The sequence below is a fragment of the Halichoeres trimaculatus genome, unplaced genomic scaffold, assembly GCF_033239565.1.
Source record: "Halichoeres trimaculatus isolate MK-OKI-2021-1 unplaced genomic scaffold, fHalTri1.1 fHalTri1_scaffold_19, whole genome shotgun sequence".
Lineage (NCBI taxonomy): Eukaryota > Metazoa > Chordata > Actinopteri > Labriformes > Labridae > Halichoeres > Halichoeres trimaculatus.
Window position 1 is genome coordinate 28516825 of NW_027437197.1, and position 72089 is coordinate 28588913.

The 72089-nt window shown below is 43.6% G+C and overlaps 1 protein-coding gene and 1 pseudogene across 1 annotated transcript; one reads left to right on the forward strand and one right to left on the reverse strand.

Moving 5' to 3' along the window:
• Window positions 1-6076: 6076 nt before the first annotated feature.
• Window positions 6077-19851, forward strand: LOC141808040 (uncharacterized). Its single transcript, XM_074694349.1, has 5 exons — window positions 6077-6128; window positions 10994-11208; window positions 17655-17841; window positions 18006-18200; window positions 18785-19851. Exons 1-5 carry the CDS (start codon window positions 6077-6079, stop codon window positions 19849-19851), a joined length of 1716 nt encoding a protein of 571 aa, XP_074550450.1.
• A 9874-nt stretch (window positions 19852-29725) lies between these two features.
• LOC141808041 (uncharacterized) lies at window positions 29726-53559 on the reverse strand (annotated as a pseudogene).
• Between the last annotated feature and the right edge of the window lie 18530 nt (window positions 53560-72089).

Below are 72089 nucleotides of genomic sequence, written 5' to 3' on the forward strand. Positions count from 1 at the left end.
TCTTGCATTTATTGGTATATTGTGGTCAATGCCCGAGAGATCTTGGGTGGGTTAGTTAGATTTATGTGGGTTGGTTTTTGTCATTTTATTCCATTTATTCCGGTTTTATGATCAGTTTCACTTTCTATTCCTCAATGCATTTATCCTTTTATATCTTTCACCTGTTCATTTATTCATGCACATTTTTCATCTTTTTAGTTAGTAAATAAACTTTTCATATATAAAGAAATTGCTTTCTGTCTTTGTGTGGTTAAAATTAATGGCCTCTGTACACCGTTCAAAAGAATTCACGTTTGATGTAGCGGCCTTTTGATATTGAGACTTGATCATTAATAATTCTATGAATTATTAAATCACAAATTCTTACAGTAAACCTTTCTAGAGTTTCCCTGTTTTCTCCAAACTGGGTGGTGCCCCGACTTAAATTTAAACTCACATATTGTAAGTTTAAATGTATTTTGAAAGTTATACTTTCGCTCCGGTGGAATGCTGGCATTCTGCTGTTAATAATTAACTAGTCATTCTTTGACACCGATTCACGCTACATGGGCATCCCTCAGCTGCTGGGTGTTCTCAGAGGGGATCCAGAAGCACTTGCTGGATTTACCACCTAGCTGCTCCAACCACACAGGCCTGGGGAACAATTGTCTCCACAGGGGCACCATCTTCTGAAGGGGAACATTGACAAGAGAGGGAATCAGGTTTAACATTCTTGGAACCTGGGCGGTAAGTGATGGTGCCCAGGAACAGAGCCCATCGAGCCTGCGAGCTGAACGCAGGTACATAAAATTCTTGTGGTCCAAACAATAAAAGGATGTACTGCACCTTCTAAGTAGTAACGCCACTCCTGCAAGGCCAGTACAACTGCTAGAAGCTCCCGGTTCCCCACGTCATAATTCCTCTCAGCTGGTGATAACCACTGGGAGAAGTAAGCACAGGGGTGAAGCTTCTGGTACGTGGGGAAGTGTTGGGAGAGAATGGCTCCTACGCCACAGTCAGAGGCATCCCCTTCTACAAACTGCAGATCAGGGTTAGGGTGTGCAAGCACAGGATCACGGGCAAAAATTTCTAAGTTTACAAAAAGCACTCTCGACAGTTGGTGACTAGACAAACACTCTCTTGGTTGAAGTTAGCTCAGAGAGAGGGGCAGCAATCCGGCTACAGTTGCTGATAAAACGTCTATAGAAATTTGCAAAACCATCTCTGCAGCTGCTTGCAAGTGGTGGGAGTGGGCCACTCCTGTGCTGCATCAATCTTAGCAGGGTCTGGCTTGATCTGACTCCTCTCAATGATGAACCCCAGGAAACCCACTGTAGAAACGTGAAACTCACATTTCTCTGCTTTCACGAACAACTTATTATCAAGCAGTCTCTGCAGAACAGCATGAACATGGTCAACATGTTCGTCTGGGCTTTTGAGAAAATCAAGATGTCGTTGAGATACACAAAAACAAAATGATTCAGCATGTCCCTTAAAACATAATTGATAGTAGTCTGAAAAACAGCAGGAGCTTTGGTGAGACCGAAAGGCATGACACAATATTCAAAATGACCAAGGTGGGTGTTGAAAGCAGTTTTCCATTCATCCCGTTCCCTGATCCTGACCAGGTGGTAAGCGTTTCTCAGATCTAGCTTGGTAAACACATTAGCATCATGAAGGGGACCAAAAGCAAAGTCAATCAGAGGGAGTGGATATTTGTTTTTAACTGTAATGTCATTAAGATCTCTAAAATCAATTCAGGGGCGCAGGGACTTGTCCTCCTTCTCAACGAAACAGAACCCTGCTCTGGCATATAATGAGTCCTTAATGTCCTTAAAGTCCTTAACTCTCCATAGCCTCTTTTTCTGGTTTTGACAGATTGTACAGCTTCTTGGAGGGAAAAAGGGTACCAGGTAGCAAGTCAATGGTGCAGGATGGTGTGAGGGCAAGGATTAAGACTGATCCTTGCTGAAAACCAGTTTAAGGTCATGGTACTCACAAGGAACAGATGACAGATCAACTTTCTCAGGTGTATTCTTGGGAGAGGTGGTAAATGGTAAATGGACTTGAGCTTGTAGTGCTTTTCTTGTCTTAGACTATTCAAAGCTGCTTTACACCGCAGGTCACACTTACCCATTCACACCCATTCACTCTCAAATTCACTCACTGGTGGTACAGAGTTGCTATGTTAGTTAACCACCAATATTTATCTTCAGGGTGGAGTCATGTTGGCCCACAAGCACACCTTGTGAAGAGAGGGCAGCAGCAGGCATATGGGCAGGCAGGAAACAAAATGGCCAAAGGTGCAGCAGAAAAAAATACAGCAAAAAAAAAAAAGAAGAAAAGAAAAAAGCAGTTAGCACTGCAATCAAAGTTCATAACGAAAAGACTAGAAAGCCTTGCAGTAAATCAAATGTGAGGAGCCTATATTTCCTCACAGTGGTGTTCGTTTCTATTTCTATAAGGACCTACAGTTCCTTACAGTGGTGCTAGTTTATATTTCTATAAGGACCTATAGTTACTCACAGTGGTGCTTGTTTATATTTCTATTAGGCTTGCCACTATACTGGATTTCTTACTTCGATACGATATTTTAAAAAAATATTGATTTTCGATACGATTTTTGATACCACGCAACCACCGGGATTTTTAGTGCAAAAACTTCTCTTTTTATTTAACAAACAGTACAGAAAAGTACAGAACACATTTACTTAGTTGCAACTGAAACATCAAAAAACAGTGCAATTGTACTGAAGTAGGGCACTTATTTAAAGGCCTCTGATATATGTCAAACATTCAAAAGTAACTTAAATGCAATTGAAAATAAAGATATGTACTGTGCACTTATTCAAACTGAGGCCTCAGAGTCAGACTATTTAAATGTATAATTGGTAGTTTGATTTAGATACACTTTTTGTTATGCTGGTTAAAATGATATATATGTACCGATGGCAAGAAATACATGATGTGTTCTTAAAGTAGAGCGGAAAATATCCGCTATCTACAGCAGGAGTAAAACAGGGAAAACACCAACCAATCGTCATCCAGGGACACCTTGTTTGTAAACCAATCAAATCCCGTCGCCGTTCTGCCTGCCTCCTGCGTGTACATTTCACTGGCGTGCACATAATTCAGTGTGCGTGGCCGAGCTGAGAAGGAAGGAGCAGCGCTGCAGAACGACGGAGAAGCTACCTATACCTCGATTGCCTGTTGCTGCTCCTCCAGCTAAACAGAGCAAGAGAAGAAAGACGGAGGCTTTCTTTTCTTTTTCTGTTCCCCTGCCTCTAACTACTGCCCCTCTCGCTCGACCTCGGGCCTGTCCCCTCTGACCTGATGGGGTACTCGGCTCTGGGCTGTAGTTCAGATCAGAGTCTAATAAACTCTCACCACAGGGGCTCTGACAAGCAAAAAAAAAAAAAAAAAAAAACTGTGATAATTGGTAAGTCCTAGAGAAAATGTACATGTACTATTTGTATTATAGCTTTACTCCTGATATCATGTCACAGGTAAAAGTGGACGATTCTAGCATGACAGTCGCGAGTACTGACAAAAGTCACGTTTGTTTATTGTTTTTTTAGCTTTTCGTTTTAACGTTTTGGTGGTTCCTTACCTCAAAATGAGACATGACTCTACATAGTGCAAAACATAAAAAAAATGTGCTGAGTCCGTGTTTCAGTCATTCACAATCATAGTTGCGAATCAGCGGCACCTGTGCATGTGAGCGGGGGCGTTGCTTTGGAGGAACTCCAAGGGGAGGGGCTAGGAGGAATCCTGCCGAGATGCTATATTCAAATTCATGCTAGTTTTTCAGGACTGCCAACCCTGCCTTTAAAGGCATTTTAAAGCAATTGAAAATAAATACAGTGCAATTGTACTGAGGTAGGACACTTATTTAGAGGCCTCTGATATTTGTCACACATTCAAAAGTCACTTAACTGTATTTGGAGGTACCATACTTTCTGGACTATGTCACTTTGTAGTATCATTATACATTTTTTTAAGTCGTATAAATCAAAAGAAAAAAATGTGTCATGAAGACGAAAACAGCAGATAGGCTATAAGTCACACTGGGCCATAAGTTTCATTTATTTAGAATGATTTGGTTTGTTTACAGTTAACAGTTTGCAGTTTGGTTACAGAGTGAACTTTTTACATATAACTGTGATAAATGTTTGTATATTAGGAGGTTTAAATATTGTTCCTACAGCTCCTCGTATCTGTGACCAGTTTCTCTTCTCTAAATGCGCTCCTCTCCTCTCCTCCTCTCCTCCCCTGCTTTAGGTGAGTGTTGCTGTTGAGATCGGTGCAGTGTGAGTTTAAATAAGCTCCATCCGATGAACGTCCTCACTTTTAAAAAGTTACAGGAGTTTTGGCGCTAGTTTGTGACTTAAACCCCGGAATCTGTTTACAATAGAGAGCCAAAAAGACGTGAGTGAAGTTTTAAATCAAGTTATCAGGAGCTAAACACCGGGAGCTGTCAGGCTGTCCAAGACAGAGGCTCGAGACGAGTGCGTCCAATGAGCAAACACTGTGTGCAGGCAGTGCTCATGGGAGTTGTAGTGCCGTAGTCTCATATCCCAATGGGTTTAGTATTTCAGATGCCATTCTAGGAAAACTAGAAAAAAATAATTCAACCTGCCAAAGTGGCTGGTAGGAGTGACAGTGTTACCTGCCACAGCTGGAATTCAGTGTAACATAGCGTCTCTCTCTCTCAACTACGTGGCAGGATTCAGGGAGGGAGGGGCTGCATGCACTCCGTGTGCGCTCTGTGTGTATGTTTTGACGCCAGCACATGTCCAACCAGGGAAAGATGTTGAGTACCGATCTATCTAGGGGAATTTTATATTGAATCGTTTGCTAAATTTCAGGATCGAAATTTACCGGTAAAATGATACTTCTGACAACACTTATTTCTATTAGGACCTATAGTTCCTCACAGTGGTGTTTGTTAATATTTCTATTAGGACCTATAGTTACTCACAGTGGTGCCAGTTTACCGGTATACTTCTATAAGGACCAATAGTTCCTCACAGTGGTGTTAGTTTAAATTTCTATAAGGACCTATAGTTCCTTACACTGGTGTTTGTTAATATTTCTATAAGGACGTGTTGTTCCTCATAGTGGTGTTAGTTTATATTTCTATAAGGAGCTATAGTTCCTCATAGTGGTGTTAGTTTATATTACTATAAGGACCTATAGTTCCTCACAGTGGTGTTAGTTTATATTTCTATTAGGACCTATAATTCCTCATAGTGGTCTTAGTTTACATTTCTATAAGGACCTATAGTTCCTCATAGTGATGTTAGTTTATATTTTCACAAGGAACTAAAGGTTCAAACAGTGGTGTTATTTACTTGTGGTGTGTAGTTTTACTCTCTGTCTTTGTTCTGCTTGGTTGGGGTCCTGTTCTGAGCTTGTAGGAGCTGGCTGTGAAATCCTTTGAGAACAAAGGCACAGTAAGTACTTAGTCTTCACCCATATGGGTTTTCCTCATTTCACAGCTCATATGGTCATTTTCTCAGTGACTTTTCCTTCAATACAGCTAATTTCCACTTTTCATTAATAATCCTGGTAAGTTATTTTACAGATTACTGGCGTTTCTTTCTTTCATTAATCATAATAAAGTTGCCAGTTTGGCACTTTGTTCGCTTTCATCTCGGAGCAGGAAATGTTCAGCCGTCTTCATCAGCCTGTTTTTCTCAAACAGCTGCATTAGTCCTTTCAAATGCCTCACTGCAGGCCTCTTTCTGATGTAAATCTAACCTCTGTTAGTCTCATTACTGTAATAAGCACGTCTCCAGTGTTAGCATTAGCACTAATGGATGAAAGTACCTTGAAGCAGAGTTTGGCTCTATTCTCACGCAGCTGGAGAGCTTAGCCACCTTCACTGTAAACACATCATTCAGAGTGATGGCTCTGGCGAACAGATCAACAGGAAGGTTTGTGGAGCAGGAGAGTCCAACATTTCTCCCAGACTTCTCTTTAACATAGCTTATTATCTGTTTGTGGAGTACAGAGTAGAATCAGGTCATTTGTATGTACCTCCTCTCCTTCCTGTCTGAGGACACAGTGGCTGCTTGTCTTGGTCCCTGCAGAAATGGTTGATCTGGAGTTTCTTAGGGGCTCCAGCAGACTCAACTGTCAGCCAGGTACTGTTTCCTTCTGTATAGGAAGTTGGTTGGAGGTTTTGTCCAGGTAAAACTGTGACTTCCAGGATAAGTCTTTCCTTCAAGTCAAATTCAGGAATAGGGAGGTAATCTCTAACCAAAGAGCTGAAATTACAGAGAAGACTTGAGGAGCTCAATCAACTCTGATCCTCATTATGGAGCATCATCCCCTGTGGGGCTTACTCTGTGATGCGTCCACAGGACAACGCTCACCTCACTATCACTTTAGAATAGAATAGAATAGAATAGAATAGAAAATACTTTATTTATCCCCGAGGGGAAATTCAGGAGTCACCGCAGCATTAAAGAAAACAAAAGTAAGAAAGAGTATAGAAAGTGCAAAAATGTCCATAAGAAATTAGATGACGACATCCCGTCCACCACTCGTCCACCACTCTCCAGCCCAGCCAGTCTCCACCTCCACAGGGTCCAGGACTGAGCCTCCCCAGCAGTCTGTTCAGTCTCTGTCTCCTGGATCCTGTCTGCTCACAGCAGGCGAAGCTCCTCCGATGTGTCGCGGCGTCCGATGTCAGCTCCGTCAGCCACGTCCGTGAACAGCACGATGCCGCTGGGTTAGCACAGCTAGCTCATCCATCCCCCGGAGCAAGATCCCACGTTCCCAACAATGATGGATGGAAGGACAGGTCCACGCCGTCACCTCCCAGCTCACACCCGAGAACCAGCACGTCGTCCTCACCTCCTCCTCCTCAGCTCGAGGGAAATCATCAAGCCCTACACTAGTTAGCATTGACATGCTACAGGCTGCTAACAGCTAATTTCGCATGTAAACAATGCAGCCATGGTTACATGTAGGATCTCCAGACAAACACAGGAGAAAAGTAGTAAAAAATACCGCCGAAGCCACAAAGAGTTTAGTGTCCGTGACCGACAATGAACCATACAAAGTGATGATCCACTCCAAATACAAAGATTACGAAAAAGAGACAAAGAAATTACAAGAAACGGACAAAGACGAGAGAGCTGCTGCAACAGGCAGCTACTTGGGTAGCGCCTAGCAACCAAAAAAAAGTGTATACTTTATGTGTACTTGTTGTATTTTCATCAGTAAACACCATGTCAAGGTTACAGCGGTCCTCACAGAGCACTCTCAGGATGTATGCAGACGTGTAGATTAAGATCAGGGACGTTTCAGAAACCTGAAAACTCTTTTGCTTTCCAAACATCTTGGCATGCCCTGGCTAATGTTCAATGAAGCTATTAGCTAGAAATGCTGGCTGATGTGGAAACAAAACGTTGGCTGTAATAAGACTGGAGGCTTGACAGCTAAGATAGCAACAGGTCAGGTTTTTACAGGAAACTCTGTTTCTTCCCTTTTTCCTCCTCTGTGTCCCAACATTTCCGTTCTCCAGCAGTGAACACACCCTCCTGAACTCCAAAGTCTGTTTCCTGAGGTCGCTTAAAGGGTTCAACTCTCCTCCCATGGGATTTGTTGGCAATGTCACTTGGTATGCAGCTGAGGAGCGCTTTCTACCAATTCTTTCTCCAGAACAAGTTAATAAAGCTGGTAGTTATCAGTGCTGAGTCTAGTTGACTAATGCACCTGGTCTGAGTCCAGCCTTGGTTAAATTTTATATATCTCCATTTTCTGGATGAAAAACCTCCCTCTGCATATCAAAGCTGGTAGCACAAGGGTCTGAGACAGAGTATACTTCATGGACAGAGTAACCCTTACAGACAGTATCCTGCATGGACTGAGCGCTCTGACCAAAGGAACCCTGGATCATCCTCAGCCGGGTACCGGGAGCACGGTGACTGATCTGGTTTGAGTGTGGACCTTGCCGCTGTTAGAGGATTTGGCTCTCTATAGCTCTGTGTGTTTGTGTTTGATGGGAGCTCTTCTGTGTTGTCAGCCCATGAAATGCAATTACTTTGATCCACAGGGGATGTTGGCTCAGCTCTCATGCAGACACTGAATTAACAGCCATCCTCACACATACTCTCTTCCTCTTGGGTTTCCTTGGACTGAGGAGTCAAGATGAGGTACCTCTGAGCTAGCTCGGTCATTTCCTGCTTATATGAAGCAGGTGGAGAAGTTTGCTTACTGCCTGATTTTCCTTTTCAACTGTGTACTTCATGCCTTTTTCATGATGGCAGATGGCTGTTGTGTGTTTCAGTAACTAAGGCAACCAGTATGTGTCATGCACTGAACATATACCCACTTGGAGTGTAAAAAAGCAAGGATAACGGTTCAATGATTGGATGATGGTGACTAACTGAGGGGCTAAAAATAGAGTGCTATAATTCATTTATTGCTATGAATCATTCATGTACTTACTGTTACAAGCTGAGGCACAGCATGTCAAAAGAAATGAAGCTAAATTATTCAAATCTGAGGAGAAAAAAGAAAAAAATAGTTTTGTTCGGCAGCAGATTTCGTGCACAGAGAGAGTGGGAAACAAACAGAGGCGGTGTGGAGTGGTCCCCGTCGCGGCCTCTTTAAATACTTTCTTTTATTGATGCTGGTGGAGGAAATGATGCAGTTTGGTAACTCAGTGCACTAGAAACACTGAGTCAGACGCTCATGGAGGTGTTTTCTGCCCAGGCTTGTGAAGTGAAGCTGGACAAGGTTTCCTTTAAAGGGGAGTTTGTCCTGAGGCCTGAGACTCAGCTTTTTGACCACCTGTTGGTTTTTGCCTTTTACAGTCTGATTGCACTGGACCCTCTGTGTTCTGTTGAGCCGACGCTCTGTTTGTTTCACTTTCAGAGCAGCTCCTGGCACCCACCCAGAAAATTAAATTAAAGGTACCCAGTGGAGTTTTTCTGACAAATAAACAGTTGCACAAAAACGCATTGTCAGTGTCCTCCAGGCCCAACAGAAATGCTTTATGTATTTCCTTCTTCATCAGACATACGCAGTACTTTGTAACGTGTATTGTTTACAGCTTTGTTTGCAAATTAAAGGTTGGCTGGTCTCTGTGAGAATCCTGACACAAGGATGTAGGAGGATCCAGCAGGGTGAGTTCACTGATCAACTCTAAAACTGCCATAGAATCAATTGGATGATCTCACTCATTATTGGTGCATGTTTGATTCAGTCTGTGGGACCTTGAGCTTGGTCAGCTGTCAGTCAGCTCAGCCAGACTTTGAAAGTCTAAAATTGAGGTTGAAGATTTTTTTCTGTCTTTCAGACTCTTAAAGCCCTCAGTTTTTTCGTTGCTGCCCTGCTTTGGTGACAGGTCTCTCTGTGGTTTTAGTTTGTAGAGCACCTTGATAAACTTTTCTTATCATTGAAACACTGGGAACACTGGGAACACTGGGGACACTGGGGACACTGGGGACACTGAGGACACTGGGGACACTAAGGACACTGGGAACACTGGGGACACTGAGGACACTGGGAACACTGGGGACACTGAGGACACTGGGAACTCTGAAGACACTGGGGACACTGGGTACACTGGAAACCCTGCTCCATATGCCCTTGACAAATCCAAGGTGTTTAAAGAAGTTTCTTTGAGAAGGATTCAGAGGAGACACATCAGAGCGATGCGATGTGCCGAAGTAAATGTTTGTGTGAAAGTGATTCTATAAATAGGGGTACCTTTCCAGTCATTTCCATGGGGTAAACTTATCAATTTTACCAAATATTAAATCAAGCAATGACCAATTTTACAGTGGCTCATTTGGCTGATAGTTCCCTTTCCTTTGATACAGAAAGTTAACAGGTTAATCATTTATTTATCAGAAAATGAAAATCATGTGTTGGAATTTACCGTTTTTGTGCTGTCTGGTTTCTCAAATGTCAAGTTTACTCTTCAAAATTAAGACTAGAATACATGTTTGTGTTCATTATTTCCAGCATGATTTCTTCAAAATAATCATTAAACATGAGAAACCTGTTTAAAAACAATTTAAATAATTATTTTAGATAAAAATAATTCATTTTGTGTGTGTTTGAGAAATCTGTACCAACTGTGTTACCCATTGAAAAAACCCTATAAATCAGCAATGGTTGCTCCAAAGTCACATGACCCAATCAGCTGAGGGCCCATCCTTTTTGGTGTGAACCTTGAAGAAAGTGTGTCATGTTTCAGCTCCTCCTCATCAATATTCTATCAGAATGATTGTCTGTACATGGGGCGCATTAACTGTTCATCAACTGTGTTACCAACATGTTCTGCTGTTCTGACTATAGATGTTATGAAGACCAAACTGTGAAGAAAAGGAGCAGAAATATGTTAGGGATATTATGGTGTTCATTTTCAGAAATTAATGGACAACTCAGAGGCGTCAACTTTGCAACATCAAGCAGAGGACGGTTGCTTCAGCGAAGTGATTGCTTAGGTTACTTTACGTGATTCAGGGGGTTGTTGAATAAAGAGTGAGGCTGGATCAGAGCCACGCAGCAGATAAAGACACATCCTGGTTTGATTTTACCGACAGAAGCTGTTCTTTTCCACATGCAGGCTAAAAAGATTTATCTGAAGGCTGATTTCTGTTAGTTCCTTCACAGACTCTTTACATGTTCACTGAAAATTCTCATTTTCTTTACATCTTTGAAAAATTCAGACTTCACCGAAACCGGTCCAGGTGACACGCCTGTCTGTCACTGTGACTGTGACGGTCGTATTGCGTGGTTGTGTCTGAAGTTTACTCAAGCTTTTCAACAACCTGGCTCCTAAGAAAACCCTTTTCAGAGCACAGGGCTTCCATCTTGAGTTGCCATCTTACATCAGCACTCAATCACACAGCGAGAAACCCACAGTCAAAGAGGCAACGCCGCCAATCCCTTTAGCAGCAGCAGCCTTTAAACACCAGAAGGCACTGAAGCCACGGGCTGCATGTTTGTGAATGTTTCATTAGCTGATCCACCTCGCTCCTCTTAGAGCACCAGAGCTCCAACCAGCACAGCCAGGCCTACGGCACAGCCAGGCCTACGGCACAGCCAGGTCGACAGCACAGCCAGGTCGACAGCACAGCCAGGCCTACGGCACAGCCGGGTCGACAGCACAGCCAGGCCGATGGCACAGCTGGGTTGAGAGCACAGCCAGGCCTACTGCACAGCCGGGTCGACAGCACTGCCGGGTCGACAGCACAGCTGGTTTGACAGCACAGCCGGGTTGACAGCACAGCCAGGTCGACAGCACAGCCAGGCCTATGGCACAGCCGGGTTGACAGCACAGCCAGGTTGACAGCACAGCCGGGTCGACAGCACAGCCGGGTCGACAGTACAGCCGGGTCGACAGCACAGCCAGGCCTACGGCACAGCCAGGTTGACAGCACAGCCAGGCCTACGGCACAGCCAGGTTGACAGCACAGCCAGGCCTACAGCACAGCCGGGTCGACAGTGCAGCCAGGCCGATGGCACAGGCTGTGCTAACATCCAGGTCTAATACTTGAGGTAAAAACACAAAAGAAACACACACCGTGGCGGTTAGAGCCAGCTTTCTCTGCACACCCATGGATAATACACACAAGGTGGAAAGGAGACGAGATGATAGGGACTGGAGAAAATCCTGATCCAGTGTGTCCGATTGTGGATTTGATGCTGTTTTTCACATTTATGTCTCAGTGAAAAATCTCTTTTTAGGAACACAAACACAGCTATACTCTGTCAGGAACAACATGAATGATTTCAGTGTTGGAGCTGCTTCAGTTGGACCTGAGGGGGAAAAGAGGCAGAGCTCAAAGAGCCACCTCACCCAGACTTGGTTTCCTGTTTGCTGTTAGAAGGTAGGCTGAGTTTGAGATCACCAGCTGCTCAGATGTCTTACCGCACACTCACACCAGAAGTGGTCTGAGCGTCGGCGACGTCCGGCTGCCATTCATTTTCTATGATCGCCAGCGTCAAGGGGCGTTCGAGGTGGCGGCGATCATGAGCGGCGTGTAGCGAGCGTCACGAGCATCACGAGCGTCGTGGAGCGGCGTGTTGCGAGCGGAGCAATCGATGAGCTGAAGTTGGGAGAAGCTCAACTTCATGCAAATGAGCAGCAGCGCGAACGAGGCGTCAGCCAATGACAGGCCGATCTGTATTCCCGGGCGGAAGATTTTGAGGGGGAGATCGAGGATAAACAATGGAGGACAAACTTATTATTGCTGTGTCCGGCTTCCAGGAGCTGTATGATGTGTCTCTGTTTATCTACAGGGACATTAAAAAAAGAATGATTCTTCATATGCAGAAAGAGACATGGTGGATCCCTCTCTCCTGCAGACTGATGTTTATGTGTGTGTGTGATGTGATTGACAGACCTGTGAGGAAAAATGTGTTTACCCCTGATTTTGTATGTTGTTTGTAGTTGATGATTGTAGGAAGAGGTGGAAAAGCCTGAGGGACACCTTCAGAGAGGAAAAAAAAGAGGGAAAAAGAGAGGTCTAGGAGCGGGTCTGAACTTTGTCATCCAGAGCACAGCTGATCCTCCCAGGGTGACACATCTGCACCGCAGCTTGTCAGCCCCACCCCTTCGGCAGTTCGCAGCGCTTCCCCTGCCTGCGTGCTTCTGTGTGTTTTCAACTGCTAAGCAGCGCGATGAGAGCGGCCAAAGCGTTGACAAGCAAATTTGACGCTTCTGGTCTGAATGTACGGTTACCCGTCATAAGGTGCTGTTAAGTGGGAGAAGACCCCCCACAGGATGCTTTCCTCTGACCCTGACACCCCGTTGAGGAACACCTCACCCTGATTCCTGCCTCTTTCAGCTCTTAATGTTGTTTCAGTTATTCAGAAACTGAACTGTCTGATTGTCTCTAGCACAGTTTGGTGAAGTCATCGTTAACGTTGGCGTGTGTCCCTCGTGTCGTGAGTCAGACGGTTCTGGCTCGATGCACGCTCCTCTCCTGCACGTCCACAGCTTGGTACACACAGAGCTGCACTTTTTCTTTCAGACACCATGAGGAAAGGAGTCTTCACCTCATGGTACCCGGCTCCCCAGCAGCGGTTCAGTACTGTGTTTGTGTTTCAGTGTAAAGCACTGGAGGGTCGGGGGCCCCCCATCAGCCAAGATCCACGCAGTGGCTCGGCGATATCCTGGGACATAAATCACTGGTCCAGGGCAGACAGCTGAGGCAAGTCATTTCCTGCCAACCAAAGTTTTTCTCCTCTTCATTTAATGTGCTCATATCAGCCTTTCTGCCACCGGCCTGTTAGCAGGTCCAGATAAGAAGGCACGACGACCCTCAGCCGGGCTCCAGCATTTAGAGATCAGCAGCCAGCGACTGCGGCTCATACTGCTCATGAAGAGGGAAAACACCAAAGAGATCCAAAGCATGTCTTTATCAAACAGACCCATGTCAGCTGTTTGCAGACCAGCAGTCCTTTGGAGTGCTGGGATGTAAAGTGTGGTGACAAAAACAAGGTGACGTGATGGATAGCTGAGCTGGCAAACTGTCTCTGAGCTGATTTTAAGACAACGAAAAGAAGAGACAGCAGGACTCTGAGCAGTAAATCGGAGTTTATATGATTTCTCATGTTTGCTTTAACTCCTACTGACTTAATACCAAGTGACTCAAACTCTCCTCTGGCCTGCTGAAGTTCAGGCAGCTGTAATGATGATAAATATGCAGAAATGTGTTCAGAGTGAAGCAGTTAATGCAGGTTTGTAGAGTTTACAGGATATTCCAGATGAAGTTAGAGCTCAGGCTGAGGGATGGGAGAAGTTACATATGAATGGCTCCTCTCTATTCCTCCCTCAGGCAACACAGCTGTTCAAATATCAATCTTTACAGTGCTCCATGGCAGAAAATGGCAAAATGCAAATGTCAGGTTGGTAAAAGATAGCCCACATTAATTACGCAGGAAATCTTGATGGCCCACATCTTAAGCAAATATTGCCTAAACTCTGAACAACTGAAGGGTTTTTCTGCAGCCATCTCTGCAGATTTCAGTTCCCAAAAAGAAAAACAGTCCTGTTCACCGTAAATCACCAACAGCTGCCCGTGAAAATGCTGAGAGGACATGAGGGCTATGTCCAAAACCCCTCCCTCTTCAGTCCCCTCTTGAGTGAGCATAGTCATACACTGTATGGTCCACTCAATGTATCCCACAATGCATTATGAAAAGTAGTGTATCAGCTATGTTCACTATGTGGTCAATATACAACTGTAATGCATTCCGGTTCAAACAGAAGAAACAGCTGATAACATGATTAGTGATTACTGATAACATGTAACAACATTAAAAACTGTGACTGAGCTCTCTGACTAACTTTCAGATGAGCAGAGAAACAAAGAACACAGACCTTAGCCGCTGGACCGTCAATCGTGGGTGATGCATTCTCTGGGCCTCGTAATTATCAAATACTGCATAAGTTGCTGCACAAATATATCCTTTATTTTATTTAAAAAATAACTTGCTATAAATGTTTTTATCATATTTGGCTGTTGTGAAAAATATACCAAGTATAATATTAGTTACTGCTGAAATCTATGCTGTTTTGCAGTCTTTGGGAAAAATTAGTGAGACTGATTACGTCACTGTCAGTGGCTGGGGAGGCAGTGAGTGGTTTCTGAATTTTAGTTTAAATTTAGCTGATGTCCACTACACTGAGAGCAGGGAATGAGGAAGTGATTTCAGACACAACCTATTCTCACTTCATTCTTTGTGACCCTTGTGTGCTCCGTGTGAATCTCAGTTATCCTTTATGTGTTTTTCTGGTCACTTGGTTGCTCCCTGTTTGCTTAAGTTCTCCTTAACCCCCAACCACCCACCCCACCATGCTTTACCTGTGTCTGGTTTCCCTCTGTGTGGATCGTCTGTTTTTCTTGAGTTTTTTCGTCAGCTCATCGTTTCCTGTCAGCACATGTCTCCTGCTTTCATCCCTGCCTTCCAGACAGGGATGAAAGTTTTCCAGTGTTCCAGTGTTTTTGGTTTTGTTTCTTTCATGAGTTTTTTATTTGAGTCTTGTTAAAATGAACCTTTTGGTTTCATTCTGAAAATTCTCTCCCTTCTTTTTCCTGTGGATTTCAAATTTAGTTTTTATTTCTGGAATCTGAAACTTGCTACAAAAGGTTATCTATAGATCTTTCAGTGAGGTTTGAATGAAACAGGTAGAAAGAGAAAAGCCACAAAGATTTCTGAAAAAAGGAGAGAGAGAACGAGATGGACAGGTGGAAGCAGAAGCTGTTGAGGATTCATGAGGCATGAGAAGCCTGCAGCTTGTGCAGAAGCCAGAGCAGGAGCTAACCTTTGCCTCTTTGACAACTTAAGCCTGAGTTTCAACTTGAGAAGATGACTCCATTCTACCAGGACTGAAATATTTAGTGCTTTCAGCTGTTCTTGACCAATATCTGCTCACTCAGAGACCCAAGAATATACAGAAACCCAGGGACAGGAAGTCCATAGATGGACTGCATGCACACATTTAGGAACACCCTAGGGCAGACCTGGGCAAACTACAGCCCGAGGGCCACATCCAGCCCTTTGTACGTCCCTGTCCGGCCCGTGTGAGGCCAATCATAAAACTTGTGCGGGTGCATATGTCTTAATACTGCATCTATCACAGGCACTGAACAGGACATTGTGGATTGAATTCTCCCTCTCCTTCACTGGCTCAGTCTGTCTCCTCCACCTGAACTCTCTCCTGTTCTAAAGAGAGAGTGCCGTCGCGTACACGTGCAGCACGTATGCGCATCACACACCAGAGACGGACAGAACTTTACAACGATACACGTTTCACTATTTTAGAGTCAGCCTTCTCACTATAAAATTCACGCTGCTCTAAACTTCCCTGACTGAAGAGGATGCTACGTTAGAGCAGAGCTACGTCAACGTTAGTTTAACTCACGACATATCACGTCAACTCCAAAAAAGAAAGAAAGGAAACAGCTAAGGCTCTGATAAACTCTTCATCAATAAGTGCTGCACCGTTATCTGTCTCTGTCTCTGAGGTCTCCTGCAGCGTGGATCAAACCAACTAGGAGAGGGGTGGATGGTTTCTGAGTTTTCGATACAACGCCCAAGTACGGGACTTGATTTGACTTAGTAAAATATTAGAGCTCACAGAAGCATACTTAAATTTTGGGGACTATCAGGAGAAATCACAAGCCAGGAGAACAGCGGGAGAAAGGGTTTAAAAAATGGGAGATTCCCTCCATATTCAAGTGTTGGCAGTCCGCCAGCACTCTCAATCGGTAAAAGTGAGTTCATGTATGACAGATATTGACAAAGACGAAAATTTAAGACATTTTCTTTTTCATTTTAGGATTCAATAATCGTTTTTTTTTTCTACTTTACCTATACACCACAATTTTACATAACCTAATATAAACATTTACAGAGTGCTTTATTCTTCTGATTATCAGTTCCAGCGATTCAAAATATTTAATTTAGAGCATTTTACGATGGAAGAAAGTTGGTGGCCCTCTGACACAATTCAGGTTCCTCATGTGGCCCTCTGGTAAAAATTAATTGCCCACCCCTGCCCTAGGGGGATAAAAGCAATGGCTGAACACTACAACGCGGGTTTTGACCGTGGGACATCATTGCATCCACTCCATTATTCAAATGGACTTGCTCTGAATTAAGTGTTGGGCTGAAGCAGCCTGAACTCTCATCTCCTTCTTGAACTCTGTGTCTTCTTCAAGCCAGTGTAGTGGAGTAAGATTCCACTTGCCATCTCGTCTTATGAGATGTCTTTGTTTTGTTTCATGTGGTCTTGTTTATGTAAGTGTGTATCCACAGGGAGCTAATGTGGCGTCAGCGCCTTCTATTGGCGCCTGTGCAGACTTGGGTGGTGCAGCCCGTGTTTCCATGCCAATCTGTATGTAGCCATCCTCGTGGTAAGTCGCTCAGTTAGTAGTTCTGATTAATGTCTTTTATACTTTTGTTTTCTTAAGTAAATGTGATGTTTCTGTGTTTGAAATGTTTAAAAAGGAACTCTGGTTTTGGTTTTAGGAGTTTCTGGTGGTTGTTATGCTTTGTTTAAATCGTTTGCCTCACTATGTACTGCAATTTCCTGCTTGAATATGAATGAACTTCGTGGTTAAGCAACAAGCAGAAAGCTCTTTTTTTGTTTTTTGTATGTTGTTCTGTTTTAGCTTTTAAATGCTGACAACCGCTTGAGTTGATGTGAGACACCGATATTTCCTCTGTGTTTATCAGGTACATCTTTCTTGCTTTGTCTATTGTAATGTGTTGCTACGCCAGTCTGTATTTAGCCATCCTCGTGCTGTTAAATGCTGAAGACTGCCAAAGATGATGTGAGTGTTACAGCTGGCTCAAACACCGAACATAATAATGGAGAAAACACAGGGGTTTAAGGTTTTAAGATTTTAGTTTATTGGCAGTTAAACAGAAAGTACCTGAAAACCAGGGGAAAAACACTGCTGAGCTGCTGCTGTGTAGGTGGAAGAAGAGAGAGTGATTAATTAAGAGGCCTTGCCTAAATAGGGATTGAAAGTGTGACGTCAGTTCCGCAAAGAGTTATGGGTAGAGGTGGCCGTGCGCGGGACACTTGCATGCTACCACTACGTAAACACGGAGTGTACACAGGAAAAGACAGAATGGCTAAAACTTGTTGTGTTGTAAACTGTCATAGCCGTTCATATGACCATCAGGGGAGACCAAAAGGCAAGGATATTGGCTTTTATCGTATTCCGTTGTGGAAGAAACATAGTTCAAGCCGTGTTTCCGAAGTCACAAAGAGGCGACGCATGGCATGGATCGCTGCTATACGAAGACCAAATATTACTTTCCAAAACACTCCCGCTCATATGTTGGTGTGCTCCAAGCATTTTCACAAAGGTAAGTTCATACTTTTTGGTCCGATTGTTTTTTTCCGGTTAATGAGTGAATAGCTTAGCTCAATGACTTGCTAACACAGTACTGTAGATAGCAAATAGCTACGTTTTGTAGTCCGTTTATGAACCATTGGTCTGCCTTATAGGCTCAAGTTTGTTTATTTGCAGGCAAACCAGCCTACGAAATGCTAGAATGCGATCCAGACTGGGCACCCACTCTGAACCTCGGTCATGCTGAGGTGAAAGCAGCTACCACGGAGAGATTTGAACGGTTATGTGAGAGGGCAAGATCGAAACAACTTCCAACAGTTCCTAATGGCACTGGACCAGAGACAGAGGACAATGAAGCCCCATTTCACGGAGGTAAGATCATTCTAACACCCAACCTAGTTATTGCACTTTAGCCTCTGTGTTTACTGTATGCAGTGGGTTTGACACAATCCATTAGCCACTGTGGTAAGTGTTTATTGGGTTTCTAATCATTTAAGTGATTTTACTGTCCGTGCTTTAACTTGTTTGTTGTGCAATTTTGAAGAAATAAAAGTCAATTGATGGCTTAATGTACTTTATTTAATTACTACATTCTAAAATATAGAAAACATGGTATAATATTAAGAAATATGTGCGCTATGTTCAAATTTACTTGCATCTGCAAAACCAGAACATAGCATTAGACTTATACTTTCTTTGTTTATACTTTATTTAACCAAGTGAGTCAATTGAGAACAACTTCTTCTTTATTCAACTAAAAGGGATGAATGAAGTCAGCGAATGGATCAAAATGGGTACTGGCCAAAATGGAAGCATGTCAGAATTGAACTAGATTTTTCCCATCTGTTGTGCCATTTGTGCTGTTCTTGCCTTGTCTGTTGTCTTCTTTCAATTTAAGTTTCATTGTGATGCCAAATTATGTTTACATTTTGGTTGTGTGTGTGTGTTTTTTTCAGCTGCAAACATGACTGCAACTGCGGTGGAGATGGAACCAGAGCAGATCATTCAACACCATAATGAAGAGCAGCAAGTCTGTAAGCTGTGCTCACTCAGGCTGAAGGAAATCACTCGTCTACAGGAGGAAAACAGACAACTGAAGGAGGAACTGTCCAAAAGGAACCTAGATGAGGATTTTCTCAAAGATAATGACTCTAAAGTGAAGTTCTACATAGGGCTCCCTACGTTTGCTCTGCTAATGGGTGTACTAATGCAAATTCGTCCCAGCTTGCCAAACACAGACCGCAAGATTTCCCATTTTCAGATGCTCTTGTTAACCCTCATGCGCTTAAGGCTCAATCTGCCACCTGAACACATTGCCCACCTGTTTGGCACAAGTCGGACAACAGTATCCACTCTGTTTAACAATACTATTAATGTACTCTACGCTCACCTCAGCCCTTTAGTGCACTGGCCACTGAGGCATTGCATACAAGCTAGCATGCCACATCAGTATGTGGAGATGTTTAGTGATCGTGTCACAGTTATTATTGACTGTTTTGAACTTTTCATCGAAAGAGCCCAAAATCTACGAGCCAAGGCAGAGACATATTCCAACTACAAAAGTAGGCACACTATGAAATACCTTATTGGTATCACACCACAAGGAACTGTCTCTTTTATTTCTCATGGATGGGGAGGGCGTTCCAGTGACAAACGCATAGCAGAGAACTCTGGGTTTCTGGAGAAGCTTTCACCTGGAGACATAGTGCTAGCAGACAGGGGTTTTGATATTAAAGAAAGTGTTGCCCTAATGGGTGCAACTTTAAAAATCCCAGCATTTACCCGAGGGCGTAGCCAACTAGAAGCTAAAGATGTGGAGGAGACTCGAAAACTAGCCCACGTAAGAATCCATGTTGAGCGGGTAATTGGGTGTATTCGCTCTAAATACACTATATTAAATGACACCATACGGTTGGGTTTAGTAGTGCCATGTGAAGGAGAAGGTATGACTTTGCTGGATAAGATAGTGACTGTTTCATGTGCACTCACAAATATGTGCCCAAGTGTTGTATTAAAGCAATGAATTTAGGTTGTCCAATATGTAATGAAATCATATGATACAAAGCTGCGAATAAAACACAATGAAATACTTCTGTCTGTTTATTTGCAAAATTCATAAGTGGTGAAATGAAAAAAAAAAAAACCTTTTTTGTTGATACAAAATAAACATATATTATCAAGCATTTTTAATAATATAGTGCAAATTTCAGTGTAAAATGGGCACTTAGGCCATATGCTATGAACTACTTCAAAGTGTGCAGCAAAGACAAACTGCAACTGTAACAAACAATCTTACATCTCATTATATTGTGTCCACTTTTAACTCACAGTGAACCAGGACTTAATGAGAATAAAACCAGACATGCACAGATCACTGACACACAATCAGAATAGAATGTTCATACGGGTCTAGCCCCTTCACTCCTTTCAACTTTTCCTCGTATCTTTTCTTCGCGTTTTCATCAAGTTTGTCTTTTTATGGACCTGTAGCGCTCTCTTTCGCTTTGTACATAATTATTTTTGTCCATTCAAAAGTTTTATGTGATTTAAACCGCAGAATTACAGGTCACCGGAGTTCGTAATGATAGCGCCCGATAGCAATGTTTACATTTCGCGGCCACCTATACCCCTCATGCATTGCGCGTAGGTCACGTGGTCTTTCAATCTCTACACCAGAAGGTGCAGTTGAACAAAAACAGTGATGTAACACTCTCCTCCATAAAGATGGCACATAATGTGACATCATTCAAAGACACGTGACAGAGCATCAGCAACATCATTCTCTTTGCCTTTCTTATGGCGAATCTCCAAACTGTAGCCCTGGGCAATGTTGGCCCAACGCATGAGCCTCTGGTTGCTGTTGTACATACGGTTTAAAAACACAAGAGGGTTGTGGTCAGTGTACACAACAACAGGTTGCAGGGAGGAGCCAACATAAACCTCAAAATGCTGCAGAGCCCATAGCAAAGCAAGGGCCTCCTTCTCGATGGTGCTGTAATTCCGCTGAGCCTGTGAAAACTTTCTGGAAAAATAGCACACAGGGTGGTCAATGCCTGCTGGACTCTCCTGAATCAGAACAGCTCCTGCACCAGTCCCACTAGCATCAACCTTAAGCTCGAATGGAACTGCAAAATTTGGGGCGGCAAGGACTGGTGAGTTGCAAAGGACAGCTTTCACTGCTTTGAAGGCCTGCTCACATGTGGAATCCCACACCAACTCCCTGGAAGGACTGACAAGATCAGTTAGTGGAGCAGCAATAGTTGCAAAGTTCCGACAGAAAGCTCTGTAATAGCCTGCTAAACCCAGAAAACGTTGCAGCTGCCTTTTAGTGGCGGGTACTGGGTACTACTCAACAGCACTGATCTTGGCGGCAATGGGGCGCACCTGACCCTGGCCCACTATTTTGCCAAGGTAAGTGATGGTGGCTTTAGCAAACTCACACTTATTCAGATTCAGTGTTAGTGAGGCCTGTTCAAAACGCTCAAAAACAGTGCGCAGAGTGTCCATGTGACTCTCCCAGTCTGGTGAATACACAACAACATCATCCAAATAGGCCTCACAATTAGGTACACCAGAAAACACTGTCCACATGAGACGCTGGTAGGTGGCAGGGGCATTACACATGCCAAATGCCATGTCGGTGTACTGAAGGAAATAATCAGGGGGGACGAAAGCAGAGATGTCAGATGTCCTTGGGGTTAAAGGAACCTGCCAGTAGCCTTTTAGCAAATCCAGCTTTGTCACAAAGCATGCCATCCCTACTTTGTCAATGCAGTCTTCAACACGGGGGAGAGGGAAAGAGTCAGTTTTCGTAACACTATTTACTTTCCTGTAGTCTGCACAGAACCTCGGAGTTTTGTCAGCTTTTGGAATAAGTAAACAAGGTGAACTCCAGGAGCTACTGCTTGGAACCGCAAGACCATGGGTCAGTAAATACTCAACTTCTTTCTTCATTAGTTCCTTCTTAACAGGACTGATCCGGTAAGGATGTTGCTTAATCGGAGTGCTATCTCCCACATCAATGTCATGTTGCAGGACATTTGTGTGAGTGGGAACATCTGAAAACAGAGCAGTATGGCTACAAATCAGCTGACACACATCCAACCTTTTAGAGGCAGGGAGGTAAGACACACGAGCCTCCAGGCTTCCCAAAAACTGAGAGTTGTGAAGCCTGGCATCCAATGCTGGTGAATTTTCCTTGGCCAAGCCATCATCATCAGAAAGAACAGTAACCACTGAAACTGCATCAACACAACTGCTCTCTTTCAAGGGCGACTGATTTCCTTGGGATCGAACAGCGTACCACTTCAGCATATTCACATGACAAACACGAGACTTGCGCCTCCTGTCGGGCGCAGCAATAGCATAATCAGTGTCACTTAGTTTTCTTTCAACAACGTAAGGCCCGGAAAACCTGGCCTGCAATACTGATCCAGGTACCGGCAGAAGAGCCAGCATCAAGTCTCCTGGATGAAAAGAGCGCTTAACAGCCTTCCTGTTAAAGAGTCGTTTCATTCTGACTTGAGAGTCTGCCATAGCCTCTTTGGCTGCTTCACATGCACTGTGGAGACACTCCCGAAAGGAACTCACAAAGTCAAGCAGATTCACCTTAGATTGGGACTCTGACGTTAGTTGCTCACGAAGCAACTTCAAAGGTCCCCTGACAGTGTGGCCAAAAACCGACTCTGCAGGGCTGAACCCCAGGGACTCTTGCACAGTTTCACGGAATGCAAACAACAATAATGGAATACCTCCATCCCACTCTGGGCCATGCTCGAGACAGTAAGTGCGGAGCATACACTTAAGGGTTTGGTGAAAGCGCTCCAGCGCTCCCTGACTCTCAGGATGATAAGCACTAGAAATCTGATGCTTCACACTCAAAACCCCAAAAACCTGGTTAAACACCTTGGACATGAAGTTACTTCCCTGATCTGTCTGAATCACTCTTGGTAAACCAAAGGTAGTGCGAAATTTCACAAGCTTCCGAATGACTGCTTTAGCCTTGAGCGAATGCAGAGGTATTGCCTCTGGAAAACGTGTGTTTGCACACATGATGGTCAAGAGATACTGATGGCCAGATTTTGACTTGGGGAGGGGGCCTACACAGTCCACAATGAGCCTCTCAAAAGGCTCCCCTACAACAGAAATAGGATGAAGGGGGGCTGGGGGAAGCACCTGGTTTGGTTTCCCCGCTAACTGACACACATGACAAGTACGACAATACTCAGCCACAGAAGCTTTTAACCCAGGCCAGAAGAAATGTCTCAATATCCGATTGTAGGTTTTTGTAATCCCCAGGTGACCACACATAGGATTATCATGGGCCAAGTTCAGTATCTGCCTCCGATAGGCAGCAGGGACCACAACTTGGAAGGTGGAGCTACAGCCAGAACTATCATCAGCAGCAGTCCACTTACGCATAAGCACCTCCCCTTCCATGAAAAACCCCACAGGGACAGATGACAACTCCTCCTTTGTCTTCACAGCCTCCAAACACTTAACTCGGGACGGATCATGTCTCTGTGATGACACTAGCTGTGGTCTACCCAGCTGTACAGGGTTCTCTTAAGTTACACCAGGATCACACAACCTCAACTCAGCAACTTGAGGAGCAGCAGCCAAGTTAACTATGTTTTCTTCTCTGTCACTCTTAGCAGCAGCGCTAGCAACCAAACCCTGTTTAGCTGTATCGACGGGGTCAACCATGAATGTGTCAGCAAGGTTAACAGAATCAGCCTGTCGAGCCTGAGCACGAGTCACAACACAGGCAGGGTAGACAGAGGTCTCTGGGGTTGATTCGCTGTGGGCAGAAGGTTCAGTGACTACTGGGCTATCTGTCACAATTGGTACAGGAAATACCTTTTCGCCAGCTAGGTCATTACCTAAAATAAGACTGACACCTTCAACTGGAATATGTGGACGCAACCCTGCTTGAACAAGCCCTGTGACCAAACCACATTTCAGATATACCGTGTGGAGAGGAGCTCTGAGACAGGACATTTCACAACCTAGTATCAATGCGTCACCACCAAGGAAAGTTTTCTTAGATAAAGGCAACACTCCTTGTAAAAGTATAGACTTTAAGGCACCAGTATCTCGCAGGATACGGATTGGAACGGCATTGTCAGACTCAGACAGTGCCACAGAGCCATCAACGATAAATGGTTCAAACCCTAATGAATCAGGCACATCAGAGCAGGGTTGCTCCTGCTCAGTGTTCACAAGAGGAAGTTGACAGGTAACAGAACTGAATAAAGCCACTGGGTAAGGCTTCTGTTTCTTAGACAAAATGGAACAGTCAGCAATCATGTGTCCTGGCTTTTTGCAGTAATAGAAAACCCTATCTGAGCTGTTGCTCTTCACGCTAGAGGTTTTGCTTCCAGGTGCAGAGTTGCTGTTAACTGCTTTGTTTATTAAGCAAAGACACTGAGGAAGAGAATGTGACTAGATTCCAGCATGAAATTTGTCACTAAATGAAACTTTGTGGGCCAATACATACTCGTCAGCCAATAGGGCAGCATTAGTTACATTTTTCGCTCTTTGCTCACTTAAATGGACTGCAACAGCCTCTGGAACACAACTTTTGAACTCTTCCAGAAGAATCACCTGACGCAATTCCTCTTTGGTCTCCACCTTTTGGGAAGCACACCAACGGTCAAACAAAATTTCCTTCTCTCGAGCAAACCCCACAAAGGTTTGCTTCTCACCTTTGGAGTAGCTGCGAAAACGCTGTCTATAAGCCTCTGGCACGAGCTCATAGGACTGCAAGATGGCAGCTTTAGCAGTTTCATAATCTGAGCTCTGCTCCAAAGTCAATGAGGAGTACACTTCTTGAGCTTTACCAGAAAGAACACACTGTAAGAGTAGAGTCCAGCTGTGCTTAGGCCACTCCAAGGTGGTCGCCACTCTCTCAAAATGTGAAAAGTACTTCTCAATATCTTTCTCACTGAAAGGAGGAACTAACTTTATATTCCCGCCTACGTCAAACTTGGACAAACTGGAAGGGACTGGTTTACCTGCATCAGCCCTTAATTGTATCTCCCAAAGTTCTCTTTCATGAGCAAGGTGAATTTTCTCCCGCTCCAATTCATGCTGTCTTACCTGTTCCCTTTCCTTAGCCTCTATCTCTAGTTCAAGGCGCTTAAGCTGCAGTTTCAATTCAAGTTCCTTCAACCTGGAAGCTTCAGCTGGAGTAGCTTGTGCTGCAGCCTCACACAGATCACTTTTCTCCTCCTGATCTTCCTCAGAATCAACATAAGTTGCCCCAAGGGATAGTTTGACTTTTTCACACAGAATGCCCTTTTCAATTAACCCATTAAGAATTTTTGAATGGAGTTCCTCTTTTTTTAGATTACCTGAAATAACAAAACCATAATGTTCTGCTATTGAACGAAGGTCCTTCTTTGTGCAACCTAAAAGTTGCCTGGCATCAGGCTCTTCCACAATCCTGTCCAACTCAAATGCCATGATAGCAACACACAAAAGCACAAATGAAAGACAAACGTCCCCAAAACCACAAGGGTCGTCACAGAGACACCAACACGGGTGCACACAGCTGCAAAAGAGTATGGCTAAGGCACAGGTAGAACACAGCTACCACACAGAAGGGCTACCCAAGAGACAGCACACCAAACTGGGAGAAATGGCTCACAAATAAGACTAGAAACTACCTTTCATACTACAAGCGCAGTGCACAATACCGCAAGTAACCCTAAGGGAACCTGCTTGGTATTAATACAGAGCTAGGGCAATCACTAACTCGGAGAGATCTAACCAACACACAAAATGAGGCTTGCACAAACACTAAACAGCCTCTAACAATTGAGCACCAGCAAAAACTCAACCACTTCACATAACAAAGAATCTTCCACTAGAGAGTAGAGCAAGCAAGCCCTTGAGTGCTGCATTAGAACAAAAGAGCAATCCCACCTGGTACCTGCCTACTTAAACTAAACCTATCTATCTTCTGAGGCATGCCGGGCTCGAGGCAACTTTGAAGGCAAAACATCAAACCTTCAGTTGCTAACAAAAGGTCTGACATGCCCACCCCCAACAGAGACTAGATCTCCACCCAGAGTTACCTCGAAAATAAAAAAAGAAAATAACAAATGAGTGGGCTGTTGGAAGGACGAAATAATTCAGCCCAGCTGGCCCACTCCCTGACTAACCAGGAGGAATCACAGAAGAGTAACGACGTCAAAGCACTCAAACACTGAACTTAACATACTCAACATGTGGAAGAATCAAAACAGTACACTGCCTCAGTGCTCATGAATCAGACCTCCAACACTAACCCAGGGAACTAAAGGTTAAACAGGCTAGGGGTCAGGTAAAAAACAATCTCAACGGTTCCAATTTCTATCCCGGACGAGCCCCCATTATTATGTTACGGCTGGCTCAAACACCGAACATAATAATGGAGAAAACACAGGGGTTTAAGGTTTTAAGATTTTAGTTTATTGGCAGTTAAACAGAAAGTACCTGAAAACCAGGGGAAAAACACTGCTGAGCTGCTGCTGTGTAGGTGGAAGAAGAGAGAGTGATTAATTAAGAGGCCTTGCCTAAATAAACTCAACCTGATAGTCTGCAGGTGCTGACAGACAGGTGACAGGTGAGAAAAACAAAAAAGACACTAGAGGGCGCAGTTGAACAAAAACAGTGATGTAACAGTGAGACACCAATATTTCCTCTGTGTTAATCAGATTAAACGGCAAGTTGGTGCCAGAGATATCAAGTTTTTTGCCTGATTCATCACACAACACAACGAGTACACAGCCGCTACACCAGCATTAGGACTTTAGACCACAAAGTTAGTAGTTAGTCAAGAGCGAACCTCCTTCAAGGAGATACGTCACTTCCTGCTCCACAGTGTGATGCTTATATCTGCTTATATCTGTTAATCCTGGTGGGCTAGTTTTACTTGGTCTCTGGGATTCAGCAGAATCTGTCTGTGAACTGTGAGCAGGTCAGTCTCCTAATGTCCTCCTCCATGATTGGTCACCGTGGTCCCAGAGGAGAAGTACTGACGTGCTTCTCCAGGTTAAAAATCAATTCTCTACTTCAGCAGTCACATGTTTTACATGTTGAGACCACAGTAAATTAGGAGTGCTCAATCTGGAACTGTTAATCCCTTAGTTTCCAGATTTTGCTCCACACAAAGGCCCATGGCAGACAGCTGAGAGTGAAGGGCGGTGGAAAATGCACCAAAAACTCTTTTAACCTGAGCCTTTGGGGAAAACACACTCCTCTGTGTTATTGTTTGTCAATTTTTACAGCCTCTTGAAAAGTGCTGAGCTGTGCATTTTAAAAAGGCCTTCCTTTATCCTGTGGATTAGATCTTATTTTCTACAGTTCACACACACACACACACACACACACACACACACACACACACACACACACACACACACACACACACGGGCACACGCACACACACACACACACACACACACGCACGCACGCACACACACACACACACACACACACACACACACACACACACACACACACACACACACACACACACACACACACTAATTACATTTTACCCTCTCCATCTACTACAACAACACATCTGTCCTGTCAAGAAGGTGATAATTTAATTCAAGAGACAGGATAATTGAATTTAGGAGCGCGAGTAAGGCATGTCAATGAACTAATCTGCTCTTTCTACACACCATTAAGGATTTGCCCACCCATACTAACTGCAGCCCTCCCTGAAGACTTGTAGGACCTGAATCAGATTAATAAGCTGTTACAGGATCAGCTGGTGTCATGGAGGAGTGAAGGGACTGATTGGGATCTGCGTTGAAACAGAAATGTTTTTTGCCTCTGGTGAGTGGTTCATCAGTGATGCACTCTCAGGTGCTGCCTTTTCCTCTTCCATTCAGATGAAGTTTGTGGCATAATTGAAGTACTTGTTGCTTACAAATTAATATTAATTGCAGAAGCTGTGTTGGTGTTGGATTCATTTCTGATGAATTTGCCTGGAACAGCTTTGACATCTGTGCGGCTGGATTGTGAGCTGGGCATTATTTGGGCCTTGGAAAGCTTCCATGTAGGAAGAGAGAATTAGAGGAGACAGACTGAATGACACTATGGGTGATGTTATCTCAGGCAGGGAATATATAACAAGAAGCAGAGGAGAAGACCTTCACAGTTGTGTTCAGATGGAGACTCTTTCTCTGATTGCTTCCTGCCTACATTCTTATTGATCCTTTCTGTTGCAAAAACAGGTCACACTCACACTACCTCGCTGTGTAAAACGCCTGTGGCATTCGTCCATCACACAGCTACAGGGCCTGAAAAGTTTTTTTTAAGGTTACATAAAAGCTTTATCGAAGCAGATGGCCATGCATAGTAAACATTGACATCTAACAAACAACTATTACTGCACTTTATTGACAAACAGAATCAGGTTGAAGCAGATACATCAAACATTACATTCCTAGTTTCAGAGAGATGTCACCCTGCACCAAAAACTGACTCACTGCACCAAAAACTGACTCACTGTACAGGAATCTGTCTTACTGCACCAAAAACTGACTCACTCTACAGGAATCTGTCTCACTGCACCAAAAACTGACTCACTTACAAGGGTATGTCACACTGCACCAAAACTGAGTCACTGTAAAACTGTACAACGATCCCCAGTCTTATTCAACCTGTATATGGATGAGTTGTCCCAGCGGCTGAATAACTGTAGAACTGGATGTGTGATCAACACTCTGACCAACCATTTTATGTATGCTGACGACTTGGCCATTATCTCCCTGAGCAGCATTGGCTTTCAGGAGCTGCTAAATGTCTGCTCTGATTATAGTCCCAAATTTGATGTCCGTTATAATGCTAAAAAGAGTGTGGTTCTCATCTGCAGATGTAAAGGAGACAAAGACCCTTGTTTTCCAGACTTCTATTTGTCTGGAAAAAAGCTGAGTGTCTGTGGAAAACTAAGTGCTTGGGTCACTTCATTACAGACCGGCTCTGTGATGATGATGATATTGTTCGCCAGTGCCGTATACTGTATGCTCAGGCCAATACTTTGGTCTGCAAATTCCACATGTGCTCCGACAATGTAAAAATTAATCTGTTCAGGACATTTTGTACACCGTTGTATACAGCTCCACTGTGGTGTCAATATAAAAAGAGCTCTTTGCAAAAACTCAAAGTTGCCTATAATGATGCCTTTAGGATTCTGATAAAAAAAAAGCGGTGATCCAGCAGTGCCAGCCTGCTGTTCTGTCAAGCTCATGTAAACTCATTCAGTGCTCTTATGAGACACCTAATGTACAGATTTATGGGTCGGCTGAATGACTGTGAAAACTCTTTGGTCTGGACTTTGGTCAATCCTACTGTCAGTGCTGTATGTTACGAGTCAGCTCTGTGGAAGCACTGGTACAGCTGTCTTTTATAATATTCTTGTTGTGTCTATCTTTTCTCTCCTTTTTCTTTTATATTGACTTTGAGTCCCCTCAATAAAGATAATGATGATGATGATGATGATATCTGTATCACTGCACCAAAAACAGACTAACTGTACAAGAATCTGTCACACTGCACCAAAAACAGACTAACTGTACAAGAATCTTTCTCATTGCACGGAAACTGATCTACTGTATGTGGTAAAACAAGCAGTAATTGTTCACAAAAAATGACAACACCACCTGAGGACTCACACCCCAAGATTTAGAAAATGACCTCACTTTAATTGAGACCAACAAGGACCCGCAGTTTGTAAAAATTCAACGGACAGAAACAGTGATTTCAATTAGCAAGTTGGTGAAAGATACATCCTCAGATGCGCTGGGACACATCATCAGTGATGTGCCTGAGATCATCAGACGTTTCGGGTCTTTCAACATCAGACGTCCTCCCTCAGGTGACCCAGCCAGGGCTGATCAGACTCTGGCTTGTGTCCCATCAGCACTGGTCCACTGATCTCTCCTCCTGATCCAAAGCCATATGGAGGCTCTCTCTGCTGCCTCCATGGTTTTCTTTATGGCTCTCCTTTTTGCAGCCCCTGTGATGCCCAGCAGAGAGTACACTTTGCACAGAGATCGACCAGCGAAGCCTCTGCACCCCACTTCAATGGGCTCGCAGCGTGCTCTCCAGCCCCCTGTCTGGTACTGCTCCACCAGCTCCTGGTATTTGGAACGCTTTCTTTCATTTGCCTCCTCGATGCGGTCTTCCTAAGGCACTGTCAGCTCTATCAGTAAGACTTGCCTTGAAGAGACAGAGGAAAGCACGATGTCTGGCCTCAAGGATGTTGTCATTATGTGGGCCTGGAACTTCAGCTGCTTGCCCAAGTCTACCCTCAGGTCCCAATCTGATGCTGTCTGGAGGAAGCTGGTTGCTGCTGTGGGCTGTGGTTTGGGCTGCAGTCCCGCCTTGATAAAGGTGATGCTCCTGTTGTCGTGGTGTTGGTTGGAGTTTAAGTGGGTTTCTGAGCTGGAGATGGCTTCAGCAGCTGCCTTCAACACCTTGTCGTGCCGCCAGCGATAGCGGCCCTCCGCCAGTGCTTTCAGGCAACTGCTGAGGATGTGCTCAAGTGAACCTGTCCCAGCACAAAGCCAGCATGCTGGTGAGTCTCTCTTGCACCAGAGGTGGAGATTTGCAGGGCTGGTTAGGATGTCGTACACAGCCAGGACCATTAACTTAATGCGTTGGGGTTCTGCCTGCCAGATCTCTGCCCAGGACACTCTTCTGTCCAGCGCTCCCTCCCACCTCATCCAAGCTCCTTGCTGTTGCATGCCCACCATCCTGCTGGTTCGTTGTTCCTCGACTCCTGCCAGCACCTCCTTCAGGACTAGTTGACGTTTGTCCTTACCTTGAGCCTTCCCATAGTGAGGCTGATGGCAGGCGCCCAACCCTGCACGCCCAGTTGCCACTGTGCCCATCAATGCTTTGTGCCTCAGCCAGGATTCTGCTACTTCCAGGCCTTCCTGAGCTCTCCACTTCCTGCCTGTTCGCACCATGATGCCCACTGATGCAACTTTTGCATCCCTGGAGTCCTGATAGAGCATAGCCTCCCTTGTCCAAGCGACTCTGAACTCCTCGTTGAGGCTACTGAAAGGGACCTGGAGCTTGTTTATTTTCCCATACAATGCCAAACTGCAGAGGCTGCGAGGCAGGCCCAGCAACCTGTGGAGTTAACTGCTGATTTTCCTCTCCAGGGCTCCTACTGTCGACAGTGCCACCTCGTACATCAACAGAGGCCAGAGTACCCTGGGAAGGACGCTATGCTGATAAATCCATGCCTTAAATCTCCTGGGTAATCCAGACTTGTCTACCGTTGGTAGCCATGTCTTAAGCTCCCTGATGGCTGTGTGGATGGCTGCAGTGTCCCTGAGGCTGCAGTCATAGACTTTGCCCAGACTCTTGACTGGCTTCTCAGTTATTAACAGGATTGCTGTTCCATCCACATAGAAGCGAAACTTGTCTATGGCTTTTCCCTTCTTCAGTACCATGGCCCTGGATTTTGTTGGTTTGAAACTCATTCTTGCCCAAGAAATGAGTTTTTCTAGGCCCTGGAGGATCCATCTCCCCCCTGGCACCGATGTAGTGGTGACAGTAAGGTCATCCATGAAGGCTCTTATTGGAGGTTGCCGCGTGCCAGACTTTGACAGAGGACCTCTGCATTCTCCTTCGGCTGCCTTGACCACCATGTTTATGGCAAGGGCAAAGAGGCTAACTGAGATGGTGCAACCTGTTATAGTCCCCTTTTCCAGCCGATGCCAATCTGATGTTGTGCTCCCAGAAGTGACTCTAAGCCTGAAGTTCCTGTAATAGTCCAGGATGAGGTCCTTGATCTTCCTGGGGACATGGTGTCTGTCCAGTGCAGTCTCAACCAGCTTATGGGGTATGGAGCCGTGTGCGTTGGCAAGGTCCAGCCAAAGCACTACTAAGTCTCCTTTTCCCTCTCGCCCCTCCCTGATCAGCTGGGTTACCACGCGCACATGTTCCAGGCATCCTGGCACTCCAGGAATGCCGCCTTTCTGGACTGAGGTGTCAATGCAGCCATTCTTGAGGAGGAAGTCAGTCAGTCTCCTAGATAAGATGCTAAAGAAGATTTTTCCTTCGATGCTGAGAAGCAAGATTGATCTGAACTGCCTCAGCCTGATGGAATTTTCTTCTTTTGGTATCCAGACCCCCTCTGCTTGTCTCCACTGCTCTGCGACAGTTCCTTTGCTCTGAGGAGCTCAAGGCAGTGTTTGTATACCTTGTAGGGTACTCCACTTGGTCCTGGGGCTGAATTGGCTCTGGGAGAAGCAACTACTTCCTGGACTTCTTTCCAGGTGGGCTCACAGGTGTTGAAGTTGGAAATGGGAGGTGGTGTGTCCAACAATGCTCTGAGGGGTTCTAGCTCTAGCTCTTTGTCAGGATCGCTCAGGTTGCTGAGCAGGAAGTGGTCTACTTCTTCCTTTTAGCAAACTAGACGACCACTGCGTTTCTGCCCCAATAGCTGCATGGTGAATCTGAACGGATTAGCTTTGAAGGCAGTTCGCTTCCTGGCTCTCTCTCTCCTCCGTCTCCTGTGCCATTCAGCTCCACGCAGTGTCATCAGCTTCTTCCTGATGATGTTGCGGAGCTCAGCTAGTGGTGGTCTCTCCTCCTCGGTTGCTACCTTGTGTGTTTCAGTAAGAGTCCGTAGGTCTTGCCGCAGTTGATAGATTTTCCCAGCCCTTCGGTTCATGGTGTAATTGGGTCAGTTGGGCTTGTCTCCACACCTTTCTGCTTCGAAGGTGACAATGATTGTGGTTACAGTCTGGAGCCGTCTGTCGATGCTCCCTGTTGATTTATTGATTCTGGCTGCATCTTCATCGAACTGGTGCCACACTCTGCACTGGCTGGCGGGAGGCCATTTGATGCAGGGCTGCTGGCATGTCTTGCTGGCAGCAGGAGGGTTTGGCACATGGAGGTTCTGGGCTCTGTGGGTTGTCCCCCAGCTGGGCCCCTCGTCGTCTCACCAGGAGCTGCTCCTGTGCGCTGTGTTGCGCCCTCCTGCACCAAGCATTTCATGCGGCCCTGATGTATCATCAGGCCACGCTTGTTCTTGCAGACCTTCCCAAAAATACTTGTTTAAAAAAAAGCAGACTAGATAATGAGAAAGGAGGTATGGGACCTGCCACTGTGAACTAAAACCAGGACAGGGCTGGGCTTTCCACCACAGCGGTAACTAAGGAGGGAAGGATCCAAACTACACAACACCCGTGAAACTGCAAATAAAAAGTGAATAAAAGGGACCACCACAAGGGAACCGCTGCCGCTCCGAGGCCCAGTACATGTCAAACAAAGAAAAACACAATTAAAACCATGCAAAAAGGGCAGTTCCCACACCTCATTAACCAAATCCCCCCCAAAAAATAAATTAAGTAACAATTTATCACAAATAATAGAACTCAGACAAATCAATACTCGCCCCAAACCCCAAAAAGAAATAATCACTGAAGAAGAACTATTAACGTAAGGAAAACTAAATTAATTCAATCAATCAATTAAGTTAACTAGAAGTATAATACCCAAAAATAATTAATTAGTAAAAGATTACATAAACAAACTTAATGCTGGACAGGAAGAAAAAGGAGAAAAAGGGAATAAATGAGTTAAGGCGTCTGCATTAGTTCATTAAAACCAGTGTGCATGTGGTCTCCAGTGGGGATAGCTTCTGTATGAGAGTCCCCCTTGAAGTGCGACTACTCGCACACACACGCTGGGGAAACATGTACAATGGGGACGAAATTCCGGCGCCCAAACCTCAGCAGCAGACCACGAGACCCAGCCCGAAGCAAAGCAGCAGAGCCGAGTGCCAGCGAGAAGCGGACGAGCAGAGAAGGGCCAGCGTAAGGCAGCAGAGCAGCAGAGGAGAGCCAAAACAGCAGCACAGCTACAGCAGGTGATGGCTAACAGAGCAGGAGAACCAACATCAACAGCAGGAGGAGCACGTGCAGGCCAGACCCGACAGCTATGGCTGGAGAAAGCACACCCCGTCCCCACAGACTCTGATGCAGCCCAGCTCCCGGTCACACCACACTGCTGCAACAGTGCAAAACTTGGGTAAACCAGACGCCCATATAATGAATGAATTAAGACCGAAATAAACAGGTAGGCATACCTTTGTAGAAAACCAGCCACCGCTCCGCACTTTGAAAAAGGATGCCGACAGCGCAACAAAGAAGGAAGAGAAAGAGGAAGAAAAGGAGGTGGACCAGATCTGTTTATAGATGATCTGGTAAACATGGCCACACTGCCTCTTGTGGGAGAGTGTCTAAACCTCCACCTTGCCACATGTACAATAATCTGTCACTGTACCAAAAACTGACTCACTGTACAAGAATCCGTCTCACCGCTGCAAGAACTGACTCAACATCCAATAATCTGTCACACTGCACCAAAACCTGACTCACTGTACAGCAGCACCAAGCAGCAACACTGAGCAGCACCCAGCAGCAGCACCCAGCAGCAACACCAAGCAGCAACACTGAGCAGCAGCACCAAGCAGCACTGAGCAGCAGCACCCAGCAGCAACACTGAGCAGCAGCACTGAGCAGCAGCACCCAGCAGCAACACTAAGCAGCAGCACGGAGCAGCAGCTCTTAGCAGCAGCACCCAGCTGCAGCACCAAACAGCAGCACAAGCAGCACCAAGCAGCAACACTTAGCAGCAGCACCAACAGCAGCATCAACAGCAGCACCAAGCAGCAGCACCGAGCAGCAGAACCCAGCAGCAACACCAAGGGGCAACATGGTGCAGCAGCACTGAGCAGCAGCACCAAGCAGCAGCACTGAGCAGCAGTAAGGAGCAGCAGCACTGAGCAGCACCAAGCAGCAGCCGAATCTACTGGATACCGTCTCATTCCCATCTATTTTCTCATCCAATCTGCATGATGTGTGGATAATTGTGGTGAAACTCATTGAAGACACTGTTTTTTGTGGGCCAAAGTAGTGTATTCCATAAACTGAGAATTGCCCCAGCAGCTGCCAGACAGCTCTAATCATCACAGCTTTAAAAGGCCCAGCAGTACCATCCAGCTACCACCAGATCTAGCAGAGCCATCCAGCTTCTGCCAGTCCTAGCAGAACCATCCAGCTTCCACTAGGCCCAGGTCCGGCAGAGCCATCCAGCTTCAACTAGCTCCAGACCCAGGCCCACCTGAGCTATCTAGCTATCACAAGGCCCAGGCCCAGCAGAGCCATCCAGCTTTCACAAAGCCTGTCAGAACCATCCAGCTTCTGCCAGGCCCAGGCCCTGGCCCGTCAGAGCTATCTAGCTTCAACCAGGCCCAGGCCCTGGCAGAGCCATCCAGCTTCCACAATGCCCTGGCCGAGCAGACAGTCCAGCTTCCACATTGCCCTGGCCTAGCACAACCATCCAGCTTTCACAAGGCCCAGGCCTGGCAAAGCCTTCCAGCTTCTGCCAGTCCTAGCAGAACAATCCAGCTTCCATCAGGCCTAGCAAAGGGGGGACACTGAGGGAAAGCACTTACGGGTCAGCTGACTGCGCGCTCCACTGGCCCACTTGAGCCAGTTCAATAATGCCTTTAAAAATAACACATAATCATGCCATTTTCAAAATTTGCAAAATTCCAATTTGCAAACTGTTGTTTTATCAGTGATAGGTGTGAGATCATGCCATTATTGGCTGATACAACTACAGTTTCACCTCTGTCCCTCTGCGTGCGCATAATGGATGAAAGGCACCGCTGCAGACAGCTCCGCTTCTCTCTCCTCCTGTCCCACCAGTGCGCTTAAATCCTCAGATCAAACAACTGAGCACATGTGGTGCATCACTCTCTCTGGTCAAATAATCTTGTTGAAATCGTGTAGTGTGTGGTGGTCAATATTTTCCAATCTTGTTGTTAGAGTGTCCTTAAGATTTAAGAGAAGATGATCTGTGAAGATTCTCCTCATTTGTGAGATACAGCCCGATTTCAGAATCTTATAAGATTTTTAAAATCCTGTAGTGTGAGCCAGGCTTTAGTCTTGTCTTCTTCCGAGATAGGAAGCTTGTGCATGGTGCATGGAACTATGTGGTTGTTTACAGCCAAAAACAGCTACACTTTCCTCCCAGTTGCTGGAGAGATTTCTCTCCAGATGCGGGGAGAGGAGTGGGCAGGGAGGGGGTTTGGGGATATCTACTCCGGTGGACCAATCAGGTCAGACTTGCTCTTGAATATTCAAAAAAGGGACTCGCTGATGTCGGCAAACCCCGGAAATTCCAAACAGCTTATTTTAGGTCAGCATTTTATATTCACAAGCACTACAACGTGCAAGTTTTGTCATTAAAGGGATAGTTCCGTTTTTTTGAAGTGGGGTTGCATGAGCTCTATGTGACCACTAAGGACATTAGATACAGTAGAAAGTTGTCCCCCCTCCCTCAGTAAGACACAAATTGTAATCAATGGTGACGAGGAAATAGACGCTAACAGGGACAGACGGTACCAAATTCGAAGGCTATTTTCTCTGCTTACAAGAACTAAAATCAAAAAGTAATACCACAGTTTAAAGGCAGGGTTGGCAGTCCTGAAAAACTAGCATGAATTTGAATGTAGCATCTCGTCAGGACTCCTCCTAGCCCCTGCTCCCTCAAAGCAATGCCCCCGCTCACATGCACAGGTGCCGCTGATTCGCGACTCTGATTGTGAATGACTGAAACACGGACTCAGCACATCATTTTATGTTTTGCAGTATGCAGAGTCATGTCTCATTTAGAGGTAAGGAAACACCAAAACGTTAAAACGTAAAGCTAAAAAAAACAAAAAAAACAAACGTGGCTTTTGTCAGTACTTGCGCCTGTCATGCTAGAATCGTCCACTTTTACCTGTGACATGATATCAGGAGTAAAGCTATAATACAAATAGTACATGTACATTTTCTCTAGGACTTACCAAATATCACATTTTTTTTTTTTTTTGCTTGTCAGAGCCCCTGTGGTGAGAGTTTATTAGACTCTGATCCGAACTACAGCCCAGAGCCGAGTACCCCATCAGGTCAGAGGGGACAGGCCCGAGGTCGAGCGAGAGGGGCAGTAGTTAGAGGCAGGGGAACAGAAAAAGAAAAGAAAGCCTCCGTCTTTCTTCTCTTGCTCTGTTTAGCTGGAGGAGCAGCAACAGGCAATCGAGGTATAGGTAGCTTCTCCGCCGTTCTGCAGCGCTGCTCCTTCCTTCTCTGCTCGGCCACGCGCACTGAATCATGTGCACGCCAGTGAAATGTACGCGCAGGAGGCAGGCAGAACGGCGACGGGATTTGATTGGTTTACAAAAAAGGTGTCCATGGAAGACGATTGGTTGGTGTTTTCCCTGTTTTACTCCTGCTGTAGATAGCGGATATTGTCCGCTCTGTGATCTGTACACATCATGTATTTCTTGCCATCCGTACATATAGATCATTTTAACCAGCATAACAAAAAGTGTATCTAAATCAAACTACCAATTATACCTTTAAGAGTGCGCTACATAAAATATTTTTGAAGTGCATTAAGTCTTCGGAAATTTAAACATTTATCTGGACCTAACTAACTGGTCATGTGTCCTTCCGCGCAGCGCTACTGCGCTCGGTCCCCCCTCCTCCTTTCAGCTGTAGGGAATGTAAACAAGCTGCTTCAGGCGCTGGTTTTAGCCTTGTGTAAGTTTGATCAAGTATCGTAATTCTTTTGTTTGTACTCTAAGGATTGTGAGGCAGCGTAGGAAATTCAAAATGAGTGACTATGACAGCGACGATGAAGTTCCATTCACTTTGGAACCAAAAGGATACCTGCATGAACCAAGTAGCTACACAGAAGAGGAGCTGTTACAGATGGAAACTGAAAGGAATACAGAGAAAACATCCACGGACATTGGACCTACCTCCGTTGCAGAGCCACAGCTGGCTAGGGGGTGCTCGCTGCTTAGTGTATCAGCCAGCGCGCGCGGCGTGCCAGATATAGACAAACGCAGGCAGTCTGCCAGGACGAAGAGACACGATGAGAACTAGAGCCTTATTTAGCAGTGTTTTTGTGTGAAAGTAACGCGCTGAAAATTCTCTAAATAAAGCGTGAATGCAGACCGATATCAGATTTTTTACAACTTGATGAGAACTTGATGAGAACTAGTTGCAAACTGTTGTTTTATCAGTGATCAGTGTAAGATCATGCCACTATTGGCTGATACAGCAACAGTTTCACCTCTGTCCCTCTGCGTGCGCATAATGGATGAAAGGCACCGCTGCAGACAGCTCCGCTTCTCTCTCCTCTTGTCCCACCAGTGCGCTAAAAACCTCAGATCAAACAACTGAGCACATGTGGTGCATCACTCTCACTGGTCAAATAATCTTGTTGAAATCATGTAGTGTGTGGTGGTCAATATTTACAAATCTTGTAGTTAGTGCGTGCTTTAAGAGAAGATGATCTGTGAAGATTCTCCTTATATGTGAGATACAGCCCGATTTCAGAATCTTATAAGATTTTTAAAATCCTGTAGTGTGAGCCAGGCTTTACATATGCAGTTCAAGTGACCAAACCAAGCACAAAGGTGGAAATACAAGATGCTCTCAATGTGAGTTGAGTAAACAAGCTGTAGAATCTTCGGACTGACTCCAAGACAGCTTAATTTCCTGAGAAGACGCTGTGAGCATTTCTTAAATATAAAATCGGTGTTGTCAGACAAGCTCAAGCGACAGTCGAGAACTGTCCCAAGATATTTAAAAGTGTCTACATTTTCAACAAGCTGACCACCAAGTAAGACTGGCTCTTGGCAGTTCTTGCTTTGTGTGAAAAACTAACTCCTTTGTTTACGACACATTGATTTCAAGTTGTCTCTCAAGACACCAGGCTTCAACTTCTCACTGTGCTACTTTAATAGATAATATTTTCACGAATCATATCAACAATGACACAGTGAGTGGGTTACTGATTAATGATATCAGTGACCACCTACCAGTTTTTAATGGTTCATGACCTTAATTGCAAAAAAAGTCATACTGACAAAAGAGCAGAATATAGGGGAATGAGGTCAGGTGAATCAGTGACTGCATTTAGGAATGCTCTCAAAACACAAAACTGGGAAAGCATCTACAACGAAAACAATGTTGATAGTGCTTATGAATATTTTTTAAGGATATTTACATCATTATATGATTAAAAAATGCCCACTAAAAGTGTATAATAAAGTCACAAATTATGCAAATTGCCCGTGGATCACAAAGGGATTACAAAACACTTGCAAGAAAAAAAAACTAACTTTATAGAATCTTTATCAAATACAGAACCAAAGAAGCAGAACACAGGTATAAAAATACAAGAATAAGTTAATGAGTATCATTACAACAAGCAAGAAAGAATTTTACAAGAAATCAATAGATACTAACAAGAGCAATGTTAAAGGAATATGGAATATGCTTAACAGTATCATCAAAAATCATGCCAAACAAAGATATTACACTGCCCATTACATTGATAAAGATAATGATATACATAATGAAAATGACATTGTTAATGGGTTTAACAAATTCTTTTTAAGTGTTGGTCCAGAAATGAATTCCTGGTCCACCAGATGTTTGGAAAGACAAACTTATTGACACAAACCTGCACTCTATGCACTCTGACAAATTATGAATGTTGTCAAGCAATGTAAAAATAAAACTTCTACTGATTGTGAAGATATTGACATGAGTGTTGTGAAGAGGGTTATTGAGGGAATTTCTAAGCCATTGGCAAACATATTCAACTTATCATTCCAAACTGACACATTTTCAAATAAAATGAAGATAGCAAAAGTTATACCGCTGTACAAAATGGGGAATGAACACCACTTTACAACCTACAGTTGGCAGGCTTACAGGCTTTTTGGTTGCTAGGCGCTACCCAAGTAGCTGCCTGTTGCAGCAGCTCTCTCGTCTTTGTCCGTTTCTTGTAATTTCTTCGTCTCTTTTTCGTAATCTTTGTATTTGGAGTGGATCATCACTTTGTATGGATCATTGTCGGTCACGGACACCAAACTTTTTGTGGCTTCGGCGGTATTTTTTTACTACTTTTCTCCTGTGTTTGTCTGGAGATCCTACATGTAACCATGGCTGCATTGTTTACATGCGAAATTAGCTGTTAGCAGCCTGTAGCATGTCAATGCTAACTAGTGTAGGGCTTGATGATTTCCCTCGAACTGAGGAGGAGGTGGTGAGGACGACGTGCTGGTTCTCGGATGTGAGCTGGGAGGTGACGACGTGGACCTGTCCTTCCATCCATCGTTGTTGGGAACGTGGGACCTAGCCCCGGGGGATGGATGAGCTAGCTGTGCTAACCCAGCGGCATCGTGCTGTTCACGGACGTGGCTGACGGAGCTGACATCGGACGCCGCTACACATCGGAGGAGCTTCGCCTGCTGTGAGCAGACAGGATGCAGAAGACAGAAACTGAACAGACTGCTGGGGAGGCTCAGTCCTGGACCCTGGGGAGGTGGAGACTGGCGGGGCTGGAGAGTGGTGGACGAGTGGTGGACGGGATGTCGTCATCTAATTTCTTATGGACATTTTTACACTTTCTTACTTTTGTTTTCTTAAATGCTGCGGTGACTCCTGAATTTCCCCTCGGGGATAAATAAAGTATTTTCTATTCTATTCTATTCTATTCTACAGACCTGTCTCCATTGATAATGGTAAGGCAATGTACTCGAGGTAATATAGGGCTTTCCTAGTCTTGGACTACTCAAAGCTGCTTTACACCACAGGTCTCTCTTACCCATTCACACCCTTTCGCGCTCACATTCACTCACTGATGGTCCAGAGTGTCTATGTCAATTATCCATTAATGTCTCCAACACATTGATGCCCTTTCATGCCCATTTTCACACCACTGATGCAGGACTGGGAGCAATTTGGGGTTACATGTCTTGTCCAAGGACACATCGCCATGTATCGCTCAGAGCTGGGCTTGAACCTGCAACCTCCCGATCACTGACCGAACGCACTATCCAACTACACCAATCCCATTCCACCACAATTCTCCAAAATTCTGGAAAAACTCTTTAACATTAGACTGGACAGCTTTTTAGACAAACACAAACTACTATCCGACTGTCAGTATGGTTTCAGAGCAAACAGATCAATTTCTCAAGCACTAATAGAATCATTGGAGGACATAACTTACTCAATAGATCATAAAAAGCATGCAGTAGGTTTATTCATTGACCTCAAGAAGGCATTTCACACTATTAATTACAATATATTATTCAATAAACTGGAGAAATATGGGATCAGGGGTATGGTACATGAATGGGTGAAGATTTACTTCAGGAACAGAAAGCAGTTTGTGAAGTTGGGTGATTTTTGCTCCTTGTCTTTAGATATATCCTGTGATGTCCCCAAGGGGTCAGTGTTGGGACCCAAGTTTTTAAAACTATATATCAACAATCTATGTAATGTGTCACATGCCTTGAAAATGGTACCATTTGCAGAAGATACGAATGTTTTGTTTTGTTTTTTCTCCAGCGAGAACTTGGAAACATTACTGAAAGTCGTTGCCTCAGAAATGAATAGAATAAAAATGTGGTCAATGAAAACAAGTTATCATGAAACTTAACCAAAACCAAAATAATAATACTAACCCTAACCCTATTTGGTAAGAGAAGTAAAAACATAAATGTTCACTTGGAGATAGATGGGTTGGAAATTAAGAGAGAGTTAATGAAAACAAATTTCTTGGAATAACAATAGATGACAAATTAAGCTGGAAACCTCACATTAAACATGTTCAGAGCAAAATATCAAAAAGCATTTCAATACTAATCAAAGCCAAACACGTTCTGGATCATGCATCACTTCGGATACTGTACTGTTCTCTGGTTTTACTATATTAAAGTTACTGTGCTGAGGTTTGGGGCAACACATACAAATGCTCACTGCATTCATTATCCATACTTCAAAAACAAGCCATAAGAATTATTCATCAAGCCAGATACCTGGACCACACCAACCTATTTCTACAGTCAAGGCTACGTAAACTTTAGATATTGTGAAATACCAAACTGCAATAGTCATGTTCAAGGCGAAATCCCACTCATTACCTGCCAATATTCAACAACTGTTTAGGGGACGCGGGGAAGGGTTAAATCTAAGAAGAGAGATGGACTTCAAAACATCTGCTGTACACACCACTACCAGAAACTTTTCAATAGCAATCAGTGGGGTGAAACTTTGGAACAGTCCGTCTGTAGAGCTACAAGGATGCAATAATGTTGATAACTTTAAAAGGAAATATAAGGACGTGATTTTCACAAACCACAGGTTGGAGGATGGGATTTAAAAAACAACTGTGTGAGGGCAGGAAAGCTCAAGGGCCTGGGTGATAAAGCTGTCTGTTCACTGAGGCTGCTTATAAGTATGTGTGTATGTACATAGGTATGTTGGGGTATACAGATGTTTGTATATCAAATGTATATGTGTATGCAGGGCTTGACATTAACACCAGCCAACCGGCCAAATGCTGGTGGATTTCGACAGTGGCTAACACCACCGCTCCCACTGGCTACTTGTGAATTTTTTCTCAAACATGGAGCAGAGAGACAAGCAAAAAGATGACTCTAATGATGAAAGCTCTGAGGAAATTTAATTTACCTCTCCTTCATTGTCATTCTCATGAAAAAAGAAATGGTTTTCTGATTACAATCATTAATAAATATTTAAGCAGAGTGTCTGTCGCTGAGTTTTTATCAGTTCAATTAATCCTCTTTACCGTTTTATTATAAGCAATAACAAACTACTATTACAAAGAAAAATATCCAAGAGTAACATGGTATTATTAAATATTGAATGTCACTCAGACTAATTAACTGAATTTTTTTTTTGTAAGCAAAAAAAATCACTTCGCCGCCCTTAAAACTGAATCCGTGAACTAAGTACTGCCTCCCTTCAACATAAAATGACTCACTGCAGCATAAACTAAACAACTGCATTATAATTTAATGCACTGCACCATAAACTAAAAACACTGCACTATAAATTGACACACTGTACCATAAACTAAATCACTTCACTGTTAACTGATGAACTGCACCAATGACTAAAAACACTGCGCTATTCACTGATGCACTGCACCATAAACAAAAAAAACTGCACTATAAAACTTACGCACTGCACTATTAACTAACACACTACACCAAAAGTAACCTACTGTACTATAAACTAAAAACACTGCACTATAAACTGATGCACTGCACTATTAACTTAAAAACTGCGCTATAATACTCACTGCACTACAAACTTAAACACTGCACTGTAAACTCACGCACTGCCCCATAAACTAACACACTGCACCAAAAAGTGATCTACTGCACCATCAACTTAAAACACTGCACTATAAAATGACGCACTGCACCCTCAACTAAAACACTGCCCTACAAACTGATGCACTGCACCATAAACTAAAACACTGCACCAAAAAGTGACTTTCTGCGCCTTAAAGTGACTCAATGCACCTTAAACTGAAACACTGCACTTATGACTGGAACACTGCACTATAAACTGACGCACTGCACCATAAATTAAAATACTGTTCTATAAACTGACCCACTGTACCATAAACTATTTCACTGCAGTCAGAGCTGACTCATTTAAATATTAACTGTCTTACTGCACCAAATACAGACTACTACTTTTTAAACCACCTCACTGCACTTAATACAGACTACCTCTACTTATTGTCTCAATGCACTAAATGCAGACTCGCCACTTTTATACTGTCTTACTGCACTGAATATTATTATTATTGCTGTGAATGCAGTAATGCATTCACAGCACATGTTCTTCTACTTTATTTTTCTTTTTCTTTTTCTTCTTCTTCCGCCCGCTTTTTTGGACTGCTAAGCAGTGTTGGGAAAGTTCACTTTCTATATGAACTAGTTCAAAGTTCAGTTCAAACCTTTTAGAAAGAACTAGTTCAGTTCATCGTTCATAATTCAAAATTGTGAACTAAAGTTCATGCTTCCTCAAAATGAACTATTTAGTTCTTTTTTAGTTCTTTTTTTTACGTTTCCGCAAGCTACGAGCTAATTTATCAACATTATTAACAGAGCCTGTGTAGAACCAAACTGTGTTCATGCTGAAACTATATTCATCTTTGTATCTAATTTTATGCCGACATGACTCTAAAACAATACAATCTGAGGTGGGAACCTGGCTGAGGTAGGAAACTATGTTGTACTTCAACCTTAAATCACTATATTCAAAGTAAATAAAAAAGAGAAGTTGCACTTCAGTAATGTGTTCACTCAGTGGATTGCAAGACCTAAAGTCTAGTGTCTTTGTCAGTGATGTCATCTACAAGCCCCTGCCGCCATTTTGGTGGGTAAACGGATGTAAACAATAGAGGTTAACAATAGAGGTAAACAGAGAGGCAGTGAGGAGCTCTACGATTTTACACAATGGTAAAACTAAAAAAACAAAAGCCAAACTAGCTGAAACCATATCGAGATAAGCTGACGAAAGATGCCAAAGATATTTTTTAAAAATTTCAACAAATAACAATATCAATCGGTGCATTAAGATGCACTGCGGCGTTTGCGGATGTGACGTCACCTGACAAAGACCGATACATATTAAATAAGAATGGCTAAGTATCCCCAAAAAAGTAGCACCTCCAAAACACACACACACACACACACACACACACATATATATATATATATATATATATATATATATATATATATATATATATATATATACATATAGGACTTGCGGTTGCCAGATCGGGTGGTTATCCGCGACATTTTAATGGTCCTTTACCATGTGTTTTTACTGTTTTAGCTTGCTTTTTCGTCTGGAGGGTTCTTGAAATCTGGCACGAATGTAATCTACAAACAAAATCCAAGCGCTGTTCAAGAAACAACAGAATGAGTGCGTTCACAATTTAACGTTCATCTAGCAAAAATGAACGGGACATTCACGTTCACCCAAAATATGAGTTAGTTCATGAACGAACGTTCTTTGAACACGTTCGGGTACAACACTGCCGCTAAGGCTCATACAAATTTCAACCAATTTTCACCGTTCAAACTTCAAAACGTGTGTTTTAGTGGGGACAAGGGGGCTATGACTCTTCAGAAACTTTTCACAAATACTTTCAGAGATATTTAACGATTTACGCGATTTCAATCCCATAGAGATGAATGCAGAATTTTCAAAATTTCCTCCCTTGAGGACATTTTTTCAGCCTGCTTCAAACCCTTCTCATTCAGTCATACATTCAGCTACAAACTCCATTCAAACTTCAAAATATTCAGCTATCTTTTGGCTCTATTCAGTGGGTTTCAAATGTTTCTTAGCATTCACAGTTTCTTCACAATGACCCTTCAAAGGTCATGATGATTTTCAGCTCTTTGACCCGTTGAACATTGGTGTGTATTGGACGGAATGTTTCAGCTTAGAGTGGGAGATTTAAACGACAGAGTGGGGAGAGGGGGAAACAAAACCTGGAAAACTTCTGGGTAAACTTCTCTCTTGGTCACAATTTTTGCCCCACATAGGCATATTATGTGTCAAAATGTAGGCTTTGTTGTCCTGCTTCTGACAGAGTGGTTTTTAAAGCAAAAAGACGGAGCACTTCTTCACATGACAATGGGCCCATGACAATGATAGATAGATGAGGGAAATTTGACTGATCTCTGAGAAAACCCCTCAGGAATTAACATTGGCGTACATAGGTGCCGGAGCTGACTTTGCCCGACAGTTGGCCATTTTGTGAAGAAGTGCTCGAAGTGCTTCTTCACAAAATGGCCAACTGTCGGGCAAAGTCAGCTCCGGCACCTATGTACGCCAATGTTAATTCCTGAGGGGTTTTCTCAGAGATCAGTCAAATTTCCCTCATCTATCTATCATTGTCATGGGCCCATTTTTGCGTCTTCAGACATGAAACTTGCACAGACAGCTTCCTCAGGGTCTCAGGATTCATTTTTCTGATCGGCCCTTTGGTTTAGTCACAGTTGTAGGCAGTATGACACCCTGATTTCAGTGGAAATGTGTTGGGAATCAACAGACTCCACCAGCTCTCTGATGGCAGTTGGAAAACTGATCACCATGGCAACATCTGGCTTCAGATGAGCCTCAGCTGACAGGCTTACATGATTAAAAACTCACACACAGGACATAGGATTATATTTTAACAGCGTTTAAGAGATGAGACTTGCATTTTCCCTCAGTCAGGTCATTATTTCCATAAATGTTCTTTAAAATTTAGTTCATTGCTTCAAATTTTGAATAGATGCAGCCATTTCAACTTTAAATTCATTCATCCATTTAACTGATTCATCCATCTATTTCCTTTCATCTAAGAGTTCATGGGGGGGGGGTAATTCAGCATTCTGCATTAGCAGTTGAGTGCCAGCTTTTCAGGAATTATTTCAACCATTTTAGGACATAAATTCAGTCATTCATGTTTAGCATTCTACATTAGCAGTTGAGCACAAGCTTTTCAAGGCCTAATTTAAATATTTTCAGACATAACTTCAGACATTTTTGTTCAGTATTCTGTATTAGCATTTCAGTGCAAGCCTTTCATGACTTCTTTCTTCCATTTTCAGACATATCTTCAGTCATTCATGTTCAGTATCAGCATGAGCAGTTAAGCGCAAGCTTTTTAAGACTTCATTTAGCCATTTTCAGACATACCTTCAGTCATTCATGTTCAGCGTTCTGCATTAGCAGTTGAGCGCAAGCTTTTCAGGACTTTTTCAACCATTTTCAGACATATCTTCAGTCATTCAGGTTCAGCTTTCTTTATTAGCAGTTCAGCGCAAGCTGCTTCAGCATTATGCATTCACAGCACAATTTCTTCAGAAATTGCTTTTCTAGTTTTGATTGGTTGACGACTGATCATGTTGCCTTGGCGTTACATTTTATGTATGTTTTGTAATTTGAAAAACTGCATCTTTTTAACTGTCATATGTTATTGTACTTTTTCTTTCCTTTCTTCATTTATCAATTTTATCATTTCACAACAGCCTCCTGTGTACAAGTGTTGTAAATAAGCACCTGTGCTAAATCACTTAAAACAATGCATTGGTTTGTCCAATGTATTTGTTAAGTCCACATCAAATAAACAATAAATCAATGTGTCTAAATAAATATGGACTCACCACTCTTTATACTGTCTCATTGCACTAAATATGGATTCACCAGTCTTAAAACTGTCTCACTGCTATAAATATGGACTCACCACTTTTAAACTGTCTCACTACACTGTTAACCGAGTCACTGTTTTATAAACTGATGCACTGCACTGTACACTGCACAGTCTTGAATTCAACCTTAATTCCAGGTAGAGATATGTAAAGTTTAGCCGTGCTCTGAATCAATAAGGGCTCGAGAAGTGAATGGCTTTTATTGGCAAGCTCAGTGTCTTCTTTTGAGATTGTGTCTGTGTGAGAAGCTGTTTGCATTCAACTGACTGCTATTCTCAGGGTCTCTGGGATCACATGCACGGGGAGTTGTGCACGTTCTGAAGCCTGTGTGCATCATTTCAACAGAAACTCATATTAAAGTATAGAATATATTAGGGTTTTTTGTTTGTTTTTTTTGCCCTGGCTGGGGTCTACAGCAGAAGAAAGCTTTTGGCTTACCGGAGGGTGTTCAGTATGCCTGAATTCACACTTCAAAAGCTGCTGTTGACTTTTCAGTCATTTTCACTTTGTCCTATAGAGCAGAAAGTGGTTGTCAAGGGGACACGGACAGAGAGGAGGAGGAGGAAAGAGAACAGAGAGTCGTGAGAAAAATCCATCTGCAGGGGGGGAAAGCTCTGCTACAGTTTATTTAGTCGGAACGTTTTATTTTTGGAGCATAAATCAAGAAACAAATTCAGCTTGAAGTGCAAAAAACAGATAACACAAAATCAATACTGCTCAAAAGACACTTATGCTACAATTAAATTTACTGCAGACAGATTATTTAGGAGGGAGAAAAAGTAGTTTTTACAGATTGAATAAAAATTCAGTATTTGATAAATGCAAAGTCTTGCATTTTTTAAAGCTCACTTATTGAGTTATTCCTTATAGAAGTACATATATGCAGACTGGGTGATCTGAGAGTGCAAGATGAGCAATGAACACAGAATAATCTGAAATATGACGCCTGAGAATAAATCAGTAGGTCTGCATGAAATAAAGACTTGAAGTAGGTTTTTCTGCATATATAACCTAAAAAGGATGAACCTTTGGCTGAGTCTTCACGTTTGTCTGGACTTACATGTTTGGGCTTGATGGGTTCAGGCTCTGCTGCTAACTGCATACAGCTATGCTAACAGCCCTGAGAGGGTAAAGAATGTGAGATGCTAATGTTAGAATGCATGGCTATTATCCTGCTAAATGCCTCAGCGTTTGGAGCTTGTTGACATAAATGGGGTTGTTCTCAGTGTTTGATCAGTCTAAAGTATGGACCAGTTGGCTCTGAGCTGCAGGCTGCAGGGTCAAACAGAGCACTCCAAAGATAAAGATGATTCTACAGGACCTGCCGTGATTTCATGCAGTAGAAATCAGTCCACATAGATGTTGACTCTCAGTAGGATGGAAGAGTCAAAAACGTGCCTGCCTAACAAGGATGCTCAGTGACCTCAGAAGGGCAGGAAGTCAAAATGTCCCAGCTCCTGTTTCCACTGGATCCACTTAATACCTAGCCTCTTTTTCCATGGCTGTATTTTTATTCCATTTCCTGGTTATGGTCGTTTTACCCTTGAATTCACAGAATAAGAAAGGACATATTGCTTTCTCTGTGGCCTTTGGGTGCCCATTCAGTCACTCTGAAATCCTCTGAGCAAACATGGTGTCTGGCATAGAAAGAAGCAACTCCGGACTGCAGCAGAAATGGGTCAGAATCTGCTGCAGTAGCCCCACTATTCCCAGACCTGCTCCTCCACCCAGAGATGACGACCGCGGCCAAGCGTGAGCTTATGGATGTCAGCCAGAGAGGTCAGAGCAGTCCCTCTGTATCTATCATAGCTGCCAGGCAGGTCAGTCTGTCACATCCCCACGGTGAGCTGCCATCCTGGATCAGAAGTGGACGCTCCACTGACTCTCTGACCCCTAAAACCTCAGAGGGAGACCGCAGTAACTGACACCATCGCAGTAATGTGAACTCAAAGGTTGAAAAAGGGAAAATATGAAGTTAGAGACAGATTTAATTTAGAGACTGGCTCATCACAGGAACAATGAGCTTTGGGTGAATGTCTGTCCTTCATGAATGTTTCTCCTGAGTCCTGCTGTGACATGGGTGTAAGATGCAGATTAAAGCATGCAGACAGATCCCATTAAAAGTCCAGCACCTGATTAAACTACATTTGGCTGTAATCTGTCCGGTGTAACCCAGTAAAATCAAACTAATACATAAGTTCCGACAAACATTCCTACTTTCTTTCCTACTTTTTTCCCCCTATACCTATTCCACCTATTCCTACCTGCATTCCACGCCACGTTTCTAACTCCATCCCCTCCTACATTTCTACCAACATTCCTACCCACAACTGCCTATGTTCCCACCTACGGTCCTACCTACATTTCTTCTTACATGTGTTCTTACCTGCCTGCCGATGTTTCTACCCTCCTTTCCTTCCCTTGCATCTTAAATCTCCATCAGGGTGCGTGATGAAACCAGCCTGAGCCTCCTGTCCTCTGACATCATCCAGGTGTGGGTGTTGTCAGGTGCAGCTCTGTCTCTGAGCAGTGTCTGTCACATTTCACGATATCTTTGTGTCTGAGTGTTTGAACCCAACCTAAACCCAGAGGAGGACTCAATGGTGCTCCTAAAGGTTCACCCCATGCTTTGACTCTTGAGTGACAGAGTCCATTACAAACCACATCCTATTTTTCAAGATGGTTCCCATGCTGCTGAGAGCAATGAGCTGAGTTAGCTCAGAGTGAATTTTTCATTACCTGACTCTCTCTGTGCTTTTAATCCTGTGAGTTTTTCACTTTCAGCTTATGGGAAAAAAGTCCTCCTTAAATGCTGTTCTCACTAGAAAGAGATGATGTGTCAGGGATGAAAGGACGAGCAGAAACTCCATGAAGAAAGTGTGATGTATCCTCACACCCTGTCCCTGACACCTTCACACAGTCAGACAGCTCGATTACAGAGCACAGTCCAGCCACAGGGACTCCTAAATGCCATAATTCACCACTTTCCACTCAAACTACTCCAACAGGAAAATAGAGTTATACATATGTCAGCATGCGTCTCCTAAATAATGGATGTTACACCAAGAGGCTGGGCAGGCCGACAAATTTACCACCCTCAGCCAAAAACTGACTGTAGCATCACAATTACTGTGTCTGCGTGCATCTCAACAGTGTGTGTGTTTTAGTGTGTGTGTGTGCGCGTGTGTGTGCGTGGCAACCTCTCATCTCTTAGTTTCACTTCCTGCCAGGAGAACACAGAGAGCAGCCTGGAGTTGGGCTCTTCATGGTTCCTGGAGCTTCTGTCAGGACTTTCTCGTCACATAAAACACTCTGAGCACAACACGAGCACGTCTGCAGCTCAGGCCACACAGACACCAATCACAGCCTGATTGAAGGGGGAGAAGGACGAGATGATACAGTGAAGGTGAGGAATTCAACAGGCTCTTTGACAAACCAGCAAAGGGACTGAGGCTGACTCTGAAGCCCCTGGCAATGCAGCACAGACACAGATCCAGCTCTAACAGATCTGAGCCGAAGGGACGTCTGGTCTACCTGTCAAAGGTCGAAGCTCTTTGTTTTTATAACAGATGATAATTTAAAGCGCAAGTCATTTCAACCCGTCATAGAACGTCCTTCAGCAGGTTATTTCAGACTACCTCAGAGTTTATACAGACAGCCAAACAGACAGACAGACTGGCCTCTTTACCACCAGGAGGCGACACAGAGGACAGCAGCTCAGGTTAAGGAAAAATAATCTGCTCTGTCTGAAAGAGTTCAAAATGTCTCTCACAGCATTTCCCCCAAGACCAGACTGCCCCTGTGTTGTGCTCACTGGTTCTTCGTTTCCCAGCCTTTTTTCACTCATCCTACTCAGCTGTTCACTTTACAAAGCAGGACCATGAAAAATAAATAACATAATAATAATTATAATAAAATATAATAATAAAAATAACCCCCAGTGACTCTCAGAATAAAACCCACCGTGTCAAAATCAGTTTGTATGTAGCTTGACTACGATGCCAAACTGCTGGAATGAGCTGAGCCAGACCAGGAGTCAACAGGTTTGAGGTTTCACAGCCCAACATGAATGAAGATAGACTGATCAATGGAGTGAGAAGAGCAGGAACTCCCAGCTTGTAGCTTGCCAGACTGGACCTGCAGCCGGTGAGTTGATGAACGCAGTCAACGCGTGACAGAGCGGGCCACAGACGTATCTGCTATATTTCAGGTGTAACTGTCCACACTTCTTCCTTTCGGACAACTGAGAAGAAAAAAAGTGAAACATGGCTTTGAATCATGGAATAATCTGAGCTGAAGAACAAAAATTAAATCATAAAGCATCAACCCTGTTTTTTTCTGACTGTTGACCTGATCGCAGAAACACTGGGTTTCACTGAATTATGAGATGTCTCAGTCATGACCCATCAGTGACTTCAGTTGGAAAGTTTGAGGATGCCTCACAGAGAACCTGATGTTGGAGTCAAGATGACTTCAGGTGAAGAGCCTGTTTTACCTGTGAGCTCTTAGCGGTTCAAGCTGAAATTGATCAGGAGTTTCGAGCCTGGATGAAACTTAAGCTCAGTAATCATCTGAGCTGAGGCTGGTTCAGTTTGTGAGTGTGGAGCTGTGGGAGCTCTGGGTCATTTAATGACGTTCCTGCATTTCCACACTTTTAAAGTATGCCTGTATCATCAGTTTGTCCCTTCCTCTTGAACTTTAACAATTAGCAAAACCAGTCAAAACCAAGTGTAGGATGACAGCAGTGGGATGGAGAGTTGCTGCCTAGCAGCAAAAATAGTTCTGATGTGTAAACCTCAGCACACCACAGGTACAAATGGACCATCATGCTAATGGAGCCAAGCACACAAAGCACATATTCAGCTGCCATTTTCACAAAATTGCAGCAAATCCCCCTTCAACAGCACAGAACAACAGCTCATCCTGAGCAGGCCTGCTGAGGTAGACTGAAAGAGGCAGGGCTGTAATTAGCATGAGCAACAGGTACAACAACACACACAACCAGACTGTCAACACACAGGCTGGGTGTGTGTTAGGACACGCAAACAACCTGACTCTCCAGTGAAACAAAGTGTCCTTTTGGAGAAACTTTTTAAGTGTTCCTTTGGAGAGTTTTCCAGAAAACACTCCTGAAACTCCAGGACTCCCTCGGGGACCTTCCTGGTGCACGGTGTCTGGGGTGAGGAGGCTTGAAGCATGAATGGTGGGAATGGAGTGAGTTTGACTGATTGCTGCCTTCTATTTGTGCTCAGAACTGGCAAGTGGAGAGTGGGGGTGACTCTATCTCCGAGTTACAGCGTTCCAGTTGCCAAGTTGGAAAAACTTGCCATAGCAGCTGTATTTCTGTACATAAACATCCAATAATACTATGTATACAGCTGATTTATTGCAATAAACACTAGAAAATAAACTGAAAAAATTAACAGAATATAATAGGAGCTTAAACACTGTTTACCCCTGAAGTCACAATTTTCTACTTAGAACTCTGGGTGCTGTGGATGCTCCAACTTCCCAGTTGGAAATTCTGACCTTGGGGGTGTTCTAGTTGGGCATTCCCACTAGGAAATTCTGAGTTCCCAGTACAAATGGACACATCATTAAAGTCAGAACATATGGTTAGTACGCCTTCTGTGGTTCGTACGGTTTTTATGGTTAGGACTGTTTGTATGGACTGTGTCGGGCTTTAGGCCTCTAAAAAGACGCAGTCCAGTTTCTGTAACTGTCTGAGGCATCAGCTACAAAAAAGTTTTCTGACTAATTGACAGATCAGAGCAAGTGGCCCTTCACTCCATGACGCCCTGCCTCTGGCAGATTAAAAGAGTCTAAATAACAGCAGCAGCCTGCTGCAATCCAATCTGAAACACTCTGGACGCGTAGCAGCACTGTCGACTGACAGAACAACCCTGACTTCAAATCAGTCGCTTCATCTCTGCGTCAGAGTGTCAATACAATCAGTCAGTGAGTGCACGCTGAAGTGTTGGTGCCAGCCTGATTTTCTCCTCTCAGATAATGATAATCAATTCCTCCTGACTCAACAAAAGAGGCTCCAAATGAGAGGAGCTGATGGGATGGCATGTGTGGAATAACAACACTGTCTGTGGAGAGTAACACAGCCAAGGACAACACCTTTCCATGACAAAACACAGCTTCTCTGACTGGCTCACCTCTGCCCCTCACTCCCCAACACTGCTCCCCAACACTGCTCCCCAACACTGCTGGTGTTCTGCTTGGTTTCTGCTGTGGTGCTCCTGGGTCTGTGGGGCTCCTGGGTCGGTGGAGCTTCTGGCTCTGTGGGGCTCCTGGGTCTGTGGGGCTCCTGGGTCTGTGGGGCTCCTGGGTCTGTGGGGCTCCTGGGTCTGCGGGCTCCTGAGTCTGTGTGGCCCCTGGGTCTGTTGGGCTCCTGAGTCTGTGTGGCTCCTGGCTCTGTGGGGCTCCTGGGTCTGTGAGGCTCCTGGGTCTGTGGGGCTCCTGGGTCTGTGGGGCTCCTGGGTCAGTGGGGCTCCTGGGTCTGCGGGGTTCCTGGGTCTGCAGGGCACCTGGGTCTGTGGGGCTCCTGCACACTGAGCACTTCTTGGGTCCATGTGGAGTCATGTCATTAACGATTGGTTAGAGATGCCCAGAGTAATATTTCCCATTTGTCCAAACAAGAAGCTTAGTTTCAGCAGTGTGTGAGGAACATACTGAACCTCTGTAGTGGAGCTGAAACTATTACCAACATGCGCTGCAGTAGCAGCAGCATGCTAACGCTGTCACCCTGATGGAGAGACAGCTGTGAGTTTTCAGTCTGTTTCTGTTTTATTTGGATTTACCAAATGTTCCTGTGTAGAGACGAGCTTGTCAGTAGAGTTTGTTTCTATCCTGTGATGAATGAGTGTTACAGAAAGCTAAACGTTGTCTCCTTTACCCCCAGCAGCAGTTTTTCTGACTTAAATTAAAAAGAGGGAGATTGCATCAGAGCAGAAGTGACGCCGTGTCTCTCTGCTCTTATCAGGCTCTGACACTTGTTGGATGGATCATGGCAGGGATGGTTTCTTCTCTACCATCTGCAGGAAAAGTTAAAACTGTGAACTTTGATAAGCTCATTGAAGCTCTGAAGAAAAGAAACCCCTCCTCAGGGATACAACAGTCTTTTCTCCACCCCCACCCTCTGACACAGCTTTTATTTCCAGCCCTTCTTAGAACAAATGAAAATTTATACCAACACTCTTTCATGATTTTGCCTTCTACAGGCAGCAATAAAGGTTTTATGTTTTGTTGTGTCCTCAGACCATAAAGAATATGTGAAGTGGCAAATGTCTGAGTGATACTGGAGGTAGAAGGGGATATCTGAGCCGTCTGCATGAAACATGACTTCTGCTTCAATTTGCTGCTGCTGGTAATAACTCAACGTGTGCTGTTGCTGTCCCACAGCTTGTAAATTGTGCATCTGCTTTATCGCCCCAGTGAGAGTGCTGCAAATTTGAAAGAATATGGGAGGACTATCAGCATTGGTTGGGTCTATTTCCAATCTGTTCCTTAGGAAGCCATGACTGTGAACAAGTTGTGTTTACAGGGGGAGAGCCTCAGTGTGACACAGATGAGACACCCAGCTGAAAAACTGTCTTCACGCTCCCCACAGATAGGTTTAGAGGTTCAGAGGTTTCACGTCTGTAAGGAGTGCGCTGCACTAAACAGACGACAGGTTATGGAGAAGAGGAGAGCAAACACCCAACAGCAAGGTCAGCAAGAAGACTCGGAAGCATATGTGTCAAACTCAAGGCCCACGAGCTTAATGTGGCCCAATAGCTGTTTTATGTGGCCTGTGAGAGCTTATGAGGTCTGATTGTCTTATAACGGCTAAGTCACAAAAGATGCATTGACCATAATCCACGTTTCCAATAATACCAACCAATTATGTTACCCATGAAGTGACAGCATCCGCCAGCAGATCGCAGGGTATCTGATCGGCTCCTGGGACACTTGGAGGACTGTGTGCCTGTCGATCTTCTCTGTTGAGGATGTCGAGGATGTCTACATATTTGGATTCATGATATCAGGCTTTCTGCTGTTTGGAGCTGGTTTCCTGATTTATTGCAAACTTCAGAAGACGCTTCAGAGGACGCAGGCAGCACTTTTGGCAATCGACAAGCAGCCTGTCATTGAGGGATTGTGCAGGGCTGTCATCACTCAGACTCAAGGGATATGCAAACTTAGTGGCAGGCAGGATAGGATGGATAAAAACTTGGAGAATTGGTCAGCTTGGCTGGGCTGTAATGGGCCTCCAAATTAGGTCATTTGGAATCGCCACAGAGATGACCAGAGAAATTCTAAGGCAGACGGAAAATTACAGTGAGTCTGTCTGACCCAAACAATCTTTATCTCTCTTTCGGCTCCTCTGAGTCAGCCTTGGTAGGCTGATAACGCTTACACATACACACACATGAAGTCACATGGCACACACACAACCTCAGACTCAACGCCTTCTTTGGCTCAGTTACAGTTCAGCTGCAGAGGGTTGATGTGCAGGTGCCTGAGTAAGGCAGCGTGCACACCCCTCGGTGGCTGAGCAGTGACATTTGTGCAAGTCTTCCAGTTTTTGTCTGTTGTTATCATGTGCTTACATGCTAAGCTGAGTTGTTTTTTTCTTGATCTCAAACCACGCCCCCTGTTGGAGGATGGTCTGGAATTGACCTTTTATTTCCCCTCTTTTCTCCCAATGTTGTTATTTCATATCTATATCATATATATCATGTTTGTTTTCGTAAATGTCTTGGAAGGGATGTAACTGAAATGATATTCCCCTTCGGGGATCAATAAAGTGTTCTGATTCTGATCAGTGCCATTTTCTGAACTAGTGGGATTGAGAAAAAAAACAATGATCCCAAAATGCCCAGGAAGAGAAAACTTGAGGCAGAGTGAAAGCTGTTCCAAGAAAGATGGGGAGGGTGATATATGTTTTTGCTTCAAGGAGGAAAATTGATATGTCTGTATTATAAGGCTGTGGCGGTTGTCAAAGAGAACAATCTACGTTGGCATTTTGACACCAAACACGGAGCTAAGTTAGCCAAAGTGAGCCTTAGAGAAAAACAACAAATGGAGCCAGATTTAAAACACAAACTGCAATCACAGCAGGAGGTGTTCAAGAAAGCTACAACCAAAATCTACGTGGCAGTGAAAGCTAGCTTTCTGATGGCTGAAGAAAGCACCGCGCTGCAGAGTCCCTTTCAGAGGGTGCATTTTTGAAGCAGGACTTGCATTTATTTTACATTAGTTACATTCAGCTACATTTCATACTGTCTCACAGTAACAACTGTCCCTTTAAGGAAACCATTACGCTGATGTGGCTCTTGGTAAAAATGGGTTTGACACCCCTGCTCTTAAAGTGATACTCCGGGATGGAACAAGTTGGGTCCTATCACAAGGTTTAGGGCAGAAATTACCCCTACAGCAGTGTTTTTGTGCAGCAGAAGCCCAGGGCGCACGTACCAAAGACCCCCTCCCTGCTTGAATGCCGGTTTCCTCTGCACTCAGACGGGGTCACATTTTACTTGACCAAAAACACAAATAAACGGACTCCCACCGAAAAAACTGATATCGGTCTGCATTCACGCTTTGTTTAGAGAACTTTCAGCGCATTACTTTCACACAAAAACACCGCTAAAGAAGGCTCTAGTTCTCATTGTGTCTCTTCGTCCTGGCAGACTACCTGCATTTGTTTATATCTGGCACGCTGCACATGGACTGATATACTAAGTGGCGCCTCATAGCTAGCTGTGGCTCTGCAGCGGAGGTAGCGCCGTTTTACGACACGATGAGAACTAGAGCCTTATTTAGCGGTGTTTTTGTGTAAAAGTAACGCACTGAAAATTCTCTAAATAAAGCGTGAATTCAGACCAATATCAGATTGGGGGTCCATTTATTTGTGTTTTTGGTTCAAGTAAAAATTGGCCCCATCTGAATGCATAGGAAACTGGCACAGGAGCAGGGAGGGGGTGTTTGGTGCGTGCACCCTGGGCGTCTGCTGCACAAAAACACTGCTGTAGGGGTAATTTCTGCCCTAAACCTTGTGATTGGACCCAACTTGTTACATCCCGGAGTATCACTTTAAGCATGATTTAACACCTTCTGCTGGGAGGCTGCATGTCCCAAACACCTCGTGTACGTGCGTGGCTTTTCTACTGAAACTTGGCGTACGCTCAAATCCAGAAAACGTATCCAAGCTCATTTCCTTTGTTCATCCCAATCAGCGTAGAGCGCACATATTGGAGTCCCCGACTCCTCCTTGTCCATGCCCACATTTTAATAAACAAATAATATTTAAATAAGCCCTGAAATCAGGAAACTGAAAAAAAAAACAAGTTAGATAGGAAAAAAAACACATGAAAAATGTGCTTTTGGGCACGCTGTCCTCCAGCATCAGTATCAAACACAGAAGGAGTGAGTGGGAGAGTGTGTGAGTACAGATGTGCACCGTGGAAAAGGTGAGGCTGATAAAGACATGTAACACTTGTGCACAAAGTAAGTAACATGAATACTTTGCACAGAGACCATTAGGAGCTTGTGAGAAAGATCACGGGCCAGAGCACAGTCGTCCTCGTGGACTGGGTTATTCTCTGTATAGTGGAGCAGATAACTGTAAAATTTCAAGAGAATCGTTCAAATGGTGATGCAAGCATGAAATTTGGTACAGATACTCTCTTAGGGTCACTCTTTTGAAATAAAACGCTAGACACGCCAATATTCAAGATGGCGGCCATTTTTATAGGTGGACGCCATTTCTATCAGACGATTCTTATTTCAGAAGTGCAAATGGTGATGCAAGCATGAAATTTGGTACAGATACTCTCTAAGGGAGACTTTTGAAATAGAATGTTAGAAAGCTAATATTCAAGATGGCGGCCATTTTATAGATGGACGCCATTTCTAGCAGACGATTCTTATTTCAAAAGTGCAAATGGTGATGCAAGCATGAAATTTGGTACAGATACTCTCTAAGGGACACTCTTTTATTGTATGCACCTTTTTTCAATGGTTCTAATGGTGATGCAAGCTTAAAAGATGGCACAAATACTCCTTCTGAGCCACTCATTTTAACAAGGACATTCGACACTTGAATGTTCAAAATGGTAGTCATTTTTCAGGATAACCATCACCTTACTAGAAAACTGGTGTTAAGAGTGCTCGTGAGGTGATGATATGGTGCTGCCGTGTTGTGATGTTGTTGTGTGGTCGTCTTGTGGTGCTGTGGTGTTTTTGTGCTGTTGTGTGAACGTATGGGTATGGATGGACAGAATGTTTATGTGCGGGTGTCAGGGTCCACGGTGGAGGGCTGGTGAGCTGTGATAAAGATGAGAGGGGGATAGGGGTGGGTTGGGACAGGAGGCTGTGTACGGGGGATACTGGGTTTCTGGGGAGAGGACTTCTGTGGTCTCTGGTGTCTGGCCGGGTGCGCCGGGGGCCGGCACCGACTCGTGATAGGTGGTGGCCTGGGCTGGGTCCGTCCTCCTGGGTGCCTGGCCGAACCCCCCCTCCTCGGGGGTGAGTGGCCCTTGGGCACAGGTGACCCCTGGTCTTACCCCCTGCACTTGATCGGGGGCCCTGCGTCTAGCGGGGCCTGCAGACCTCAGTCCCTGGCCCCTGGGGTCCTCCCTCCGCAGTGTCGGGGGCCTGCCTCTAGCCTTCCCGGGACGCTCCCACCTTGCCTCCTCCTGGATTGGCGTGCTGCTGTCTCCGTGGTGGTCTGTCTGGGACCTGTGCTCTGTTGTGGCTGCGGGACGCCCGGGGAAGAGGGCTGTCTCAGTGCATGTCTGGCCTCTGGGAGCAGCGGGGCCACATCTGCATGATCACTCCTTGGCATGATCACCTGACCTAAATCAAACCCAATATTCTGTACTGCCACCTGTAGCCCTATATGTGTAGGTGAGTATATGCGTCTGTGTATCGATCTATATACGTATATGTACCTCTTTGCAATTGTCATTGTTGTGCTCACTGCTACTCATGATTTCTCCAGTTCATCTCTCCAGGTTCTTCTTGTGATTATGATGTCAAAGACCCCAGGATACTGTCTCCTTTCAGGCTCAGTAGCTGGTTGTTTATTTCTCCTGTCTGTAGTCATTTGTTCAGTTGTTGTGGTTGTTCTCTACTGTTGTTTTGTTGTCTCTCTCTCCCCCCACTGTCTAGTCTCTTCTCTACAATCTTTTCCTTTTTCACTGTTTCTTTCCTGATATCACCTTGTTCTGGTTAAGCAGTAATCTTCAAACTTGGCAATATACGGGAGGGAAACTGTATGGATACATGTATGTGTATGCGTATATATATGTGCATACATACGTATGTGTGTGTGTATGTATATATATGTATGTGTATTTATGTATAAAATATATATATATAATTAAAAAAAAAAAAAACACTAATAAAGAGTACCATTTTAACACTCAAGGGCAGCTCTATACATTAACGGCTCCCTTTGGAAAAGCAAATGTGTTCTGCACAATACGGCAGCCAGACCATAATTCTGTTGTCGTGACGCTGAACAGGACAAGGGGAAGAAAAAAAAAAAAAAAAAAAAAAAAAAGAGTGCTCGTGAGGTCCCTTTACAAGGAACCATTTACAGCCACTCAAAAATACAAAACTGTAAGCTAAGAGTGTTTATTTGACTGTGTTTTGTCTAACTCCTTACCCTTGACCTGTCCGAATTGGTTAAACCTGCCAGAACTGCCCCCTAACGGCATAGCTCACAGAGTTCATCAGAGTACACAAGCTCCCTTACCATAACAAGACAAGGGAGGCTTTTTTTTTGGTTTGTTTTTTTGCTTTTTTTTTTTTTTGCTTTTTATGCTTTTACACACACACACACACACACACACACACACACACATATATATATATATATATATATATATATATATATATATATAATTTTTTTTTTTTTTTTAAGAGTGAGAGAGAGAGGGGGACAGAGATGCACAGAAAAAAAGAAAAGATAACTACACAAAGACTGAGCCATACCAACGACTCAAGCTGGCTGCTTACTCTTCTATTCACACTTGCAGCTGCACAGTGCTGTGCAGGTGAACCCCAACCTGAAACATTTGCACCTTCCAACTAAAGCTGTTTGATAAAAAAAAAAATCCCTGCAAAATAAATGCCTGCATTTTAATTCTCTTACCTCTGTAGCATAAAACATATATAATTTTTCAGGTTATTTTTTTTCTTCTTAAAATTATTTTAACAGTAATAACAATCATTGTTATTATTTAGCGTCTTTTAATGTATTCTTTTTAGCATTCATGTAATTATTGTTTTTACCATCAAATCATTAGTATTGTCATTATTATTAATGTTCTTGAAAACAGAGCTTTTAAAACAAAATGGTGGCCATCTTGAAAAATGGCGGCAATCTTCAATTTTTGTATGTCTAGCATAGTTTTTGTGGCCCTTGAAGAGTAGGTGTGCCAAATTTTACATTTGCATCGCCGTTTGAGTTTGAGTTGGAATAATGAGCGTTCAACTGAAATGGTAGCCATCTTGAATAAAATGGCCCCCATCATGAAAATGGTCACAAATTTGTATTTTGGGGTGTCTAAATTGATTTTTCATGAGTGCTAGAGAGTGTATGTGCAAAAATTCATGCTCGCATCACCAATAGAAATATATTAAAATAACAAGTGTTCAACAAAATGTCAGCCATCTTTAAAAATGGCCGCCACCTTGAATTTTGGCGTGTCTAATGTTCTGTTTCAAAAAACTGTCTCTTAGAGAGAACTTGTGCCAAATTTCATACTTGCATCACCATTTCAACTGTCAAAACAATGAGCATTCAATGGAAATGGCGTCCATTTTTAAAAATGGCCGCCATCTTGAATTTTGGCGTGTCTAACGTTTTATTTCAAAAGAGTGTCCCTTAGTGAGTATCTGTACCAAATTTCATGCTTGCATCATCATGTGAACAATTTTTTTTCACTTATCTGCTCCACTAGTAAGATTCACCCTGAAGTGGGCGCCCTGTGTACAAGTCCAGCCTGTGGCCTCTTTCCTACATGTCACTTCCTGCTGTTGCCCTGTTGCCTGCTCTTTATGTTTTCCTCTTTAAGGCTTAAAAATAAATTATATATATATATATATATATATATATATATATATATATATATATATATATATATATATATATATATATATATATATATATATTTAAAACAAATGAAAAATGGAAGAAAGATTTTGAGCTTTAATTTCACCAGCAAAAAACAGCAAGAGAGGAACTTTAACCTCTGACTAATGATACTGTGAAGACAGGATAGAGTTTGGGGGCGCACATGCTTAATACACATCACAGGGGTTAATATTGAGACAATTACACCAACAGATTTACTCACCAAGACGCCACCCATCCCTCACAGAGCCAGCCTGTCGTCTGGGTTACCCTTAGGAACCTAAAGTGTCTGATGAGCCTGTTGTCTCCAGTAAATCCTCTCTGTCTCCGAACACGTACTCTCGTCTTATTCTACCATTTACACCCTCCTCTCAATCTGACAAAGCAGTCGTTTTAACACAGATTTTACACCTGTAACTGCAGAGTGGAGGGTGTGACAGTTGTGTTGCCTGTCTCCAGCATCACCTCTGAGTGTGGCCAAAGGATCCACAGCTGTAGAAACATGCGTACGCCAGACATGAAGTTGGCGAGAGGCACCACACATTTCAACGGTCATTTCACTCTTGCTACATAGTTGGGTCATTTTGGAGCGAAACGTGACCGCGGTGAGCGAAGGTCCGTTTCTCAATGGATTTGTCATCTAGGAGGGCTAAAAAACAAATTTAGCTGGGGTGTATTTTTTAAAATGGTGGGGAAAATTTTTAGAGGCCAAAATCCAAAATGACTGTCATGGAAATGATCTTTTTAAAAGCTCGACCTACAATGATGAACAATACATGTTTTCAGACCTTATTTTTGTTGAGAAATACATATTTCAGGGTTGGATAATGATTTGACCTTATTTGAACCTTCAAATTCAAGATAGCTGCCACTTTTTGTGGTTTTTTTTAGGGTATTTTGGGGGAGTTTTTGCCGTTTTGGGGGCATATTTTTTCAGTGTTGTTACAGAGTCTCTATAAGGTTAAAATGGAAGCTCTGCTCATGATGAGTTGAGTAATATACAGTTAAAGTTCACAGAAATAACTTCTGAAGTCAATAAAGTAGATGTTTATGTGTAAACAACCCTTGTTGATTGCCCATTTCCCATTAAAAAGGACTATGCAGAAGAAATGACTTTTCAGGTCTATATCACAATATTTTTGGCTTTATTAAATACTTTTGTAGTTTCAGACCAATGGAAATGAATAGATTCCTTTATTTCGCTCCCATTTAAATGAATGGAGATTTATCATCACCATGGAAACCACTGAGCAAAGACACGTGTGATGTCACAAGGAAAACGCAGGCTGTTTTCAAATTCACCTACGATATACTGTGTATGAAAGTAGTATGTAGTAGGCACTGCATACTGTCTACTACACTTGAATGTAGTATGTACTATGACTGTTCTGTTAGGTTTCTTTTGTAGCAAAGCAGAAATAGGATTCATTTTCCATACTTAATTTTGAGTGTACAAAACAAACCATGAGTAGCCGACATGTTGACATTTCAGTTATTAATCTGTAAAAATATTTCCAGAAGCAGCATTTTATATGAAACAGTCAGTGGTGGAGAATACTGATTATTTCGGAGAGGAATATTTATTTTGTGATAGCGTATGATGGCCTATTAGTGCCACTTAAAAGAAAAAAAACACATCAAGGATAATATCACACACACAATTCAGCATTAAGAATGAGGTGAAGCGGGAAAATTTAAGGTGGTGGAAATATAGAGGTAAAATACAGAATGTAACAGTAAAATGTCATAATATACTTGGCAGTGGTTTACACTATTAATGCTGCAGACTGGCCGTTACAAACTGTTAATGGAAAAACAACAACAGACCTTTTCAGAATCAGAATCAGAATCTCCTTTATTCGCCAAGTATTTTCAAGAATACAAGGTATTTGACTCCGGTTTAAACTTCACTCTCTCAGTACAATTGTTGTGAATAGAAAGACCCTAAGAGAAACACTAAATATTACAAAAAGTCAAGAACTTTGTACAGAGTAGAATAAAAACATATACACAATTTAAGTTAAAAAAGTTTTTAGAAGTTATTACACACTATTGCGTCTTGAAAACGTAAAGATAACAAGTAGAGACTCTTGTATTTGTATATTTTGCTGTTCTGATTGTTAAAGCTTCGCTCTCAGTCATTTTCAATTCAGGTGCTTTGCCTGCAACAGTAGGCGAAGCAGACTGTGAATTGTTTCCTGAATCAGTTCGTCATCTGGGTATTTTTTTTGCATACTGCAACTTTGCTTTTGTTTGTATACTGTATACTATATGCTACATTTTGGGAAAATCAGTACGCACTGCTAGTATAGATGGCGAATTTGAAAACGGCCGCAGTGTTCTCCTGCTTGTTTACATGAAAAAAAAACTATGAATGGATGGGACATTCCTTTTCCCTTGTGATATCATTATTCCTTCGAGCAAAAGTTATATGGGTCTCAGCATTTCAACATTCAGTCATTTGCACCTTGTCGTGGTAAGGGAGCTTGAGTACCTCAGTGACTCTTAAGAGCTATGCCAGCTGGAGGAAACTCCAAGCAGGTTTTAATATGTAATAACTTTTAAAAAGGTCTGCTGTTGTTTTTCCATTAACAGTTTGTAACAGCCAGACTGCAGCATTATTAGTGTAAACCACTGCCAAGTATAGTATGACATTTTACTGTTACATTCTGTATTTCAGCTCTATATTTCCACCACCTTGAATTTTCCTGCTTCACCTCATTCTTAATACTGAATTGTGTGTGAAATGTTTATCCTTGATGTGTTTTTTTTCTTTTGAGTGACCCTAATAGGCCGCTGTACACCGTCACAAAATGATAAGTAATTCCTCTCCGAAATAATCAGTGTTCTCCACCACTGGCTGTTTCACATAAAATGCTGCTTCTGGCAATATTTTTGCAGATGAATAACTAAAATGTCAACATGTCAGCTACTCATAGTTTGTTTTGTACAATCAAAATTAAGTTTGAAAAATAAATCGTATAAAAAAAATAAATAAATAAAAATCCTTTTTCCGCTTCGCTACGAAATAAACCTAACAGAACAGTCATAGTCCGTACTACGTTCAAGTGTAGTAGACAGTATGCAGTGCCTACTACATACTACTTTCATACACAGTATATCGTAGGTGAATTTGAAAACAGCCTGCGTTTTCCTTGTGACATCACACGTGTCTTTGCTCCAGTGGTTTCCATGGTGATGATAAATCTCCATTCATTTAAATGGGAGCGAAATAAAGGAATCTATTCATTTCCATTGGTCTGACACTGCAAAAGTATTTAATAAAGCCAAAAATATTGTGATATAGACCTGAAAAGTCATTTCTTCTGCATAGTCCTTTTTAATGGGAAATGGGCAATCAACAAGGGTTGTTTACACATAAACATCTACTTTATTGACTTTAGATGTTATTTCTGTGAACTTTAACTGTATATTACTCAACTCATCATGAGCAGAGCTTCCATTTTAACCTTATAGAGACTCTGTAACAACACTGAAAAAATATGCCCCCAAAACGGCAAAAACTCCCCCAAAATACCCTAAAAAAACACCAAAAGTGGCAGCCATCTTGAATTTGAAGGTTCAAATAAGGTCAAATCATTATCCAACCCTGAAATATGTATTTCTCAACAAAAATAAGGTCTGAAAACATGTATTGTTCATCATTGTAGGTCGAGCTTTTAAAAAGATCATTTCCATGACAGTCATTTTGGATTTTGGCCTCTAAAAAAATTTCCCCACCATTTTAAAAAATACACCCCAGCTAAATTTGTTTTTTAGCCCTCCTAGATGACAAATCCATTGAGAAACGGACCTTCGTTCACCGCGGTCACGTTTCGCTCCAAAATGACCCAACTAACATCTGAGCTTTGCTGTGACGTTTTTCTGCGTAGGTACTCTTTAAGCATGAAGACCCAGACATGCAGGAACAGACGGGCTGCTAACGCCACTCTGAACACTTTCACACATTTCAAGCAGAGTACGGTTTAATCTGGCACTGCATTCTGCAGCGTATTCATGGAGCCCTTCAGCTTTTTAATTTAAAAAGTTAGTACGTGTACCTGTATTTAGTGTTGTTGCCTTCATCGCTTACACACATTTATTCATTTAAAGCTAGAGCTGTAAAGTGTGTTCAGACATGAGTTCCCCTGAGCTCGCTTAGACAAAAATACACTTTTTCACTCCTTTTTTGGAACCTATGGTAATGTAGAACATGTATATGGACACAGAGGGCCCCCCCCCCCCCCCCCCCCCCCCCCCCCCCCCCCCCATACATAGTTGAGCTAGGAGAAGGTGAATATCCAGGCACTACTGTAATATTTTAGTAGTTTGTTGGTGATCAAAATGAGCAAAGGTCACACAGGCATTGTGGGGCAGGTTAGGGGTCTCCAGCATGCTCGGGTGAACCATTGACTGTAGATAGAGTGGACAGTGTGGCTCCACCATTTATCATTGTACAGTATTGAACCTAAATTCACAGGCACCGTCATTGGTAGACAGAGCAGGCCAACAGCAGTCACACCAGCTGGATGCTCCTCTTCCACAACGCACATGTGAGTGTATTTTCTTTCAACAGCAGATGGAGAGTGACGGCTGTGAAAGCAAACATTATCTGACATTGAAATGAAACACCAGAGGTCTTTTCTGGGCCCGTTCTTGGTCAGAAACACAATCTGTGGTTAGAAATTGAAGTGGCTGTGAGATGTGATGAAGGATCAGACTCAAACTGCCACTGTTTGAGTCTGAGACACAGCTCACCAGGACACTTCAGATCAATGTGGTTCAGCACTGTGAGGAAGATGAAAGGAAGGTCAGCGTGAACAAATCTGGCTGTTCTGAATTGTAAATGCAGTGTTGAAGAAGTGACCTTTGAGGAGGATTTCTGCTAATGATGCTAATGAATCCCCCTGACATCCCGCTACATTGTCTCTTTCCCCGGCCTCGATAATCACATCTTCCCCAAATATTTTCCCTTTTTGAACTAAAACCTTGATAGATGTGATGGTCATTTATCATAGCGGCAGCCGGCTAATGCTATCAGCTCCTGGCAGCAGGTTTTAATCATCCTCTTATGGGTGACGCTGGTGGCACATTATCCAATACTGCACATCTTGCAGAGCGGGGAAATGTTATTAAAAAGTTGCAAAGCTGGTAGATTGTGAGAGCTGCTAACTGCAGAGGAGCTCTGGGTTTCAATCTCCGAGCGCTGCATATCTAAGAGCACAATGAGAGCGGCGTATCATCAGAGCTGAGACGCCAATAACAGCAGCCCAGGTATTCACAGCTCATGTATCATATAACACACAGAGCCACGCTAAATTGCCTGAACAGAAAATGTAATAGCTTTCTAGCAGGAGACAGTGATTCTGTCCAGGTTTACAGAGAGGCAGATTCTGCTCTAATTGCTTGCTTTTCCTTCACTCAGGTGTTTTTCTTCTTTCTGAAACATACTCAGGAAGCCTGTGGGACCAAAAGCCAGATTTAGGCGTGTTTTATTCCATTTCCTGTAATTGCTTCATCAAGGAGATAAATCATAAATCCCTCTGGTCTCCTTCACAAAACATGCAAGCAGCAATCAGCCTCCTTTCAGCAGCCGCGTTCCCGTGTCTTATTAGACAGTTGGCCATGGGAGGACGCAGATTTCAACTTCTACCTGCAGGAGTGACCTTTCTTCACCTAATTTCACCTTTAAGGCCCAACGCTCAACATAAATTCAGATATGGACAAAGCCTTCCATATGAATAACCTGCCTCCACACACACTTCTGATGAATCATCTGGAGGAACAGATCAATGCTTCAACTCTCCTGGTCAGACGTGAAGCCATCATGTGTCTGCGCCACTAAGAGCTGACACCATCAGCTCTGATTTCGCCGCGCGGACAGGGTGTGACCAGCACACTTTGCAAGTTTCCTGCAGTGCCAAGAGAGGGGCAGTCAAGGCGCAGAGGGGCGCGTCCACACCTCCCTCAGCGCAAATGGCAGAGAGAGGAGGAGAAAAGCCGTGAGTGGGTTTAACACAGCCGAGCACTGTCTTCACCAATCAAATGAGCGCCTCTCCTTGCCTTTAAATGCGCTGCGGACGTGGCGCAGTGACAATATCATTTTATCATGGACGATGACAGCAGCAGCAGCTCCAGGCGGCCTAACTTCTCCCAGGAGGAAACTGATGTATTGGTCCGGGAGGTTCAAGCTCTCAGTACCAGAATATATGGTACTGCGAACAGACCACCACGGGCTGAAGATGCAAAAACAGCCTGGGATAAAGTTACAAATACTGTTAATCAGGTGTGCCCAGATATTCTGACAACCGCTGCTCAATGTAAAAAGCGGTTCAATGATGTAAGAACGGGGCAAAAGAAAGCTCAGTGATCAAAGGAGGCACATAGTGGCCACGATGCGCATCACCATGTCGACCCCCTCGCGGGACAGATTTAATATGTTTCTGTGTCATGAGTAGGAGTGAAATGAAGGGACAGTTAAATTTAAACACTCAAGTGGGCAAATAGATTTATCATGCTTGTGATCCACCTGTATTCCTGGTCTGTCATCGCCAAATAGCAGAGCCTTTGGTGATATATCTTCCCCGGATCCTCATCCTCATCCTCCTTGCAATAACGTACTCCATCTATTTAGGTCACTTTCAGAATAAAGATTAATCCAGAGATATGTTGGCAATCACAGGTAAATCCTCAATACAAATCTGAGTGTCTTACCGTTGTTTAGCAAGCAGTCTTTTTTTCTTTTGAATGTCATGAGTTAAGAGAAGCCGAATATACTCCGTCTGGGATGATGTGGCTGTTTGTGGTTGGCATAGAGATGTGAAGTTGTTAGTTTGCATGACTGCTCCAGCTGATTCCGTGTGTACACGCCAACAAAGCCTCAGAGGCAGGTTTTCAGACTGTCAGGCACATTTTAGTGCAATAAACAATCACAGCAATCACTATTTAATATAATCGTCTGAACCAGCATATACATTTGTATCGGGGTTAGGGATTCACAAACACGCACACAGACACACACACACACACACACACACACACACACACACACACACACACACAGAAAGGGAGAGAGAGAGAAACAGACGGAGTCTGAAGTTTGGCGCTGTGGCGACAGTTAAGGTGAAACCAGCAGGCCAAATCCAAAGCTGTAGTAGCTGGTGTCGGACAGGAGTACAGCAGCAGGCCGTCTACTTCACCGATCCCAAGGAACCTACAAGACAAACTCAGACCCTCCCAGAGAGGTGTATGGTCAGTAACTACAACAGGACAGTAAGACTAGAAGTTAGACTGACAGAAAAAGAGGGAAACAGGAGCCCTGTGTGTCAGTTCCCCCCAGCAGTCTAAACCTATAGCAGCATGACTAAGAGCTGGTTCAGATCTGATCCAGCTCTAACTGTAAGCTTTATCAAAAAGGAAAGTTTTAAGTCTACTCTTAAAGGTTGAGACCGTGTCTGCTCCCCGGACCTCAACCGGTAAGTTATTCCAAAGAAGAGGAGCCTGATAACTAAAGGCTCGACCTCCCATACTACTTTTAGAGACCCTAGGTACAACGAGCAGACCTGCATGTTGAGAACGCAAAGACCTAGACGGATAATACGGAACAATCAAGTCTTTAAGATAGGATGGCCCGATGCCATTAAGCGCTTTGTAAGTCAAAAGAAGAATTTTAAATTCTATCCTAGATTTTATAGGTAACCAGTGTAGAGACGCTAACACTGGAGAGATGTGCTCTCTCCTCCCAGTCCAAGTCAGTACCCGAGCGGCAGCATTCTGAACCAGCTGAAGAGTCCTAATACACTTATTAGGACAGCCGGATAAAAGAGAGTTACAGTAGTCCAGCCTAGAAGAAACGAAAGCATGGACCAGGTTCTCAGCGTCGCTCCGAGACAAGATGTGTCTAATTCTCTTGATATTGCGAAGATGAAAAAATGCCGTCCTTGAGACCTGTTGGATGTGAGAGTTAAAGGACAGGTCCTGATCCAAAAGAACTCCCAGGTTCCTGACAGTGGTGCTGGAAGCCAAGCTGATGTCGTCAGAGGCGGCGATGTTGTTCAAGAAAGCTTCTCTGAGATGTTTAGGTCCAAGAACAATGACTTCAGTCTTCTCTGAGTTCAGCAGTAAGAAGTTTCTGCTCATCCAGGACCTTACGTCTTTGAGGCATGCTTCAAGTTTAGATAAGCGGTTGGTTTCTTCAGGCTTCATTGACAAGTAAAGCTGAGTGTCATCTGCATAGCAGTGAAAGTTTATAGAGTGTTTCCTCAATATAGTGCCGAGAGGAAGCATATACAAGATGAAAAGAATCGGTCCGAGCACTGAACCTTGAGGAACTCCATATTGCACCCTGGTGTGAGAAGAAGAGACGTTGTTCACATGAACAAACTGATGTCGATCCGAAAGATACGATCGAAGCCAGGCTAAAGCGGTTCCTGAGATACCAAAAGACTCTCTAATCTCCGCAGAAGAATGCCATGATCAATAGTGTCGAAAGCGGCACAAAGATCAAGCAAGACAAGCACAGAAAGAAGACCACTGTCCAAAGCCAAAAGTATATCGTTGGTTACCTTCAGCAGCGCAGTCTCAGTGCTGTGGTGAGCTCTGAACCCAGACTGAAAGACCTCAAAAAGACTGTTGCTATGAAGAAAATCACAGAGCTGACTCGCAACAACTTTCTCCAAGATCTTAGAAACGAAAGAGAGGTTAGATATTGGTCTGTAGTTGACCAAAGAGCCTGAAGCAAGTGTAGGCTTTTTAAGAAGAGGCTTAATAACAGCAACTTTAAAAAGTTGGGGCACGTAGCCCGACAGTAAAGACGCATTAATCATCCTTAGTAAAGAAGATCCGACCAAGGGAAAGACTTCCTTTAACAGCCAAGCTGGGATGGGATCCACAAGACAAGTTGATGGTTTGGCTGAAGTGACAGTTGAATCCAGCTCTGACAGGTCCACAGGCGAGAAGCAGTCCAGGAGTATATTAGCTCTAAGCGACGTTTCCGCAAATTCGCCATCGATCGAAGGTTCTATCACGGTTGCATGTAACACGCTACTAATTTTATCTCTAATTTTTAATATCTTATTGTTAAAAAAGCTCATAAAGCCCTCACTGCTAAGCGATAGAGGAACGCATGGCTCAGTAGAGCTATGACTGTTTGTCAGCCTGGCTACAGTGCTGAAAAGGAATCTAGGATTGTTTTTATTCTCTTCTATAAGAGTCGAGTAGTAAGTTGCACGCGCCAGTCGCAAAGCCTTTCTATATTCATTTAGACTATTTTTCCAACACGAGCAGGATTCGGTTGTTTTAGTCGAACGCTATATTCTTTCTAATTTCCTCGATTGTTGTTTGAGCTCACGAGTTTGAGCGTTGTACCACGGAGCGGAACAATGTCGTCTGAGAGTCCTCTGTCTGAGCGGAGCAATTGAATCGAGGACGGCTTGAAGAGAACCCGTGGTATCCGCAACAAGTTCATCAAGCTGAGAGGGAGCACAAGAGCTCTCTGCAAAAGTAGAGCAAGAATTCAAGGCAGCAGGAATAGCTTCCTTGAAAATGTCTACAGCTCTGTCAGACAAGTTCCTGGACAAGATGATTTTGTTCGCAGGTGAGAGATCCGACAGCAAGAATTTAAAAGTAATGAAGAAATGATCCGACAGAAGAGGATTCTGTGGCAAGACAGCCAAGTTGACAGGTTCCACGCCATAAGCAAGAACAAGATCCAAGGTGTGGTTAAAGCGATGAGTAGGATGGTTCACAGACTGTGTGAAACCAAAAGAATCCAGTAAAGACATGAAGGCAATACAAAGACTATTGTCAACGACGTCCACATGAATATTAAAGTCACCGACAATGATAATTTTATCCGACAGAAGAACGATATTAGAAAGAAACTCTGAAAAGTCGGAGAGAAATTGAGAGTACGTGCCAGGAGGCCGGTAGACGATAACAAACAAAAACGGTTGCGCGGTTTTTACAGCTGGATGCAAGAAACTGAGAAAAAGACTTTCTAAAGAGCTAAAGCCTAGTTTAGGTCTAGTGCTAATATTAAAGCTAGAGTTAAAGATAGCTGCCACCCCCCCCCACGGCCTGTGTCTCGAGGGTTATGAGTATATATCATATAATGATTACATAAGAAGAGACAGCTAGCTTCCAAATCTCAAGGAATGGACAGAAAAAGTAAGAGAAATATATAACATGGAAAAAATATATATATTTTATATTTTTTTATTTTTTTTTAGACTAAGAGGAGCATCCTTTGTGAAAAAGTGGGACAGAAAGTCTTAAAGAGGAAGGACACTATCTTTTTTTGGACTGACATATGCAAGACATACAAATAACGCAAGATCTGATAAACAACTGAAAAACAAATAATTGAACAACCTGCAGTTTACAGTAACTAACCCTTACCATGGACACTGATCTTACAAGAAAACAGAAAAATGTGACTTGGAGCTGGAGCTGGCTCATAAACACTGACAGATCAAGCCCTTATTTCTGATAATGATGTTTAAGGTGTATTTCAGAGCCCAGGCTGCTGTCACCCAGGTGAGAACAATCTGCTGAGAACCTGAGTTTTAACCGCTGATAGACTGATGAGGGGACAGACTACTTTACCCCGAGCACAGTTCAGTTCCACCAGGTCTGGATCTGATTTGAAGTCTGAGTTGCAGCGAGCTGCAGGGAGGAGTGGTTGGGTTAAATGTTGAAACACAGCAGCTAAAAGTGAAATGAAGAGAAGAGTTTCCCCCTAAAGGTTGAAATCCTTAAGAAAATACTGCCGTCACAGGGAAAGAAAGCAGAGAGAGGTTAGTAAATAATTCATAGAGCAGAGAAACAGATGGAAGGATGAAAATACAACAAAGAGCGTTTGTTCCTAACTTAGAGATCCTCAGTGACCGTCACCTCTGTGCTTGTTGGCTGGGCTTCCTGCTCATGTGGGTGGAAAGCTTGGTGCTGTGTGTGTATGCAGATCACTTTGGCTCAGGGTTTGGTACAA

Bases quoted from the DNA above. Each gene is read 5' to 3' on its own strand.
- LOC141808040 (XM_074694349.1), top strand. From the start codon at position 6,077: ATGGTTGATCTGGAGTTTCTTAGGGGCTCCAGCAGACTCAACTGTCAG. The intron at 11,209-17,654 runs GTTTGACAGCAC...TATGACCATCAG, and splicing joins CCGGGTCGACAGCACAGCTG to GGGAGACCAAAAGGCAAGGA. The intron at 17,842-18,005 runs GTAAGTTCATAC...GTTTATTTGCAG, and splicing joins CTCCAAGCATTTTCACAAAG to GCAAACCAGCCTACGAAATG.